Here is a 72026-nt window from a genome sequence, read left to right as displayed (position 1 = left end):
AAAAAAAGACGTACAGAAATCACTCGTAAAAAATAGAAACACCAGAGTCACTGATTTAAAAAAAGAAACACCACAATGACTGATCTATAAAAGACATACAGAAATCACTCATAAAAATAGAAACACCAGAGTCACTGATTTAAAAAAGAAACACCACAATGACTGATCTATAAAAGACATACAGAAATCACTCATGAAAAATAGAAACACCAGAGTCACTGATTTAAAAAAAACACCACAATGACTGATCTAAAAAAAAAGACATACAGAAATCACTCATAAAAAATAGAAACACCAGTCACTGATTTAAAAAAAGAAACACCACAATGACTGATCTATAAAAGACATACAGAAATCACTCATGAAAAATAGAAACACCAGAGTCACTGATTTAAAAAAAACACCACAATGACTGATCTAAAAAAAGACATACAGAAATCACTCATTAAAAATAGAAACACCAGAGTCACTGATTAAAAAAAGAAACACCACAATGACCGATCTAAAAAAAGACATACAGAAATCACTCATTAAAAAATAGAAACACCAGAGTCAGCGATTTAAAAAAAAAAACACCACAGTGACTGATCTATAAAAGACATACAGAAATCACTCATTAAAAGTAGAAACACCAGAGTCACAGATTTTAAAAAAGAAACACCACAATGACTGATCTAAAAAAAGACATACAGAAATCACTCATTAAAAAATAGAAACACCAGAGTCACTGATTTAAAAAAGAAAAAACACCACAATGACTGATCTGTAAAAGACATACAGAAATCACTCATAAAAAATAGAAACACCAGAGTCACTGATTTAAAAAATAAACACCACAATGACTGATCTATAAAAGACATACAGAAAGCACTCATTAAAAATAGAAACACCAGAGTCACAGATTTTAAAAAAGAAACACCACAATGACTGATCTAAAAAAAGACATACAGAAATCACTCTTAAAAAAATAGAAACACCAGAGTCACTGATTTAAAAAAAAACACCACAATGACTGTTCTAAAAAAGACATACAGAAATCACTCATAAAAAATAGAAACACCAGTCACTGATTTAAAAAAGAAGAAACACCACAATGACTGATCTGTAAAAGGCATACAGAAATCACTCATAAAAAATAGAAACACCAGAGTCACTGATTTAAAAAAGAAAAAACACCACAATGACTGATCTGTAAAAGGCATACAGAAATCACTCATAAAAATAGAAACACCAGAGTCACTGATTTAAAAAATAAACACCACAATGACTGATCTATAAAAGACATACAGAAATCACTCATGAAAAATAGAAACACCAGAGTCACTGATTTAAAAAAAAACACCACAATGACTGATCTAAAAAAAAGACATACAGAAATCACTCATAAAAAATAGAAACACCAGTCACTGATTTAAAAAAAGAAACACCACAATGACTGATCTATAAAAGACATACAGAAATCACTCATGAAAAATAGAAACACCAGAGTCACTGATTTAAAAAAAACACCACAATGACTGATCTAAAAAAAAGACATACAGAAATCACTCATTAAAAATAGAAACACCAGAGTCACTGATTAAAAAAAGAAACACCACAATGACCGATCTAAAAAAAGACATACAGAAATCACTCATTAAAAAATAGAAACACCAGATTCAGCGATTTAAAAAAAAAAAACCACAGTGACTGATCTATAAAAGACATACAGAAATCACTCATTAAAAGTAGAAACACCAGAGTCACAGATTTTAAAAAAGAAACACCACAATGACTGATCTAAAAAAAGACATACAGAAATCACTCTTAAAAAATAGAAACACCAGAGTCACTGATTTAAAAAGAAAAACACCACAATGACTGATCTGTAAAAGGCATACAGAAATCACTCATAAAAATAGAAACACCAGAGTCACTGATTTAAAAAATAAACACCACAATGACTGATCTATAAAAGACATACAGAAATCACTCATTAAAAATAGAAACACCAGAGTCACAGATTTTAAAAAAGAAACACCACAATGACTGATCTATAAAAGACATACAGAAATCACTCATTAAAAAATAGAAACACCAGAGTCACTGATTTAAAAAAAACACCACAATGACTGATCTAAAAAAGACATACAGAAATCACTCATAAAAAATAGAAACACCAGAGTCACTGATTTAAAAAAGAAAAAACACCACAATGACTGATCTGTAAAAGGCATACAGAAATCACTCATAAAAAATAGAAACACCAGAGTCACTGATTTAAAAAAGAAAAAACACCACAATGACTGATCTGTAAAAGGCATACAGAAATCACTCATAAAAATAGAAACACCAGAGTCACTGATTTAAAAAATAAACACCACAATGACTGATCTATAAAAGACATACAGAAATCACTCATGAAAAATAGAAACACCAGAGTCACTGATTTAAAAAAAAACACCACAATGACTGATCTAAAAAAAGACATACAGAAATCACTCATTAAAAATAGAAACACCAGAGTCACTGATTAAAAAAAGAAACACCACAATGACCGATCTAAAAAAAGACATACAGAAATCACTCATTAAAAAATAGAAACACCAGAGTCACCGATTAAAAAAAAAAACACCACAGTGACTGATCTATAAAAGACATACAGAAATCACTCATTAAAAATAGAAACACCAGAGTCACAGATTTAAAAAAGAAACACCACAATGACTGATCTAAAAAAGACATACAGAAATCACTCATTAAAAAATAGAAACACCAGAGTCACTGATTTAAAAAAGAAACACCACAATGACTGATCTAAAAAAGACATACAGAAATCACTCATAAAAAATAGAAACACCAGAGTCACTGATTTAAAAAAGAAAAAACACCACAATGACTGATCTGTAAAAGGCATACAGAAATCACTCATAAAAAATAGAAACACCAGAGTCACTGATTTAAAAAATAAACACCACAATGACTGATCTATAAAAGACATACAGAAATCACTCATAAAAAATAGAAACACCAGAGTCACAGATTTAAAAAAGAAACACCACAATGACTGATCTAAAAAAAGACATACAGAAATCACTCGTAAAAAATAGAAACACCAGAGTCACTGATTTAAAAAAGAAACACCACAATGACTGTTCTAAAAAAGACATACAGAAATCACTCATAAAAAATAGAAACACCAGAGTCACTGATTTAAAAAAGAAACACCACAATGACTGATCTAAAAAAGACATACAGAAATCACTCATAAAAAATAGAAACACCAGTCACTGATTTAAAAAAGAAACACCACAATGACTGATCTATAAAAGACATACAGAAATCACTCATGAAAAATAGAAACACCAGAGTCACTGATTTAAAAAAAACACCACAATGACTGATCTAAAAAAAAGACATACAGAAATCACTCATAAAAAATAGAAACACCAGTCACTGATTTAAAAAAAGAAACACCACAATGACTGATCTATAAAAGACATACAGAAATCACTCATGAAAAATAGAAACACCAGAGTCACTGATTTAAAAAAACACCACAATGACTGATCTAAAAAAGACATACAGAAATCACTCATTAAAAATAGAAACACCAGAGTCACTGATTAAAAAAAGAAACACCACAATGACTGATCTAAAAAAAAGACATACAGAAATCACTCATTAAAAATAGAAACACCAGAGTCACCGATTAAAAAACAAAAAACACCACAGTGACTGATCTATAAAAGACATACAGAAATCACTCATTAAAAATAGAAACACCAGAGTCACAGATTTTAAAAAGAAACACCACAATGACTGATCTAAAAAAAGACATACAGAAATCACTCTTAAAAAAATAGAAACACCAGAGTCACTGATTTAAAAAAGAAACACCACAATGACTGTTCTAAAAAAGACATACAGAAATCACTCATGAAAAATAGAAACACCAGAGTCACTGATTTAAAAAAAACACCACAATGACTGATCTAAAAAAAGACATACAGAAATCACTCATTAAAAATAGAAACACCAGAGTCACTGATTTTAAAAAAGAAACACCACAATGACTGATCTAAAAAAAGACATACAGAAATCACTCATTAAAAATAGAAACACCAGTCACTGATTAAAAAAAGAAACACCACAATGACTGATCTGTAAAAGGCATACAGAAATCACTCATAAAAAATAGAAACACCAGAGTCACTGATTTAAAAAAGAAAAAACACCACAATGACTGATCTGTAAAAGGCATACAGAAATCACTCATAAAAATAGAAACACCAGAGTCACTGATTAAAAAAAGAAACACCACAATGACCGATCGAAAAAAAAGACATACAGAAATCACTCATTAAAAAATAGAAACACCAGAGTCACCGATTAAAAAAAAAAACACCACAGTGACTGATCTATAAAAGACATACAGAAATCATTCATTAAAAATAGAAACACCAGAGTCACAGATTTTAAAAAAGAAACACCACAATGACTGATCTAAAAAAAGACATACAGAAATCACTCTTAAAAAATAGAAACACCAGAGTCACTGATTTAAAAAAAGAAACACCACAATGACTGATCTAAAAAAAAGACATACAGAAATCACTCATAAAAAATAGAAACACCAGAGTCACTGATTTAAAAAAGAAAAAACACCACAATGACTGATCTGTAAAAGGCATACAGAAATCACTCATAAAAAATAGAAACACCAGAGTCACCGATTTAAAAAAGAAACACCACAATGACTGATCTAAAAAAAGACATACAGAAATCACTCGTAAAAAAATAGAAACACCAGAGTCACTGATTTAAAAAAGAAACACCACAATGACTGTTCTAAAAAAGACATACAGAAATCACTCATAAAAAATAGAAACACCAGTCACTGATTTAAAAAAAGAAACACCACAATGACTGTTCTAAAAAAGACATACAGAAATCACTCATAAAAAATAGAAACACCAGTCACTGATTTAAAAAAAGAAACACCACAATGACTGATCTATAAAAGACATACAGAAATCACTCATGAAAAATAGAAACACCAGAGTCACTGATTTAAAAAAAACACCACAATGACTGATCTAAAAAAAAGACATACAGAAATCACTCATAAAAAATAGAAACACCAGTCACTGATTTAAAAAAAGAAACACCACAATGACTGATCTATAAAAGACATACAGAAATCACTCATGAAAAATAGAAACACCAGAGTCACTGATTTAAAAAAACACCACAATGACTGATCTAAAAAAGACATACAGAAATCACTCATTAAAAATAGAAACACCAGAGTCACTGATTAAAAAAAGAAACACCACAATGACTGATCTAAAAAAAGACAAACAGAAATCACTCATTAAAAATAGAAACACCAGAGTCACCGATTAAAAAAAAAAAACACCACAGTGACTGATCTATAAAAGACATACAGAAATCACTCATTAAAAATAGAAACACCAGAGTCACAGATTTTAAAAAGAAACACCACAATGACTGATCTAAAAAAAGACATACAGAAATCACTCTTAAAAAAATAGAAACACCAGAGTCACTGATTTAAAAAAGAAACACCACAATGACTGTTCTAAAAAAGACATACAGAAATCACTCATGAAAAATAGAAACACCAGAGTCACTGATTTAAAAAAAAACACCACAATGACTGATCTAAAAAAGACATACAGAAATCACTCATTAAAAATAGAAACACCAGAGTCACTGATTTAAAAAAGAAACACCACAATGACTGATCTAAAAAAGACATACAGAAATCACTCATTAAAAATAGAAACACCAGAGTCACTGATTTAAAAAAAGAAACACCACAATGACTGATCTAAAAAAGACATACAGAAATCACTCATTAAAAAATAGAAACACCAGTCACTGATTAAAAAAAGAAACACCACAATGACTAATCTATAAAAAGACATACAGAAATCAGTCATTAAAAAATAGAAACACCAGAGTCACCGATTAAAAAAAAAAAAAAACACCACAATGACTAATCTATAAAAAGACATACAGAAATCAGTCATTAAAAAATAGAAACACCAGTGTCACCAATTTAAAAAAAAAAAAACACCACAATGACTAATCTATAAAAGACAAACAGAAATCACTCATTAAAAAATAGAAACACCAGAGTCACTGATTTAAAAGAAACACCACAATGACTGATCTAAAAAAAGACATACAGAAATCACTCATTAAAAATAGAAACACCAGAGTCACTGATTTAAAAAAAAAAACACCATAATGACTAATCTATAACAAGACATACAGAAATCACTCATAAAAAATAGAAACACCAGAGTCAGTGATTAAAAAAAGAAACACCACAATGACTGATCTAAAAAAAGACATACAGAAATCACTCATTAAAAATAGAAACACCAGAGTCACTGATTTAAAAAAAACACCACAATGACTGATCTAAAAAAGACATACAGAAATCACTCATTAAAAATAGAAACCCCAGAGTCACTGATTTAAAAAAAGAAACACCATAATGACTAATCTATAACAAGACATACAGAAATCACTCATAAAAAATAGAAACGCCAGAGTCAGTGATTAAAAAAGAAACACCACAATGACTGATCTAAAAAAAAGACATACAGAAATCACTCATTAAAAATAGAAACACCAGAGTCACTGATTTAAAAAAAAAACACCACAATGACTGATGTAAAAAAAAGACATACACAAATCACTCATTAAAAAATATAAACACCAGAGTCACCGATTAAAAAAAAAAAAAACACCACAGTGACTGATCTGTAAAAGGCATACAGAAATCACTCATAAAAATAGAAACACCAGAGTCACAGATTTAAAAAAGAAACACCACAATGACTGATCTAAAAAAAGACATACAGAAATCACTCATAAAAAATAGAAACACCAGAGTCACTGATTTAAAAAAAAGAAACACCACAATGACTGTTCTAAAAAAGACATACAGAAATCACTCATAAAAAATAGAAACACCAGAGTCTCTGATTAAAAAAAAAACCACAATGACTGATGTAAAACAAAGACATACAGAAATCACTCATTAAAAAGTAGAAACACCAGAGTCACTGATTAAAAACAGAAACACCACAATGACTGATCTAAAAAAGACATACAGAAATCACTCATAAAAAATAGAAACACCAGAGTCACTGATTTAAAAAAGAAACACCACAATGACTAATCTATAAAAAGACATACAGAAATCACTCTTAAAAAAATAGAAACACCAGAGTCACTGATTAAAAAAAGAAACACCACAATGACTGATCTATAAAAGATATACAGAAATCACTCATAAATAATAGAAACACCAGAGTCACAGATTTAAAAAAGAAACACCACAATGACTGATCTAAAAAAAAAAAGACATACAGAAATCACTCATTAAAAATAGAAACACCAGAGTCACTGATTTAAAAAAACACCACAATGACTGATCTAAAAAAAGACATACAGAAATCACTCATTAAAAATAGAAACCCCAGTCACTTATTTTAAAAAAAACACCACAATGACTGATCTAAAAAAGACATACAGAAATCACTCATTAAAAATAGAAACATCAGAGTCCCTGATTTAAAAAAAAAAAAAAAAAACACCACAATGACTGACACAAAGACATACTGAATTCATCCATCCATCGATTTTCTTCCACTTCATCTGGGGTCAGGTTGCGGGGGCAGCAGCTCAAACAAAGCCGCTCAGACCTCCAGATCCACACACACCTCCCCCAGCTCCTCCTGGGGAACCCCAAGGCATTCCTAAGACAGCTGAGAGACGTAGTCCCTCCAGCGTGTCCTGGGTCTTCCCCGGGGCCTCGTCCCGATAGGACGTGCCCGGAACACCTCTCCAGCGAGGTGTCCAGGGGGCATCCGGAAAAGATGCCCAAGCCACCTCAGCTGGCTCCTTTTCGACGTGGAGGAGCAGCGGCTCGACTCCGAGCTCCTCCCGAGTGACGGAGCTCCTCACCCTATCTCTAAGGGAGCGCCCAGCCACCCTGCGGATGAAACTCATCTCGGCCGCTTGTACTCGCGATCTTGTTCTTTCAGTCATGAGCCAAATCTCATGACCATAGGTGAGGATCGGAACGTAGATCGATCGGTAAATCGAGAGCTTTGCCCTCCTGCTCAGCTCTGTCTTCACCACGACGGTCCAATACAGCGACCGCATCACTGCAGATGCTGCACCGATCCGTCTATCGATCTCATGCTCCATACGTCCCTCACTCGTGAACAAGACCCCAAGATACTTAAACTCTTCCACTTGAGGCAAGGACACTCCACTGACCTGAAGAGGTCAAGGCACCTTTTTCCATTCGAGAACCATGGCTTCGGATTTGGAGGTGCTGATTTTCATCCCGGACGCTTCACACACGGCTGCAAACTGCCCCAGTGCACGCTGAAGGTCCTGATTTGACGAAGCCAACAGAACCACATGGTCCACAAACAGCAGAGATGAGATTCTGTGGTTCCCAAACCAGACCCCCTCTACACCCTGGCTGCGCCTAGAAATTCTGTCCATAAAGGTAATGAACAAAACCGGTGACAAAGGGCAGCCCTGGCAGAGGCCAACGTGCACTGGAAACAGGTTTGACTTACTACCGGCAATGCAAACCAAGCTCCTGCTGTGGTTGTACGGGGACCAGATAGCCCTTAGCAAAGGTCCCTGGACCCCGTACTCCCAGAGCACCCCGTACAGAGTGCCTCAAGGTACATGTTCATACGCCTTCACCAGATCCACAAAGCACATGTGGACTGGTTGGGCAAACTCTCATGAACCCTCAAGCACCCGATGGAGGGTGTAGAGTTGGTCCAGTGTGCCGCGACCAGGACGAAAACCACACTGCTCCTCTTGAATCTGAGGTTCGACTATTGGTCGAATTCTCCTCTCCAGTACTCTGCAATAGACCTTACCGGGGAGGAGTGTGATCCCTCTGTAGTTGGAACACACCGTCCGGTCCCCCTTCTTAAACAGAGGGACACCACCCCGGTCTGCCAATCCAGAGGCACTGTCCTCGATCGCCACGCGATGTTGCAGAGGCATGTCAGAGGCATGTCAACCAAGACAGTCCCACAACATCCAGAGACTTAAGGTACTTAAGGGATTTCATCCACCCCAGGAGCCTTGCCACCGAGGAGCTTTTTGACCACCTCGGTGACTGCGGCCTGGATGATGGATGAGTCTGCCTCTGAGTCCCCAGTCTCTGCTTCCTCTTCGGAAGATGTGACGATGGGATTGAGGAGATCCTCGAAGTATTCCTTCCACTCCCTGACAACATCCCCAGTCAGGGTCAACAGCTCCCCACCTGCACTATCGACAGTGTTGGCGGAGAGCTGCTTCTGCCTTCTGAGGCGTCGAGCAGTTTGCCAGAATTTCTTCGAGGCTGACCGATAGTCCTCCTCCATGGCCTCCCCGAACTCCTCCCAGACCCAAGTTTTTGCCTGTTCGACTGCACAGGCTGCAGCACGCTTGGCCTGCTGGTACCTGTCAGCTGCCTCTGGGGTCCCACTTACCAACAAAGACAAATAGGACTCCTTCTTCAGCTTGACAGCATCCCTTACTTCCGGTGTCCACCACCGGGTTCGGGGATTGCCACCGCGACGGGCACCAGAGACCTTGCGACCACAGCTACGAGCGGCCGCATCAACAATGAAGGTGGAGAACATGGTCCACTCGGACTCCATGTCTCCAACCTCTCCCGGGATCTGGGAGAAGCTCTCCCGGAGGTGGGAGTTGAAGACCTTGCCCACAGAGGGTTCCGCCAGGCATTCCTAGCAGACCCTCACGATACATATGGGCCTGCAGGTCTGACTGGCTTCCTCCCCTCCCAGCGGATCCAACTCACCTGATCGGTCGACAGCTCAGCCCCTCAATTCATCCGAGTGTCCGAGACATGTGGCCAAAGGTCAGACGATACGACTACAAGGTCGATCATCGACCTCCGGTTCAGGGTGTCCTCTACTTCCCGATCACCCCCCTCCAGGTCTCACTGTCACCGCCCACGTGGGCGTTGAAGTCCCCCAGGAGAACAATGGAGTCCCCAGTTGGAACACTATCTAGTACCCCTCCCAGGGACTCCAAGAAGGTCGGGTACTCTGCACTGCCGCTCGGCCCATAGGCCGACACAACAGTGAGAGATCTGTCCCTGACCTGAAGGTGTAGAGACACGACCCTCTCGTTCACCGGGGTGAACTCCAACACATGGCGACTGAGCTGGGGAGCAATGAGCAATGCTACCCCAGCTCGCTGCCTCTCCCCGTGGGCAACGCCAGCGAAATGGAGCACCCAGCCCCTCTCCAGGAGTTGGGTACCAGAGCCCAAGCTGTGTGCATGGAGGTGAGCCCAACTATCTCTATTCGGTACCTTTCAACCTCCTGCACAAGCTCAGGCTCCTTCTCCCCCAGCGAGGTGACATTCCACGTCCCAACAGCCAGAGGCTGTAAGCGTGGACCAGGCCGCCGGGCCACCCGCCCTTGACTGCCACCCAGTCCTCTCTGCACCCGACCCCCTCTGCAGGTGGTGAACCCACAGGAGGGCGGGCCCACGTCGCTCTTTCGGGCTGAGCCTGCCGGGACCCCGTGGGCTAAGGTCCAACCACCAGGCGCTCACGCGCGAGCCCCAACCCCAGGCCTGGCTCCGGGGTGGGTCCCCGGCTCCGCCACACCGGGCGACGTCTCAGTCCTTGATATCGCACTGGTCATAGGAGCTTCTCAACTACAGAAATCACTCATTAAAAAATAGAAACATCAGAGTCATTGATTTCAACAAAAAGAACTGTTAGATCTCAGTGTTGTGTTTGATAGTGTGGATCATCATATTCTACTTGATAGGTTGGAGAATCATTTTGGGATTACTGGGAGTGCCCTATCATTGTTGACATCATACCTGACCAGTCGTTCTCACTATGTTTTGTACAATAACACTACCTCTAACCTTCCTGACATGAAATTTGGGGATCCACAGGGGTCTGTCTTAGCCCCCTGCTTTTCTTCCTTTATATAGCAACCCTTGGGCATATGTTGCGGCATTTTAGGATTACCTTTCACTGCTGTGCTGATGATACTTAGATGTGATGTGGATGTGAACAGATGAAAAAGCTGTTCACTGAACTTAAAAAAATTCAATACAACATGAAAGAACAATTTTTTTCAACGTGTGTTGTTTCTTAATGTATGGCAGAGCTGTTATATTGTCAAACGTGCACAGTGGATTAATTTTAATGTGTTTGCAATGGTTTATAACTGGGAATATCTTGTAAAATAAAAATACTGGATCAGCAGAAACTGTGTGTGTGTGTGTTGTGTGTGTGCGTGTGTGTGTGTGTTGTGTGTGTGCATGTGTGTCTGTGTGTGTGTGCGTATTTGTGTGTGTGCGCGCGCATGTGTGTGTGTGCGTGCGTGCGTGTCTGTGTGTGTGCGAGTGTGTGTCTATGTGCGTGCATGCGTGTGTGTGTGTGCGTGTCTATGTGTGGTGTGTGTGCGTGTGTGTGTCTGTGTGTGTGTGCGTGCATGTCTATGTGTGGTGTGTGTGCGTGTGTGTGTGCGTGCATGTCTGTGTGTGGTGTGTGTGTGTGTGTGTCAGACTGAAGTGTGACTAAAGCACAGTTGTTTTTCAGGTAAACTCAGGGGGAATCTGGCCCGCATGGAGCCTTTCTTTTGTGCTCAGTGCAGAACTGACTTCACACCTCATTGGAAACAAGAAAAGAGTGGGCGGATCCTCTGTGAGCAGTGCATGACATCCAATCAGAAGAAGGCTCTGAAGGCCGAGCACACCAACAGGCTGAAGAACGCCTTCGTGAAGGCGCTGCAGCAGGAGCAGGTCAGTGCCTCCTCATTGTTCCCTCAAATCACAAAGTCAGGAAATAAGTCCAGAGCTTGTTCACTGAATTTCCTCATGACTCTTAAATACGAGGTCTATTAGAAAAGTATCCGACCTTATTATTTTTTTCAAAAACCATATGGATTTGAATCACGTGTGATTACATCAGACAGGCTTGAACCCTCGTGGGCATGCGAGAGTTTTTTCACACCTGTCGGTTACATCATTCGCCTGTGGGCAGTCTTTGAGTGAGGAGTCGCCCACCCTCTCGTCGATTTTTTTCATTGTTTAGGAATTGCTCAGAGACTGCTGCTTTGTTTGATCAAAATTTTTTCAAAACTGTAAGGCACAACTGAGTGGACACCATTCGATAAATTCAGCTGGTTTTCGGTAAAAATTTTAACGGCTGATGAGAGATTTTGGTCTGGTAGTGTCGCTTTAAGGACGGCCCACAGTGCCTGACGGCGATCTGCGCTTCGAGGCGGCAGCGTCTCGCCGTTTCAAGTTGAAAACTTCCACATTTCAGGCTCTGTTGACCCAGTAAGTCGTCAGAGAACAGAGAACTTTCAGAAGAAGTCGGCATGAGGAGTTTATTCGGACATTCCATTGTTAACGGACATTTTGTAATGAAAGAACGTGCGGGCAGAGTCGCATGTCGGGCTGGACCCGACCGCGGGGGGTCGTGACAGGAAAAACACCTCCGTTGGAAACCTTAACGGGCAAGTTGGAACATGCCCAAGCTGTTAAACAATTTCTCAGTTACTCACTTGTTGAAAGCCATCAAAAGCCGCCTGAATTTTACAAATGGTTTTCAACACGGAGGTGTTTTTCCTGTCGCGACGCACACAGATTCGCCGAGTTGTCACGGAAACGACTCGGCGAATTTGCGCACACGTCTTTCATTACAAAATGTCCTTAAACAGTGGAATGTCCTCATGCCGTCCTCTTCTGAATCTTCTCTGTTCTCTCACGATGTCCTGGGTCAACAGAGCCTTAAATTAGGATGATTTCAGCTCGAAACAGCCAGACGACGGCGCCTGGGAGCGCTGCGCGACGTCCCACTCCATGGGAAGTCCTTAAAGCAACAGAAACACCCCATAATCTCTCATCAGCCGTTAAACTTTTCACCGAAAACCAGCTAAATTTCTCGAATAGTGTCCACTCGGATATTCCTCACAGGTCCTGAAAAAAGTTTGATAAAGCAACGCGCGCCGTCTCGAGCAGCGTCTCAAACAAAGGAATTCAGCCAAGAGGGCTGGACCAGTGCTCACTCAAAGCCTGCCCACAGGGAAATGATGTCACCGACAGGCGTGAAAAAACTCACGCATACGCACGAGGGTTCAAGCATGATTGGTGTAATCGCATGTCATTCAAAGCCATATAGTTTTTTTTTATAAAACTGCCGGTTAGTTTTATAAGATACCTCGTAGATCCTTGTCATTCGATTCTGTGCCATGTGACATTTAGTTTTTTTCCCCCTGCACGGGTGATGTCACTCGCGTGTATTTTTGTTCCCCCTGTTTTGCTCTATTGCACGACTCAATTAGCTTCTCGTAAAAATGCTTCCATGACGGGAGGAAGCTTGAAGAGCTGCCGCATGAAAAACTGGATGAGTTGTTGACGTGATTTAAGAAAGCAGCCGTGTGTTTCTGCACACACACACATGGCTGAGCTCCTCAGGTTCGCGCTCAGTGTCCCACTGCCCTCTGATTCCTGCTCCAAGAACAAATACCTCTTTAATTTTAAGTAATACAGCAATAAAATCAATAACACAATGCAGATCTATTTAGATGTCACATAAAACAAATAATGTTTACCGTTCGTGCCTCATTGAGTGGGATGTTGCTGCTTCTTCTTTGCATTGCCTCATAAATAGTCTTCTATTTTATTCATGTGCACACTGTAGTGCTGTAAAAATGCATGACAAAATGCACCATCCAGGACTTAATTGCGCTCTGCAGATCATTCTTTAACTGTGTGGTCGTTCTGCTCGGGCAGTAAGCTGAATATTATTTATGCTCTGGTTCACCCTCTTCAACAGAAGAACCACTGTCCTCTCTTGGATTCAGGTGACTCTCATACCAGGTCACAGCTAGTTTGTCTTGACACTTGCATTGCACTGTGCATCATACCTGTGCACCAGGTGGAAGATAGAACCCTTTGATTTGAAACCGTGGAGAGATATAGGGCTTGCATCATGAAAGTTCATCAGTTCAATGGTAAATGGACTGCATATATTTACCACATCAGTTTACATCTACATCAGAAGCTCAAAGCGCTGTACAATTACACCTCGCATTCACTCATTCACACAGACACTGATGTCAGTCTGCTGCCATGTAAGGAACTCACGGCACACTGGGAGCAACTGGATCACACCAGTTGTTGTGAGACTGTGGATGTGTGGAACATTTTCCAGAGTTTGATCCAGCATCAAACGGGACGAGGCTGGGGAGGCATCGGCATACACTGTGACTGCTGATGGTTATTCCTGGGACTTACCTCAGGGATGGACCTCAGGATTGGTTGTGTTGTTGGCGTTCAGGACCCTGGCCAGTTCCCAGTTACCTCACCAGTTACCTCACCTGATTGGCTGCCTTAGACAAATCCTGACCCTTACACTCATCAAAACTGAATCTTAACCATTTTATTGGGCTGTGGAAGTTTGACTCCTTAATTATCTGATGTGAAGCAGTGTTGTGCCCAGTACCTCATGAACAACTGCTCTCAAAAATGTTGCATTTTTGTTTCCATAGCACTTGGAGTGACGACCCACTGGTCACCAGCTTTCATTTGAAGGTTGGCACATCCATTCCCAAATTTAGTTAAGGGTTTTTTTTTTGTTGTTATTTATTTGTTTGTTTTTTGGCCACACCGAAAACCCTTTTATCTGAACATATCTTCAGAAAGGTGTTGTGTCATCTGCTCCAGGCCAAAACTTGCCGCTCTCGTGGAGGATGTTGCTGTTTCCTGCTCAGTCACACAAACGTCTGCTGTTGTTGTCCACAAAGCAGCTGTGGCTTCCAACAGAAAGTACCAAAGCATCAAAATCTGACATCTGCTATCTTGTCTCATCAACATATATTTCAACATGACTTCTCTAAATATATTTTTGCTCTGCAGATGTTTGGTCATGTGATGCTCTCCATTCATGCAGTGCATTAGTTCTGTTAAAACTTTGTGTAATCTGTTAAAATTCCTCCTCAGTAAATCATGTTCATACCAGACATCTGTGTTGCTAAATCCAAAAATGTCATTAAAAAACTTAGAAACGTTGTGATTGTTGATGTGATTTGCTGTGCGTGATGTTAGTCAGAGAGCAGCAGCTTTACAGCCGTCGTCTCCGTTTGTGTGGACATACAGGTGCATCTCAAAAAATTTAAATATTGTTAAAAAGGTCAGTATTTCAGAGAGAGTGAAAATTTTTCGTAGAAACTTAACATTTTTCAGCCTTTTTTAATTTTAATTTTGATGATTATGGTCTGTAATGTCTAACATCTGAAAACTATGTTAATGTATGTACTCAGTATTTGGTTGTGGCTCCTAATGAATGAGTTCCTTCACTGGTGTGGCATGGAGCTGCTCAGCCTGTGACCTGCTGAGGTGTTCTGGAAGTCCAGGTTGCTTTGACATCGGCCTTCATGTCATCTGGATTGTTGGATCTGGTGTCTCTAATCTTCCTCTGAACAATCCCCCACAGAGAATCTATCAGAGACGGTCTATGAGGACAGTCAAGTACAGTAACACCATGGTCAGCAAACCAGTTACTAGTCGTTTTGTTACTGTGGGCAGGTGCCACGTCCTGCTGGAAAAGGACATCCACATCTCCATAAGGTTTGTCAGCAGATAGAAACTTGAATTGCTCTAAAACCTGCTAGTAGACAACTGGCTTGATGTTGGATTTGATAAAACACAGTGGACCAACACCAGTAGATGACATCGCTGACTGTGGAAACTTCACACTGGGCTTCAGGCACCTTGCATTCTGTGTTGTTTCACTCTGGAATCTTGATTTCCAAATGAAATGTAAAATGTACTTTTACCTGAAAAGAGGACTTTGGTCTACTGAGCAAAAGTCCAGTTCTTTTTCTCCTGATCCCAGTTAAGATGTTTCTGATGTTGCTTCTGGTTCAGGAGTGTCTTGGCACCAGGAATACAACACATGTAGGTCATTTCCTCAACACGTCTATGTGTGTTGGCTGTTGGTGCACTGACTCCAGCCTTCTGAAGCTCCCCCAACTTCTAGAATCAGTTTCTCATGGCTGTGGTTGTCCCTACTGTTTGTGTATCTTTTCCAACCATACTTTTCCTCTTCAGTCAACTTTCCCTGACAGTGCTTTGATCCAGAACTCTATGAACAGCCAGAGCGTTCAGCAGTGACCTTTTTTTTTTTGGCTTGACCTCCCTGTGGATCAATCAATCAATCAACTTTTTTCTTATATAGCGCCAAATCACAACAAACAGTTGCCCCAAGGTGCTCAATGGCGCTGGATGGTGTCCTTGAATGTCTTCTGAACAACTGTCACATCAGTAGTCTTCCCCATGATTGTGGCTGTGTGTACTGAACCAGATTTGAGAGATTTATGGTATTTATACTGCGTAAATATTCAAATATTTTGACATATGCATTTTCTCTGATACAGACACAATAGACAAAACCAATATACAGGAAATTTTGGGAGTCCATGCTGATGTACAGGACGGGAGACCTGCAGAAAAAGACACCCACTTCTGGATGGAGCCGTACCTCAGACATGGAATAAAACAGAATCAGACAGAAAGACAAGAAATACAGTATAATTTGTCAGCATTAAACAACAAGAAAAACAGAGAAATACTAGGTGATTGCCGGCCACTAGCCCTAAGCTTCACTAAAAGACCCAGAATTTAGGTAAAGTTGAGGCTGCGGCACGCTCCGTTTACTAATAATATGAATTAAAAAAGTAAAAAACATAAAACTATACCAGTATCCTAGCCATACGAAAGGAAAATAAGTGCGTCCAAGAATCTTAAAATCTGATCTCACAGAGACAGAAAGCCAGTGAAGAGACGCCAAAATGGGTGTAATGTGGTCAAACGTTCTGCTTCCTGTCAAAATTTATATAGCGCCAAATCACAACAAAGCAACAATTCATCTGATGCTGACTCTGAGTCTGACTCTCTACACCCAAAGCAGTAAATGGGAATAATGTGATTATTAACCATCAGATGACAGATCAACTGCTTAAATGTTTCTAAAGTCAGTTTTAAGCAGAAACGAGGTTGATAATCGGTGAATTGCTACTGACGCTCGGAAATCACGTAGGTGCAACAGCACGTCAGACTCAGAGGTGCTGCTGTGACGCTCTGATCGCTTCCTCAGTCTTTTATTATGAATTAATTCTGAATTTATGTGGAAATGATTGTTGTATAAAAGCTTCAGATATTTGTTGCTGAGACAGATGATGACTAGAAGCAGTTTGAAGCAGAAACGAAGTGATAATCTGTGAATCAGTGCTGTGGTCCAAAAAGACGCATGCACAATAAAGGCAGGGTGGACCAATTTTTAGGGGGGACCTGTTCGGGCGGCAACACCGGGTCTCTGTAGAAAACCAACGATTGATGTCACTCATGCTTCTATCCAGTATAGAAACCATCTGTGGTTCAGACTCTTGCCTTCATCAAACCTACAATGGAAAGAGTTTTCCAATAAAAAATGAGTTGTTTTTATATATGTTTGTTATTGTAATCATTTACTTTTCAGTGTAAAAGATGTGCTTTGGAATGAATAATGAAATCATGAGGCTAATAACATTTTTTTAAGTCACTTAAAAATGTTGCTAAGGTATCTGTCCTTCAAAACTGTGTTAATGTCATAAAACCCTGGATGGCTGCTGACTAAACATAGTAACTCCACTCAGCTGCTCCCTTGTTTTCACTTGGGGTCGCCACAGTGGCTGGATCTGCATGTTTACATTGCACGGGTTTTCCACATTACATGGAGAAATGTGTTAGGGGTGGGGTTTGAACCGGAACCTGGCTGCTAACTATCTGTCACATAGTACAGAAACAACTGAAGTTCTTGTTTATGGCCTTGAGGACTTTGTCTCCTCTGTGGTTAAGAACCTTGGATCTCTGTCCTCTTCTGATCACTCAGCAGTCACAAATTTGACCAGGTTCTCAAGTTTGACACACGTTCCCCAGCTTGTGCAGTCAGGCTTCTTCCACCTTCGGAGCATCACCTGTCTTAGAATCATTGTGTCTCAAGCTGAGCTGGAAATGATCATGCATGCTTTTGTTTTGTCACATCTCATCTGTTGTAATTTGCTGTTGCCTAGCCTCAGTCAGTCTTCTCTGGATCACTTACAAATGGTCCTGAATGCTGCTGCAAGGTTTCTTACAAAGTCCTCTGAGAGGTCTCCTGTATTCTCTTTGCTTTGGCTCCACGTTCAGTTCAGACTGCAGTTTAAAATATTGGTGATGGCTTTTCGAGCTCTGCACGGTCAAATGCCTCTACATCAGTGAACTCTTACACCCTTATGTGACAAGCAGGTTTCTGAGGTCCTTGGAGCAGAACCTGTTGATTGTCCCTAGGTCAAGGCTGAAGACCAGTGAAAACTATGCCTTTAAGGTTGTTGCTCCCAAACTGTGGAATGCACTGCCACTGCACCTGTCCTAGCTTTTTTGAAACGTGTTGCAGGCATCCATTTCAAAATGAGCAAATATCTGCACAAAAACAATAAAGTTTATCAGTTTGAACATTAAATATCTTGTCTTTGTGGTGTATTCAATTGAATATAGGTTTAAGAGGATTTGAAAATCATTGGATTCTGTTTTTATTTACATTTTACACAACGTCCCAACTTCACTGGAATTGGGTTTGTAGTTATGTGTGTCGGTGATCAATTATATGTGTAGGTGATTAATTATATGTGTAGGTGATCAGTTATGTCTGTAGGTGATCAATTATTACTACCACCAAATTAGGCAGCTGTGTACTGTTCAACAGCGTCATCTGAGAAGAGTTTTGAAAATCAAATGGGATGATTACATCAGTAATGAAGACGTTTTAACTCTGGCAGGTGTTGAAGACATCAAAATCAAACTAGTTAGAAATCGACTGCACTGGCTGGACCACGCTACCAGAGTGGACGATGATAGGCCAGTGAAAGCCCTACTGTATGGCAAACTTACGGAAGGGACTCGCACTGTTGGACATCCCAAGCTATGTTATAAGGATACTTGCAAAAATGCTTTAAAATGGGGAGGAGTTCTGGGTGGTTAGCAATGGGACGTTGAAGCGTAGAGAATAGGGCTGAAACGATTAATCAAGTAATTCGAATAATTTGATTACAAAAAATGGATGACATTGTTGCATCTCTGTCCGTATAAGATTGTATCTTAACTGAGCAAGGTGAGTGTGTAAGGTTCTTGTTAGCCTGCTGTGTCTCAGCCTGAAGTTTGTTAAACAATTTGGCTGACGTGAGTGTGACATTGGCAGCGGTGTCAGTGAGTACTTCCTGCTGGAAGGAATTTTCCAGTGTTACAGGCATATATAGTTTTTGGGTTCTTTTCCGAAAGGTTGCACAAAAACGTGAGTTTGCATGGTTCGTTGACCATGTCCAGGTTAGCACATGTTTTCTCTTCTAGGTTGACCTTGACTCCAAGAGTGGTGCTGGAGGAGTATGGTTGACCTTTTCGTAGTTTCGAGTCTAGGTCCTGCTGACCTAGTCTTCTGGATCTGTGTCTGTGAGTCAGGCTGTGATCTTCCTCAGTCATGTGAGACTGAGGGAATGATGCTGCTATATGGGAAGGTGGAACCATACAGGTGATGGATAGCACATCAGCCTTTCGTTGATGGTTCTCTTCCTTCAACTCATAGATGATGTCTCACTAGAGCGTTTACATTTCCTGCCTTATGGTAGAGTTTTCACATTTGTCTGCAGGGGAAGTCCTGCCTTGGTATTTGTTATGAGTTTGTCTTTCCCAGTTTGTGGGTTTTTCCCAACGTCCAGGTGCAAACTGTCCATGTCGTATCTTTGAGTTTGGATTGGTCTTCAATCCAAAGTAGTTTACATTTTGGGGGACCACGGTCATTGTGCTCTTCACTAAAAAATATTAGTCCTGTCGATGTTCAGTTATGGCACAGTTCATTTTTGACCCAAAATACATAAACATACCAAACAGACCAAATGTCAGCTGTCAACAGTTTGTGCGTGATCAAAATTGCACACATGCACACAGAGCTGTTTGTCTTTTCTGCATTCTGCTGTAAGCAGGTGATTTTAATTTAACAAACAGAGATGGAGGCGGAAGATGTTCAAAGCAATACGTATGCATAGCGTGCACTATGTGAAAATACACAACAGTAAATGACTCCATGGCAAAATCTGAACATTGATTGAGCGTGGCACAGATACGCTCTGATCCAGAGTCTGTACTCCAACACATTCTGGTTCCACAAAGTAGCATCAAATGTATCTGTCAAACACACTTCACATTTTTGTGCTGTTGTTAAATTAGTGTGTGTTTCATTCCAGGAGATTGAACAGAGGCTTCAGCAGCAAGCAGCCCTGTCCCCCAGCTCAGCCCCTTCTGGCCCCAACGCCTCCAAGACTGACACCATGATCCGACATCACGCTCTGCGCCAGGTACCACGCAGCATTCACTCACCTGGCCAGTGTCTGAAAGCTGATGGCCCCAGTCACAGGCAGTTACTTTACCATAGCAGCAAATTCATTCATTCAAGTCGTCATTTACTTCAGACACACACACAAACACACACACCATGCTCTTAAGTAAAGTAAATGTGAATGTAAAAATAGAATTTTGATGATGGTGTGAAACATAAAACAAAATGACCCTTTATGATGGACAAACGTATGGATGGAGTCACCTCGTCCGGATTAGGGAAAAGCCTCCTCGTGGAGCCAGGCCTGGAGTGGTGGAAGCTAACAGACGAGTGCCCGGTGGCTGAGTTGACAGCTGTGGTGCTTGGTCAGGCTCAGCCCGACTAAACAACATGCTGTCACCTCAGTGTGGGTTCATCACATGCAAGGGGAGAGTAAAGGGTCAGGTGCATTGTCCAAAGGGCACTGGACAGCGGTACATGCCCACACTGACTGACACTCAGCCATAGTACTTGAGTCTTGGACCATGGAACGTCACCTGTCTGGTGAGGAAGGAGTTTGAGCTTCAGCGGAGGAATACCAACTAGACACACGCACAGCATGGGCTCTGGAACCAAACTCTGAAGAAGGTTGCACTCTGTCTTTCTCTGTAGTTCTCAAGGGTGAGAGGCTCTGGGTGGGTGTTGAGATAACCACAAGTCCCTGGCTGAGTGAACGGGAAGGTTGCCTCAGTGCGACCATGTCGCAGAGTGGAATCTGACTCTTGTTTGTGCAGATGCACAACAGATGAACAACATTTCAGAGTATCCAGCTTTCTTGGAGACTCTCAGTGGGATCCTAGAAATGGTCCCTGTTGGGGACTCCTTAGGTCTAGTGGGAGACTTCAGTGATCATGTGGGTAATAATGGAAAAACTTAGAGAGGAGTGATTGGGAGGAATGCTGCCCCCCACCATCTGAATCCAAATGATGTTTTGTTGGTGGATTTCTGTGTTGGTTACGGATTGTCCATAACAAACACATTGTTCAAGCACAAGGGTGTCCATAAGTACATTTTGTACCAGAGCACCCTAGGTCAAAGGTTGATAATTGATGTCATAACTAGGAATGCATGGATCCACATCTTTTTACTTCCAGTCCGATTCCGATACCTGAACATGGATATCTGCTGATACTGTTATTATTCTGATACAAGTGCTCTGATTACTCACACTCATCACTCATCTTCAACCGCTTTTCCGGGTTCAGGTCGCGGGGGTAACAGCTCCAGCAGGGGACCCCAGACCAGCCACATTGACCACCTCTGACTGGGGGATCCCGAGCCATTCCCAGGCCAGTGTGGAGATATAATCTCTCCACCTAGTCCTGAGTCTTCCCCGGTGTCTCCTTCCAGATGGATGTGCCTGGAACACCTCCCGAACTCCTCCCACACCCACTGCTTTGCCTCTTCCACAGCAGAGGATGCTGCCCTTTGGGCCTGTCGGTACCTTGCATCTGCCTCTGGAGTCCTCAGAGATAACATGTCCTAAGAATGACTCCTTCTTCAGTCGGACAGCTTTCCTGACCACTGGTGTCCACCATGGTGTTTGAGGGTTGCCACCCCTTGAGGCACCTAAGACCTTCAGGCTACAGCTCCTCGGTGCAGCTTCAGCAATGGAAGCTTTGAACATTGCCCATTCTGGTTCAATGCTCCCAACTTCCACAGGGATACTAGAGAAGCTCTGCCGGAGGTGTGGGTTGAACATCTGTCGGACAGTGGGCTCCTCCAGACATTCCCAGTTCGCCCGCATTATCCGTTTGGGCTTACCAGGTCTGTCCAAAGTCCTCCCCCACCCTCTGATCCAACTCGCCACCAGATGGTGATCAGTTGACAGCTCTGCCCCTCTCTTCACCCGAGTGTCCAGAACATGCGGCCTCAGATCAGATGATACGATCACAAAATCAATCATCAATCTTTGGCCTAGGGTGCTCTGGTACCATGTACACTTATGAGCATCCTTATGTTCGAACATGGTGTTTGTTATGGACAGTCCGTAGACCTGAAAGTTCAGATACAATTCCCCAGAATGTACATCTCAGATGCAAGCCTAGATTTGATGTTTTGATGAAAGAATTAAGTACTTTTATTTATTTTGGGGGGTTTCTTGTGGTATTTTGGAAATGCAGAAATGTGCTCCTTCCTCATTTTATAGAGAAGACAGCACTCTGTCCCTCACTCTGTCTCCCTTCTCTGTCTCTCTCTCCCTCTCTCTCTCTCTCTCTCTCTCTCCCTCCCCCCAAGAAATTAGCTCTTTAGAATGCTGAAATGTGCAAATGTAAAAGAACAAAATAAATCTGACTGATCGTATACATGTTTATGTACATGTAAATGATGGCATTGTTGGGTCAGTGGCTGAAATCTCATCTCTTGAACACCAGATGGCACACCCGCCCTAAGTACATGGACTGTTTTACAGAAGGAGCATATTTCTGCATTTCCAAAATGCCACAAAAACCACCAAAAATAAATAAAAGTACTTAATTTACTCATGTGGAGTCAGTCTGGGTCAGTCTCGGTAAATCAAATCATGATAGTGAACACAGAACGGAGGCGTGTCTCATTACGCCACATTTCATGGACACTCGGGTGAAGAGAGGGGTGGAGCTGTCAACTGCTCACCACCTGGTGATGAGTAGGGTCAGATGGTGGGGTAAGCCACCATACCGACCTGGAAGGCCTAAATGTGTTTGTTGGAAGAGCCTATCCAGACAGCCTTCAACTCACACCTCAGCAGAAATGTCTACTGTATGAGGGAGGTCAGGGACGTGGAAGTGTTAAAGGTTCAAGACCTCCATTGTTGCGGCAGCAGCCTTGAGCCGTGGTCAAGCAGTTTTTGGTGCTTGTCATGGCAGCAACCCAAGAACCCGCTGGTGGACACCTACAGTAAGGGAAGCTGAAGAAGGAGGTCTTTTGTGTCTGGTTGCCACAGAGGTCTCTGGAATCAATGGATAGGTACCAGGAGGCCAGAAGAACTGCTTACTTGGTTGTTGCTGAATCTGTTGTTGCTGAATATCCAGGTGTTGGAGGTGTTTGGTGAGACCATGGAAAATGACTTTCACCCAGCCTCAAAGTGTTTCTGGCAAACTGTCAGGCGAGTCAGGAAAGGGAGGCAGTTCTTAGCCCAGGCTTCATAAATGATAGTAAGTAGTGAAGAGAGAGGGAAATAGTTTAAAAAGAGGAATGGGAGCCAATTTTTCAGTTATATGAATGTGTGAGTGATAGTTGGCATTTATAGGGTTAACTCCATGTCCCTAAGCAGAGGGGGCGTCGCAGCCTGACGACACAGCCGACCGCGTTTTGGTGAGCGCGGCACGCAGAGAGAGACGCAGCAAGAGAGACCACACTGACTGGGCACGTGCATGTGAGAGCGGCCCTGCTGACAGTCGTCCATAAGTTAAAACTGAGGAAAAACCGGTTCAAAGTTGCCGTAGGTCAAACTTATGGAGTTTTGGTTGATGTTAACTGCTCAGCGGTAAGTCCATTGTATGTCTCGCATTGAGTGAAAGTGGATTAGCTGTGGCTAATATTAGCTGCTAAACGTTAATGTAGTACCTCCTGGATGTTAGCCGCTAAGCTAGTTCTGACTGTGAATCATAGACACCTGTGCTAACAACTGAGCTAACAGATGAGCCATTGGAGTAACTCAGGCAAAATGTTAAGCCATCGTGTGTGTGTGTGTGCGTGCGTGTGCGCGCTCGCGTACGTGGAGCCTCGGTGTGAATGTGCGTGTGTGTGGAAAAAATGGATAAATTTCATGTTGCTTCATCACTTTTTGGAGCAGTTGATGAAGCGCCTGACTTACGTTATCTGTGAAAAGTTATAAACTGTAGTGAAGTGAAACCTGTGAAGGAAGAAAAAAGGAAATTGTTTTTTATTTTCCATTTAATTATCTTTATGAGTTTTTGGATTTATATAGGTCATATTGTTATCAACTGTTTTAACTAGGGATGTCCCGATCAGGTTTTTTAGCCCCGATCCGATTCCGAGTCATCTGATTTTGAGTATCTGTCGATACCGATTCCCGATCCGATACTTTAAAAAACTGAATGAACAATGAACAAATGCTAAATATATAATTTCATTTTAATCACCTTATTTTATTATTTATCACTTAAACAGTGCACTTCTCCTTGAGGTAGCTTGAACAATCAAGTAATAATCTACCAGACTTAAAAAAATATACAAGTTTCCATGTTATTTTATTTGTCTAAAAATAAATGTCAAAGGTTCCGTATGTTAAACAAGAAATTATCATCTGAAATAACAGGTGGTTTTAATTTACAAAGAACCATTTATTGGTTTAGCTATTTTAATTACAAGTGTTCTAAACTTTTTTTAAAACAGTAATCAGACATTTTAGGTAACAAACAACAACAAAAAACATTTCCAAGGATTTTTATTAAGACACGTGGTTTCTGCACTGATCTGTGGTTCAAATCCCCGCCTGACTGGAAAATCACTAAGGGCCCTTGGGCAAGGCCTTTAATCCCCTATTGCTCCCAGTGTGTAGTGAGCGCCTTGTATGGCAGCACCCTGACATCATGGTGAATGTGAGGCATAATTGTAAAGCGCTTTGAGCCTCTGATGCAGTTGGAAAAGCGGTATATAAATGCAGTCCATTTACCATTTGTACAGATCGGTGGTTTCTGCCACTAGTCTTCCATGTTTTGGCCCGACGCGTCGTTCCTATTGGACAGCGCGAAGCTACGTCACAGCTCAGAGCGTCGAAAGTTCAAAAGTCAACTTGAAAAGTAAAAGGAAAAATACAACCAACTTACATTTGCGTCCTGACAGTCCTCAGTGTCCCTCTGATGCTTTATCAGTGTTCAACAAGTTCAGAGCAGCGCAGTGAACGTGAATGAAGACAGAAACTCTTTAAGACGCGCTCCTAAATGTGATGAGTGCGCTCGTCGCTTGTGCGCACACCATCTCTCGCTCCGTTTTGCAGACAAACAATCACAGGACAATTTGGTTTTTTCTTTTTGTTAATCAGATGACAGATGGTCGTCCTGAGGACTTGGTCAGCACCGGGTCCCGCTGCGCACGGAAGGATGACTGAGCAAGAGTTTTGGTGGGAAAGTGTCCATCATCCTCTTGTCGTTCCATCGAGGCGTCAGGCTGAGCGCGTAAACACACAAACAGCAGTTCTGCCAAAGAAACTTTGCGCGCGTAACTCCCCCCACCTCTGTCCGGGTTACAATTCCATCTCTTCTTCACAAATTCACTGCGCAACTCTTGTTCCCTTTTCTCCTCTGGAATCGGTTTCAGCTGCACGCGTGTGCGAGAATGTCTGGTTGAACTTATGTTTTTTCTTTTGTTCAATTAAAAAAAAAAAGGTTGGGTTGAACTTTGACCGCGTCAGCCTGCCGACAAGCGGCATTGCGCGCTCCCGTCAGAAGTGTCATGTCAAAAGCCGAGCTAAAACAACACTTCTGATGCCTCTAAAAAAAAAAAAAAAGCAACGCATCTCATGCCTCTGACGCTTCCGACGCGTGAAAAAGCCCATTAATCTGCAATAATGAGCTTGAAATGGCGCTGATCAAAATAATGAGGATAAAATCTATATTGGATTCCTGATCGGGATGCAACGTCCGATTTCGATCAATTCTGAAACCACGTGATCGGATCGAGACATCCCTAGTTTTAACTATGAATTTGTGGCCTTGAGTAGTTAAATTTTACTGAGGCAAGTGAATGTGACCTGATTCACAGGTCAGGTTTTTGAGAGATCTTACGACTGATGCTGAGAGTGGACGTCAGTGCACCAGGAGTCACCTCCAGAAAAAAAAAAGGATTTGCAGCCGGTTAGCTGCCAGACGGCTCACTGGGCACCAGCCTGGAGATCCAGATCCAAGGGACTGGATGGTGAGCCAGAGTTGAGGAGAAGAAGGACAACTGTATTCATCTCCCTACTCGTGGTGTGGTAGGACAGAGTTGAACACAACCATAAGGGTCCCAACGAACAGATAAAAGAGAGGAAGAAAAACAAAGGACGCATTTTTTGTTTTGTTTCATTTCTGTGCACATTTTATTTTTTCCTCTGTTTAGTACATAATACTGTGTCAAACTGTTCCTGTTAATGACCCAGAATATATACGAGGTCTGTCCGTAAAGTATAGGTCCTTTTTATTTTTTTCAAAAACTATATGGATTTCATTTATATGTTTTTACGTCAGACATGCTTGAACCCTCGTGCGCATGCGTGAGTTTTTCCACGCCTGTCGGTGACATCATTCGCCTGTGAGCACTCCTTGTGGGAGGAGTCGTCCAGCCCCTCGTCGGAATTCCTTTGTCTGAGAAGTTGCTGAGAGACTGGCGCTTTGTTTGATCAAAATTTTTTCTAAACCTGTGAGACACATCGAAGTGGACATGGTTCGAAAAATTAAGCTGGTCTTCAGTGAAAATTTTAACAGCTGATGAGAGATTTTGAGGTGATACTGTCGCTTTAAGGACTTTTTACGGTGCGAGACGTCGCGCAGCGCTCTCAGGCGGCGTCATCAGCCTGTTTCAAGCTTAAAACCTCCACATTTCAGGCTCTATTGATCCAGGACGTTGTGAGAGAACAGAGAAGTTTCAGAAGAAGTCGGTTTCAGCATTTTATCCGGATATTCCACTGTTAAAGGAGATTTTTTTAATGAAAGACGTGCGGGCGGATTGCAGCGTCGGCTCGCAGCCGCCGCGACGCTCCGCCACAGGAAAAACACCTCTGTTGGAAGCCTTGAGGACACATTGGAACATCTCCAGCTGATAAGCAATTTCTCATATACTCACTCCACTGAAAGCCATCAAAAGCCAACTGGATTTTACAAATGGTTATCAACACGGAGGTGTTTTTCCTGTGCCGCCGCGCCGCGTCGGCTGCGTCCCGACGCGCGGACCCGTCGGCACGTCTTTCATTAAAAAAATCTCCTTTAACAGTGGAATATCCAGATAAAATGCTGAAACCGACTTCTTCTGAAACTTCTCTGTTCTCTCACGACGTCCTGGATCAATAGAGCCTGAAATGTGGAGGTTTTAAGCTTGAAACAGGCTGATGACGCTGCCTGAGAGCGCAGCGCGACGTCTCGCACCGTGAAAAGTCCTTAAAGCGACAGAATCAGCTGTTAAAATTTTCACTGAAAACCAGCTTAATTTTTCGAACCATGTCCACTTCGATGTGTCTCACAGGTTTAGAAAAAATTTTGATCAAACAAAGCGCCAGTCTCTCAGCAACTTCTCAGACAAAGGAATTCCGACGAGGGGCTGGACGACTCCTCCCACAAGGAGTGCTCACAGGCGAATGACGTCACCGACAGGCGTGGAAAAACTCACGCATGCGCACGAGGGTTCAAGCATGTCTGACGTAAAAACATATGAATGAAATCCATATAGTTTTTGAAAAAAATAAAAAGGACCTATACTTTACGGACAGCCCTCGTATTTCTTGAAAAAATCAGTTTTGAGTGAGTGTGTTTAATGTTGATGATCCCACTTGGGCTTCGTGAGCGACTGTTTAGAAATTCTGATAGCTGGTCCAAATTGGAAACGGATATTGAACCATATCATTACCAGTAACTCCATCAGGCAAAGAAGGGTTACAGTGTGCTCAGCAGGGCAGGAGAGCTGCTGAACTGGACTGAGGATATTGTCAGGCAGTGGGAAGAACACTTTGAGGATCTTCTTAACCCTATTGGCATGCCCTCCGTCAAGGAGACAGGGATGGAACACTTGGACCGATCTGATGTCATCATCCTAGCAGAAGTCACTGATGTAGTAAAAAAAAATCTCAGTGGCAAGTCACGGGGAATGGACGAGATTCACCTTGAGATGCTGAAGTCTCTTGTTGGGCTGTCATGGCTGACCTGCCTATACAATATTGCATGGAAGCAATTAAAGGACTTGGAAATAAGAGCCCTGCCAACTCGGAGAGTACCAAGCAGGTCGTTCACCCAGCATGCACTGAGCTCTGTAGGCATGTAACCTCAACACCCACACTAATCCAGCACAGCTGGCTAAGGTTTGCAACATGTGCACGTGAAAGACAGCAATCCCAACTCCAAATCCCATACCACCGTCACCAATGACCAAGACTGAGAGAAGGCAACACACAGAGAAAAGTACTGAACCTTGAAACCCAGAAGCACACATAAGGTGCACCGGCAGAAACCTGAAAGCCACAAACAGCCTCAAACCCCCTGCGCCGGTCTCAGTGTGCAAGGACTGCGCAGAGAGACCAGAGACCATGCACTAACCAGAGTAATCATTAATTTGAGGAATTTACACACATCTTCAGCATCTAAAAGGGTTGGTGTCACATAAATGTGTGGGGTTTTTAATGGAGTATTTTATAGAGTAATCAAGACTGTACTGATGAGTTCTGTCTTTGGTTTCCCTAGGCTCCTCAGCCTCAGGCGTCCCTGCAGCGAGGACTGTCTAACTCTGCGCGGGGTGTCCTCTCCAACTTTGCTCAAGCCTCTCAGCTGTCGGTAGCCAGCAGCCTGATGGGAATGACCAGTGCAAAGCACTGTGGAAACAGCAGCAGCAACAGACTGCAACACGACGGCCGGCGGCAGATCTACAACATACCAGGTACCTGAACTCCGTGAGCGTGTGTCTGTGCATGTGACGTATCTCAGCACACTCTATTTGGTCTATTAAAAGTATCAACAGGAGCTTTTCCACAGCAGGGTCCAGGACGTGATTGAGATTTTGGAGTTGGAACAGGGTTTTGTCCATCATGTATCTAAAGTTGTGCAGTTTGCAGCATTAAACAGCTGATCAGACACAACATGTAACAAAGCACTGACAAAAACACAGACGATGTTTCATTTCAAACAGAATCTGATGTGCAAATGAGAAAGATGGCGCCTGTGTGTTTGGCATGCTGTCATCTCTGTCCATACCGCTCGTCCGGTTTTTTGTTATTTGTAGCTGTGTTTTTGCACTGTGTATCTCTGCCTTGGTTGTGTGTAATCGTCATTCTCTCTTGAACATTAATGCTCTTTATGAGCCGCTGCTGTCGTCTGAGTCCAGGCTGGGAGGGCCCTGCCCCCCGCCCTGCTCTGCCACCTGTGCTTGCGGAGGTCCCGCTGCACCTGCTCCGTTTTCCTTGTGCTCCTCTCCGGAGGAGGCGCTTTAGAAGGCGCGGAAAGCAGAGCAGTGCATCGGTGAAATTGAAGTCCTACCTGGCAGCCTTCACTAGAGGGTCTGATCCTCGCCTCCTCTGGGATGGACAATATTCTTGGGCGTGGGAGCCCGCGCTACACACGAGAGGCTGCTGGATTCATCCTGTCGTTCCTGGACTGTCCTCTCCGATGACCGGACTGGCTCTGCCAAATCTGTGCCTATTTTTGCCGCAGCTTCCTGTTGCTGCCTCTCGCCGGGCTGCGAAGTTTTTACGCCGGTGCTGTCGGCTGCGGGCTCGCAGACGTGGCGTTTCACCTGAGCTCCTTCGGCCGCTGAAACACACTGCGTCACTGGCTGCTGAGGAGCTGAATTTCCACATGACTTCATTAAAACCTGCTGATCCCACCGAGATCCTTAGTTTGGGTCTCATTAACATCAGATCATTGTCTCTGAAGTCATTGCTGGTTAATGACTTAATTGTGGATCATCATCTGGATATGCTTGGATTATGTGAAACCTGGCTTAAATCCACAGCTGTCCTTCCTCTGAATGAGGCCTGCCCACCGGAGTACACTTTTAGTCACGTTTCATGTGATGTGAGGAAAGGCGGGGGTGTTGCTTTTATTTATAAATCCAGGTTTACTTTATTAACTGTGGGGGGTCATAAATATAATTCATTTGAGCATCTGATTCTCCGTTATGCCCATGATGTTAAGTACTGTCAAGGTCATAAAACTGGAAATCAGCTATGTTATATTGTCACTGTCTATTGGCCCCCTGGCCCATATTCTGATTTTTTTAGATGAATTTGGTGCGTTCATCTCTACTCTGTCAATTACCGCAAACATCATCTTGATTATTGGTGATTTTAACATTCATATATATATTTGTGACAGCAAGGCGACACGCAAGAACCAAATCCAGAGTATTACCACTGATATGCGTTGAATCACTGCAATGAACTGCTGAAATCCCAACGCATCCCAGTGGTAATACTCTGGATTTGGTTCTTGCACGTGGCCTCGCTGTTACAAATCAGCAGTCTCTGACCACTCGCTTATTAGGTTTACAATTATGCTGCCACGTTTTGTGGAGCAACATCCTTGCCTATTATTGCGATTGTATTAAACCTTCAACTTTGACTGAACCTGAAGCTAGACTGCCGGAGATCTTAACGTCAAGTTCGATGAATTTTCAGTCGGTAGACAGTCTTGCGGATAGCCTGAATTTAGTGCTAAAAACCACACTTGATAAGATTGCACCTCCTCTATTAAGGACATGCCTTCCCAAGGCACAGACACCTTGGTTCAACAGTTATTTGCGTGACCTCAGGCAGAAGGTTAGAGGTTGGAAACGGAAATGGCGTAGTTCCAAACTAGAGGTGTTCTCCATCTTGCGTGGCGTGAAGCTATTTTAGATTACAAGCATGCTTTACTGGCTATGAAGAAGACCTATTAGTCTCAATTGATCAACAAGAACAAGCAAACAAGCATAACTCAAAGTTTTTGTTTGAAACGGTGGCATTTCTTATTCGTGGACAACCACCTGTTGGTTGTTCTCCCTTTTCAGCACAGGACTTTCTGGACTATTTCGAGAAGAAAATAGAATATATTAGGTTGAGTACATCTCAGCATACTTTGGTCCAGTCACTGCACCCTGGGCTGGGTGCTACCACTGAGGTGCAACCTAGATTTGCGGAATTTGATAGTGTTTGACTAGTTGTGCTGACGAAACTCGTGATGTTTCCTAAAAGCACAACTTGTTTATTTGATCCCATACCAACAAAATTGTTTAAGGATCTTTGGCCCACTCTTGGGCCGACTGTGCTGGAAATTATTAACCTTTCACTAAAGTCTGGATCTGTTCCAAATTGTTTAAAATCTGCAGGGGTTAAACCATTGTTCAAGAAATCTAATCTTGATCCTGGTGTATTGAAGAATTATAGGCCAATATCAAATCTAACATTCTGCTCTAAAGTTCTGGAAAAGGTGGTTTCACAGCAACTCGTGGACCACTTTACTGAGAATAAAATTTTTGAGCCATTGGAGTCTACTTTTCGAAAATATCACTCCACAGAGACAGCACTTATTAAAGTAGTGAATGATCTTCTGCGAGCAATAGCCTCGGATACCACTACAGTCTTGGTGTTGTTGGATCTCAGTGCTTTGTTTGACATCGTTGATCATCATATTCTACTTCATAGACCAGAAAATTGTTTCGGGATTACTGGAACTGCCCTTGCGTGGTTGACATCTTATCTCTCTGGTCGTTCCCACTATGTTTTGTGCAATGACAGTACCTCTGATTTTAGAGGCATGAAGTTCGGGGTTCCGCAGGGGTCTGTTCTGGGCCCCCTGCTTTTTTTCCCTGTATATAGCACCCCTTGGGAACATATTGCGGTGTTTTGGGGTTGCTTTTCATTGCTATGCTGATGACACTCAGTTGTATATGCCGATAGCTGCTGGAAATCCTGTCCACATGGAATCTCTAGAGGACTGCCTTGGACTCTGATAAGACTGAAATGATGGTTCTTGGTCCAGCAAGGCATCGGTATCAATTTGATCAGCTAGCACTTAGCCTAGGTTTGTGTGTTATACATCATACTGACAAAGTGAGGAATCTTCGGGTAATTTTTGATCCTACGTCCTCCACATTAGGTACATTACAAGGACTGCTTTCTTCCACCTAAGAAATCTAGTGAAGCTTCGTCCCATCCTGTCGGTGGCTGATGCTGAGACCTTGATTCATGCTTTTATTTCCAGATTGGACTATTGTAATGCTTTGTTTTCTGGTTTACCGCAGTCCAGCATCAGGGGTCTCCAACTGGTTCAAATGCTGCTGCCAGACTTTTGACACGAAGCAGAAGGTTTGACCATATTACACCGGTTCTGGCATCCCTTCACTGGCTTCCGGTCTCTCTGAGATCTGATTTTAAAGTATTATTATTGACCTATAAAATTGTTCATAGACTGGCTCCCCCCTACTTGGCCGGCCTGGTTGAGTCCTACATGCCGGCTCGCGCTCTGCGTTCACAGGGTGCAGGCCGATTGTGCGTCCCTAAGGTGAAGAAAAAGTCAGCGGGTTACACAGCTTTCTCTTACCGCGCCCCAGCTCTGTGGAACGATCTGCCTTTGCAGATCCGACATTCGGACTCTGTGGAGAACTTTAAAGCCAGACTGAAGACACACTTGTTTTCCCTGTTTTATCATTAGTATTTTACATGATTGTGTGTCTTCTTTTATTTCTCCCTCCATCCATCCATCCGTTTTCTTCTGCTTTATGCGGAGTCAGGTAGCGGGGGCAGCAGCTCAAGCAAAGCTGCCCAGACCTCCCGATCCACACACACCTCCCCCAGCTCCTCCAGGGGAACCCCAAGGCGTTCCCAAGCCAGCCGAGAGATGTAGTCCCTGCGGAGGAAACCCATCTCGGCCACTTGTACTCGCGATCTCATTCTTTCTTTCGGTCATGAGCCAAATCTCATGACCATAGGTGAGGATCGGAACGTAGATCAATCAGTAAATCGAGAGCTTTGCCCCCCTACTCAGCTCTCTCTTCACCACGACGATCCGATACAGCGACCGCATCACTGCAGACGCTGCACCGATCCGTCTATCGATCTCACGCTCCATCCGTCCCTCACTCATGAACAAGACCCCGAGATACTTAAACTCTTCCACTTGAGGCAAGGACACTCCACCGACATGAAGAGGGCAAAGCACCTTTTTCCGGTCAAGAACCATGGCCTCGGATTTGGAGGTACTGATTTTCATCCGGGACGCTTCACACTCGGCTGCAAACCGCTCCAGTGCACGCTGAAGGTCCTGATTTGACGAAGCCAACAGAACCACATCGTCCGCAAACAGCAGAGACGAGATTCTGTGGTTCCCAAACCAGACCCTCTTTACACCCTGGCTGCGCCTAGAAATTCTGTCCATAAAAATAATGAACAGAACTGGTGGCAAAGGGCAGCCCTGCCAGGTCTGACCGGCTGACAGGTCAGACTAAGGGCAGTTCAGAACCTCCATGACCAGTAAAAAATCAAGGACCGAGACGTCGCCCGGTACGGCGGAGCCAGGGCCCCACTATGGAGCCAGGCTTGGGGATGAGACTCACGCGCAATCGCCTGGTGGTCGGGTCTTAGCCCATGGGGCCCGGCCGGGCTCAGCCCGAAAGAGCAACGTGGGCCCGCCCTCCTGTGGGTTCACCACCTGCAGAGGGGGCCATGGGGGTCGGGTGCAGAGAGGATTAGGTGGCGGTCGAGGGCGGGTGGCCCGGCAGCCCGGTCCATGCTCACAGCCCCTGGCTGTTGGGACGAGGAATGTCACCTCGCTGGGGGGGAAGGAGCCTGAGCTTGTGCGGGAGGTTGAGAGATACCGACTAGAGATAGTCGGGCTCACCTCCACGCACAGCTTGGGCTCTGGTACCCAACTCCTGGAGAGGGGCTGGACTCTTCATTCTTTTCTTTCTTTTTTATTTATTTTATTCCTTTTATTTATTTACCTTTTAAATTTTTTGTGTTTTGATCTTAATTCATTTTATGTTGCTTTTTAATGATGTTTGTGAAGCGCCTTGAGGCGACTCGTTGTGATTTGGCGCTATACAACCCCTGGCAAAAATTATGGAATCACCAGCCTCGGAGGATGTTCATTCATTTGTTTAATTTTGTAGAAAAAAAGCAGATCACAGACATGACACAAAACTAAAGTCATTTCAAATGGCAACTTTCTGGCTTTAAGAAACACTATAAGAAATCAGGAAAAAAAATTGTGGCAGTCAGTAACGGTTACTTTTTTAGACCAAGCAGAGGGAAAAAAATTTGGAATCACTCAATTCTGAGGAAAAAATTATGGAATCATGAAAAACAAAAGAACGCTCCAACACATCACTAGTATTTTGTTGCACCACCTCTGGCTTTTATAACAGCTTGCAGCTCTGAGGCATGGACCTAATGAGTCACAAACAGTACTCTTCATCAATCTGGCTCCAACTTTCTCTGATGGCTGTTGCCAGATCAGCTTTGCAGGTTGGAGCCTTGTCATGGACCATTTTCTTCAACTTCCACCAAAGATTTTCAATTGGATTAAGATCCGGACTATTTGCAGGCCATGACATTGACCCTATGTGTCTTTTTGCAAGGAATGTTTTCACAGTTTTTGCTCTATGGCAAGATGCATTATCTTGAAAAATGATTTCATCATCCCCAAACATCCTTTCAATTGATGGGATAAGAAAAGTGTCCAAAATATCAACGTAAACTTGTGCATTTATTGATGATGTAATGACAGCCATCTCCCCAGTGCCTTTACCTGACATGCAGCCCCATATCATCAATGACTGTGGAAATTTACATGTTCTCTTCAGGCAGTCATCTTTATAAATCTCATTGGAATGGCACCAAACAAAAGTTCCAGCATCATCACCTTGCCCAATGCAGATTCGAGATTCATCACTGAATATGACTTTCATCCAGTCATCCACAGTCCACGATTGCTTTTCCTTAGCCCATTGTAACCTTGTTTTTTTCTGTTTAGGTGTTAATGATGGCTTTCGTTTAGCTTTTCTGTATGTAAATCACATTTCCTTTAGGCAGTTTCTTACAGTTCGGTCACAGACGTTGACTCCAGTTTCCTCCCATTCGTTCCTCATTTGTTTTGTTGTGCATTTTCATTTTTGAGACATATTGCTTTAAGTTTTCTGTCTTGACGCTTTGATGTCTTTCTTGGTCTACCAGTATGTTTGCCTTTAACAACCTTCCCATGTTGTTTGTATTTGGTCCAGAGTTTAGACACAGCTGACTGTGAACAACCAACATCTTTTGCAACATTGCGTGATGATTTACCCTCTTTTAAGAGTTTGATAATCCTCTCCTTTGTTTCAGTTGACATCTCTCGTGTTGGAGCCATGATTCATGTCAGTCCACTTGGTGCAACAGCTCTCCAAGGTGTGATCACTCCTTTTTAGATGCAGACTAATGAGCAGATCTGATTTGATGCAGGTGTTAGTTTTGGGGATGAAAATTTACAGGGTGATTCCATAATTTTTTCCTCAGAATTGAGTGAGTCCATATGTTTTTCCCTCTGCTTGGTCTAAAAAAGTAACCATTACTGACTGCCACAATTTTTTTTCCTGATTTTTTATAGTGTTTCTTAAAGCCAGAAAGTTGCCATTTGAAATGACTTTAGTTTTGTGTCATGTCTGTGATCTGCTTTTTTTCTACAAAATAAAACAACTGAATGAACATCCTCCGAGGCCGGTGATTCCATAATTATTGCCTGGGGTTGTATAAATTAATAAATTTTATCTGCCGTGGAGCTTCGTCTTCAACATCGGTCCTTGTCCTCTGCTTCCCTCTAGTGTCTGCTCCTACTTTGGGTTTATCTTAATTCTGGTTTGGGTTTCATGGTTTATTGCTGTTTTATTGTATTGTTTTCTTGTGTTCTTGGTTCTCATGTTCCATTTTTCTGTTATCTAGTCTTTGGCTTAGATTCTGATTACAGAAAACTGTCATCATATAAACCAGATATTCATATTCAAAAGTAAAACGTCCCAATGCTTTTGTATGGTTTTCCATGTAATAAACTCTGTACACTCTAAAAAAAGGAACTGCTGTCTCAACAAGAAAAAATTATGCAACAATTTGCATATTTTTTTTTAAAGTTATTTCAACTTAGTCATTTCTGAGTTAAGACTGCTCTCGTTTAGATGAAATTACTTTAAAAAATCTAAGCAAATTGCTACATCACTTTCTCTCATTGAGACAGCTGTTGTTTTTTAGAGTGCATATACCAGATTTTGTACAATGGATTTTCACTCACATCACACAGAGCGTCCCGCGCCATCGCAATGTATTTCCACGAAAAACCCCTCGCATGTACCGGACAGAGCAGTCAGGGCATCCCCTGTAACTGAGGTACGAAATGAGGTTCAGCACTGACACTTCCTGATTCAAGGAAAGTGGGCACCATATTTCCTTGATTAAAAGTCCGGCCATTTATTGTTTTCAAACCGTGCTCAGATCTGGCACCTAAATGAGGCAGGGCATAATTCAAGGCCAGTGAATATTCTGCTTGCTGCGTACACTGTAACATGGTGTTAAGTTTCACACACATCCCTGGGTGTGACGAACCAAACCACTTTAGGTCAGAGCCCTCTGTGGGGCTGTGAACCCTCTCTGGAGCCTGACGCGCACCTGATAAATGACAGACAGCACAAAGGGCTGTGATTTGTCACTTTTCTGCTTTCACTCCTTCCTCTCCTGTCATATTTTAATAGTTTTTGCAGTGCGCACACTAATTACAGTTCGATCATGGATCATATAGGCTTGACATAAATGTCCACAAATATTACCAACTTTACAATGCGGAATCAGAAAAAGACACTCAAATGAACTTGAATTCATTGAGAGAAATTGTACACCTTACCTTTGGTTTGGAGGTTGATGATAGTAGAAAGAAGTGAAGCTCATTAAGGGACAAATTAATCCAGAAAAAGCCACTGTTCCTGTGACGAATTGCATAAAGACGTAACTGAGAACTTTAAAAGGGTCATATGCAAATCATTGTCAGTTGTAGAAGCATAAATCAGGCTTTATGGTTTAGGGTACCACTCTGCATCAGACGTAGAAAAAGAGTTACTTGACCAAATGCAATCTTTTTAACGCACATAATGCCCGACACTTATTTAAGAGAGGTGTTTATTTTTTTCAGATGAAGTTTTGATCCCGTCATTAAATGAGGCAGGCCCCAGGTTCAAGGTCAGGCGTTTAATCAAGGAAATATGTAAGCCTAATTGGTGCTAGGGATTCCACGTAAATTGGTCGGTGCCTCCTGGCTGTAACTAATCCGTTACATACATATAACGGATTTTTTCCATAAAATGGCAAAAATCCGGGGAGGTGGGAAGGTGATGGTGTAGTGGTTAAGGCATTGGGCTTGAGACCAGAAGATCCTTGGTTCAAATCCCAGCCTGATTAGAAAATTACTAAGGGCCCTTGGGCAAGGTCTTTAATCCCAGAGTTGCTCCCGGTGTGTAGTGAGCACCTTGTATGTCAGCACCCTGACATCGGGGTGAATGTGAGGCATTATTTGTAAAGCACTTTGAGCGTCTGATGCAGATGGAAAAGCGCTATATAAATGCAGTCCATTTACCATTTATTTACCATTCATATATACGAGGGCTGTCAATAAAGTAACGGTCCTTTTTATTTTTTTCAAAAACTATATGGATTTCATTCATATGTTTTTACGTCAGACATGCTTGAACCCTCATGCGCATGCGTGAGTTTTTCCACGCCTGTCGGTGACGTCATTCGCCTGTGAGCACTCCTTGTGGGAGGAGTCGTCCAGCCCCTCGTTGGAATTCCTTTGTCTGAGAAGTTGCTGAGAGACTGGCGCGTTGTTTGATCAAAATTTTTTCTAAACCTGTGAGACACATCGAAGTGGACACGGTTCGAAAAATTAAGCTGGTTTTCAGTGAAAATTTTAATGGCTGATGAGAGATTTTGAGGTGATTCTGTCGCTTTAAGGACTTCCCACGGTGCGAGACGTCGCTCAGCGCTCTCAGCCGCCGTCGTCAGCCTGTTCAAGCTGAAAACCTCCACATTTCAGGCTCTATTGATCCAGGATGTCGTGAGAGAACAGAGAAGTTTCAGAAGAAGTCGGTTTCAGCATTTTATCCGGATATTCCACTGTTAAAGGAGATTTTTTTAATGAAAGACGTGCGGACGGGTCCGCGCGACGCTCCGCCACAGGAAAAACACCTCTGTTGAAAGCCTTAAGGATAAGTTGGAACATGTCCTGCTGTTAAACAATTTCTCATAGCCATCAAAAGCCGCCTGGATTTTACAAATGGTTATCAACACGGAGGTGTTTTTCCTGTGCCGCCGCACCCGTCCGCACGTCTTTCATTAAAAAAATCTCCTTTAACAGTGGAATATCCGGATAAAATGCTGAAACCGACTTCTTCTGAAACTTCTCTGTTCTCTCACGATGTCCTGGATCAATAGAGCCTGAAATGTGGAGGTTTTCAGCTTGAACAGGCTGACGACGGCGGCTGAGAGCGCTGAGCGACGTCTCGCACCGTGGGAAGTCCTTAAAGCGACAGAATCACCTCAAAATCTCTCATCAGCCGTTAAAATTTTCACTGAAAACCAGCTTAATTTTTCGAACCATGTCCACTTCGATGTGTCTCACAGGTTTAGAAAAAATTCTGATCAAACAACGCGCCAGTCTCTCAGCAACTTCTCAGACAAAGGAATTCCGACGAGGGGCTGGACGACTCCTCCCACAAGGAGTGCTCACAGGCGAATGACGTCACCGACAGGCGTGGAAAAACTCATGCATGCGCATGAGGGTTCAAGCAAGTCTGATGTAAAAACATATGAATGAAATCCATATAGTTTTTGAAAAAAATAAAAAGGACCGTTGCTTTATTGACAGACCTCGTATATAGCAGATTTTGTCAGGTTTATACATATGCAGTATACCCTGTTAGATTTTTTGAGTTTTTGGCAATTTTTCAGAGAATATGAATGATAACTTTTTTCACTCATGGTTACTGGTTGTGTGAAGCCATTTATTGTCAAACAACTGTGTTTACTCTTTAAATCATAATGACAACAGAAACTAACAATGACCTGCATCAAAGGTTTACATACTCTGGTGATTTTGGCCTGGTAACATGCACACAAGTTGACACAAACAGGTTTGAATGGCTACTAAAGATAACCATCCTCACCTGTGATCGCTTTGCTTGTAATCAGTGTGTAGTGAGTTTCTGGTCTCCTGACAGACCCTTGCATCTTTCATCCAGTGCTGCACTGACGTTTCTGGTTTCTGAGTCATAAGGAAAGCAAAAGAATTGTCATATAAAAGGTAATTGGACAGTTTAAAACAGTAAAGGAATATAAACAGATTTCCAAGGGACTGACAGTGCCAATCAGCAGTGTTCAAACTCTAATTAAGAAGTAGAAGATGAGGGATTCTGTTGGAACCAAACCACTGTCAGGTAGACCAACAAAAATGTCCAACAACTGCCAGGAAAATTGTTTGGGATGCAAATAAAAACCCACAAATAACTTTAGCTGAAATATAAACTGGTGTGGCTGTTTCAAGATACACAATAAGGATGCATTTGAAGAAAAATGGGCTGCATGGTTGAGTCACCAGAAGAAAGCCATTACTACACAAATGCCACAAAGTATCCCGATTACAATAAGCCAAACAGCACAGAGAACAAAGTAATTTGGCATGATGAGACCAAAATTGATCTTTTTGCCCATAACCATAAACATTACATTTGGAGAGGATCCACCTCCATGCTACTGTGAAGCACGGAGGTGGATCGCTGATGTTTTGGGGATGTGTGAGCTACAAAGGCACAGGAAACTTGGTCAAATTTGATGGCAGGATGAATGCAGTACGTTATCAGAAAATACTGGAAGAAAATTTGCACTGATGTGCATGGGACCTACTTGGATGTTTCAACATGACTGCGATCCAAAACACAAGGCCTAGTCAACCTGTCAGTGGCTACAGCAGAATAAAGTGAAGGTTCTGGAGTGGCCATCTCAGTTTCCTGACCTCAGTATCATTGAGCCACTCTGGGGACATCTCAAACATGCACTTCATGCAAGACAGCCCAGGAATTTGCAGGAACTGGAGGCTTTTTGCCAAGAGGAATGGGCAGCTTTACCATCAGAGAAAATAAAGTCTTTTCCACAACTACCACCAAAGTGTTATCTATTCTCTGAAAAATGGCCAAAAACTTGAAAATTCTGCCAGGGTATGTAAACGTTTGAGCACAACTGTAAAGGATTTTATAATGGACAAAATTTGCTGGTCCACCTGAATCCATTATATGTGAGTTTTACTGTATTATCTATTTAGTTGTGCTTTTGGTTTTCTATGTTTTTTCAGTTTAGTTTTATCGCACAATTCTTAGTTTGAATCTTTGAATATTGGATTTATTCCCTGTGCAGTGGCTGTCCCTCACAGTTAGTTGTGCTTCTCACCCTGAGTGTACGATACTCTACAAAGGAAACGAATGACCATACGTGAAGACAGGAGAATAAAATGGCTTGTTAAATCATGAGCATCACTTTCTGGCTCAGCTCTTTCTTCACCATAACAGTCTGGTGCAATGTTCACAGGACCTCAGATGCAGCATTGATACATCTCTTGATGTCACATGGCATCATGAACAAGACCATGATTCTCAAACTCCTCCACTTTGGACAATACCTTTTCCCTGACCTAGAGGGGACAAATGTAACCCTGTTCTAATAGAGGCACATGGTGTCAGATTTGGAGGTGCTCATCAGTCACTTCACATTGGAGGTCACTGTTTGATGACAACAAAATTGCAATTGGAGATTTCTGATGTCCGTCAAAGGTTGATGAGGACTCAAAATAAAAGATATTTGATTCACATTGTGACCTGGACTTTACCTTGATTCAGATTCCACAACACAATGCAATAATTGCATATTGATCCAGAACGGTCCAACTGATCAAGATGTTGCAATCTGATATTTAATTCACAAGCTGAAACAAAATGGTGCCTTCGTGATCCTGGTTTTACATTGTGAAGTTGTATCTTTCTGCTGTTAAACCTGCATATTGATCCAGAACACTCCCAACAAATCGTGAGCCAGAATCCAGATCACCTCCAAAATTCAATTGAGTCTTTCAGCCCTCATATCTATCTGTGTTGTAAATTTGGTGGGAATCTGCTAAGTAGGTTTGACGTAATCCTTCAAAGCTTATATAAAGTGAAATGCTGATCCAGAATCTGGATCTGGGTCCAGATCACCTCCAGAATGTAATTAGTCTTCCATGGCCTAACACGGTGTGTGTGTGTGTGTGTGTGTGTGTGTGTGTGTGTGTGTGTGTGTGTGTGTGTGTGTGTGTGTGTGTGTGTGTGTGTGTGTGTGTGTGTGTGTGTGTGTGTGTGTGTGTGTGTGTGAAAATCCATTTCATGGTTTTGATGTAATCCTTCAAAACTTATATAAAGTGAAATCTTGATCCAAAATCCAAATCAAATCAATTTTATTTATATAGCACCAAATCACAACAAACAGTTGCCCCAAGGCGCTTTATATTGTAAGGCAAAAGCCATACAATAATGACAGAAAAACCCCAACGGTCAAACGACCCCCTGTGAGCAAGCACTTGGTGACAGTGGGAAGGAAAAACTCCCTTTTAACAGGAAGAAACCTCCAGCAGAACCAGGCTCAGGGAGGGGCAGTCTTCTGCTGGGACTGGTTGGGGCTGAGGGAGAGAACCAGGAAAAAGACATGCTGTGGAGGGGAGCAGAGATCAATCACTAATGATTAAATTCAGAGTGGTGCATACAGAGCAAAAAGAGAAAGAAACACTCAGTGCATCATGGGAACCCCCCAGCAGTCTAAGTCTATAGCAGCATAACTAAGGGATGGTTCAGGGTCACCTGATCCAGCCCTAACTATAAGCTTTAGCAAAAAGGAAAGTTTTAAGCCTAATCTTAAAAGTAGAGAGGGTGTCTGTCTCCCTGATCTGAATTGGGAGCTGGTTCCACAGGAGAGGAGCCTGAAAGCTAAAGGCTCTGCCTCCCATTCTACTCTTACAAACCCTAGGAACTACAAGTAAGCCTGCAGTCTGAGAGCGAAGCGCTCTATTGGGGTGATATGGTACTATGAGGTCCCTAAGATAAGATGGGACCTGATTATTCAAAACCTTATAAGTAAGAAGAAGAATTTTAAATTCTATTCTAGAATTAACAGGAAGCCAATGAAGAGAGGCCAATATGGGTGAGATATGCTCTCTCCTTCTAGTCCCCGTTAGTACTCTAGCTGCAGCATTTTGAATTAACTGAAGGCTTTTCAGGGAACTTTTAGGACAACCTGATAATAATGAATTACAATAGTCCAGCCTAGAGGAAATAAATGCATGAATTAGTTTTTCAGCATCACTCTGAGACAAGACCTTTCTAATTTTAGAGATATTGCGTAAATGCAAAAAAGCAGTCCTACATATTTGTTTAATATGCGCTTTGAATGACATATCCTGATCAAAAATGACTCCAAGATTTCTCACAGTATTACTAGAGGTCAGGGTAATGCCATCCAGAGTAAGGATCTGGTTAGACGCCATGTTTCTAAGATTTGTGGGGCCAAGTACAATAACGTCAGTTTTATCTGAGTTTAAAAGCAGGAAATTAGAGGTCATCCATGTCTTTATGTCTGTAAGACAATCCTGCAGTTTAGCTAATTGGTGTGTGTCCTCTGGCTTCATGGATAGATAAAGCTGGGTATCATCTGCGTAACAATGAAAATTTAAGCAATGCCGTCTAATAATACTGCCTAAGGGAAGCATGTATAAAGTGAATAAAATTGGTCCTAGCACAGAACCTTGTGGAACTCCATAATTAACCTTAGTCTGTGAAGAAGATTCCCCATTTACATGAACAAATTGTAATCTATTAGATAAATATGATTCAAACCACCGCAGCGCAGTGCCTTTAATACCTATGACATGCTCTAATCTCTGTAATAAAATTTTATGGTCAACAGTATCAAAAGCAGCACTGAGGTCTAACAGAACAAGCACAGAGATGAGTCCACTGTCTGATGCCATAAGAAGATCATTTGTAACCGATTAGTTAACAGCTCCACCACCTCTTCATCTGAACATGGTCACATCATCAAATCGATCATGGCCCTTTGGCCTGGGGTGCTCTGCTATCAGATGTACTTTTGAACACCCTTGTGTTCAAACTTGTGGTGGACAATCTATGACCAGCACAGAAGTCCAGTAACAATACAGCACATGGGCTTAGACTTGGGGGCCCTTGATCCCAGTCACTGCCATCCAGATTTCTCCGTCATTGTCAGCTTGGGCATTGAAGTCCCCCAGTAGAGCTAAGAAGTCCCCAGCAGAGACGTTTCCCAGGATCCCACTAAGTATCTCCAAGAAGGCAAGGTACTCTGAACTGCTGTCTGGTGCATATACACAAACAACAGTCAGATTCCTCTCTGTGCCACAGTTGCATTGAAACCGCACTCATTCACCAGGGAAAAGTCCAAAATAATGACACTCAACTGAGGATTTGTGAGTATCTCCATTCCCACCGGTGCCTGTCACCCTGGACAACTCTGAAATGAGAATCCAGCCGCTCTGGAGATGTTTAGTTCCAGAGCCTGTGCTGTGGGTGGAGGTGAGCCCAACTATTTCTAGTTGATATCACTCGGCCTCCTGCACAAGCTCAGAGAGGTAACGTTCACATTCCAAGAATCATGTACCATAACAGAGTATGAGGCTGTGTGGGTTTTCCCGCTGTCCAAGTGAAAAACAGGAGAGAAATGGAAAAAATTACCACACACAAGGAAAAGCGGCTAACAGACAAGAAAAACCAGCGACAGTACTGAAACCAGATATAGCAGCATGAGTACATGTCCACAGTTCCTGATAGACCATGGATTCTGATCTTTGCCTCTGTGCTGTTTTCTGGTTTGACCCAGAGAATAAATCTATTTTCTCAACAATCTACAGTACAGTGCTGCACTAAGTGATGGTAAGAGCCATAAAAATATTCCATTTATTAATTTTAAATACAAACATTAAGCATGGCAGGGTTCTCCACAGAAATGTTTAGTATACTGGTACTGTTGGCAGTTATTGTCTGGGGCCAGGGGAGTAGGTCCTCCAGAGGAGGACACCCTAGCATGCTGACTGTTTCAAGTACAAATGGAGGCCATTTCCTGTAACTTTCAGTCTTCTCTAAATATACAACTTAAGAGACATAAGAAAATCTGCACCACCAAGTTCTCCTTATGATTGAATTTTTTATTGCACAGTACATAACAATCTGCTCTAAATGTACCAGACAGCTCTGGAATGAACCTTTAACATACCATGTTTCCAAAAGAGTGGACAGTCAGGTACTTCAGCTCACAATAACACACAAATCATGAGCTCACAACATTTATTGAAACTAAATCAGTTTGTTGTGTTGTTGGTCCTAACATTGCTGTTTTTGTCATTGGTTCTAATGTTGCTGTTTGTTGTGTTGTTTTGAACATTGCACTTTGCTTTTTTGTTGGTACACACATACACACTCTTGGGTTAGGGTTTGTGTGTTGGTGTGTTGTTATTTCAGACGTTGCTGTTTTGTCATTGGTTCAAAGATTCCTGTTTGTTATTGGTTCTAACATTGCTGTTTGTTGTTGTTGTTTGTAATGTTGCTATTTGTTGTGTCATTGGTTCTAACATTGCTGTTTGTTCTGTTGGTTCTCACAATGCTGTTTGATTGGTCATTGGTTCTAAAATTGCTGTTTGTTGTTGTTGGTTGCAATGTTGCTGTTTGTTGTGTCATTGCTTCTAACGTTGTTTGTTGTGTTGTTGGTTCTAACATTGTTGTTTGTTTGCTCATTGGTTGTAATGTTGCTGTTTGTTCTGGCACTGGTTCTAACATTGCTGTTTTGTCATTGGTTCTAACATTGCTGTTTTGTCATTGGTTCTAATGTTGCTGTTTATTGTGTTGTTGGTTCTAACGTTGTTTGTTGTGTTGTTGGTTCTAGCATTGCTGTTTGTTGTTGGTGGTTATAATGTTGCTGTTTGTTGTGTTGTTGGTTCTAACATGGCTGTTTGTTTGATCATTGGTTGTAATGTTGCCTTTTGTTGTCATTTGTTCTAATGTTGCTGTTGTCATTGGTTCTAACGTTGCTGTTTTGTCATTGGTTCTAATGTTGCTGTTTGTTGTTGTGTCATTGGTTCTAACGTTGCTGTTTTGTCATTGGTTCTAATGTTGCTGTTTGTTGTTGTGTCATTGATTCTAACATTGCTGTTTTGTCATTGGTTCTAACATTGTTTGTTGTGTTGTTGGTTCTAGCATTGCTGTTTGGTCATTGGTTGTAATGTTGCCTTTTGTTGTGTCAAGCGCCTTGGGGCAACTGTTTGTTGTGATTTGGCGCTATATAAATAAAATTGATTTGATTTGATTCATTGGTTCTTATGTTGCTGTTTGTTGGGTTGTTGGTTCTAATCTTGCTGTGTTGTGGTTTCCCCTGCAGGGCTAAATATTGCCTATTTGAACCCAGCCACCGTTGGAACCCAGAAGAGTTCTAGTTTGGCAGACCGGCAGAGGGAGTACCTGTTGGACATGATCCCACCCCGGTCCATATCGCAGTCCATCAGTGGACAGAAATAAGCTCCGCCTACTCCACACCGAAGCACTCCCAGATCAGCCGTTATGACCACCCCCCATCGCATGCAGTGCCTGTCCGTGTGCCGACCTTAACTCCTCCAGACCCAGACTAGACGCTCCACGCTTCTCACCTTCTTACTCCACGTGGAATCAACGTAACAGTTTGGGTTCCCATGGTTATGGTCATTGGTAGCACTGTCCCCCCCTTTCTTTCCTGACCCTAATTGTGTTTTTGTGTCTGACCAGCAGGTTGTGATTTTTTTTCTTCACTTTAAAATGCCGTAGAACAAAAGATCTGCGTTCTGGTTGCTATGCAACACCATGTTTCAAGAGTTTGCTAAACTGACATTAGAACATGCAGATGTCAGTCTGCTGCTGAGCCACTTCACAGAGCTGATGTCATGCTCCAGTCCATGACACCACCTCTGACATTGTCCTGATCCTTCAGCAGGCCGCCTGTACAGACTCCAGGACGACCCAGGGTGGACCCAGTGTCCACTCCTGGTTTCTTCCCATGTCAAGGACCCAGGATGCAGTCTTTTTACCCAGCAGCCCCTCTTGTTGTCTCTGGAAATGGCGTATCATCTTTTGTGTGACCAAAATGTAGATCCTGGACTTGGAGACCTGGTTGCCTGTGGCCCGGATTCCCAGCTTGTGGGGTATTTTTTGTTTTTGTTGTGTTTTTGCGGCGTCTCCCAGAGAACGGAGGTGAACCTGAGAGGTTTGAGCCCCTGGAGACGATAATAACGAGCAAAGCTGAAACTGAAATTCTTTGTGTGGATGATGTATAGACATGGGAAGTGGATTTGATGTTTGACAGGAAGTGTATCAATCAGTGTGTGCCGCTGTGCACACGGGTCGCCTCACTCCACAGGAGCACTTTGAATTTTTCCACTTGGAAAAACTTTTAATTTTTAAGGAGAATGTTACAATCCACAATCCACCTGGAGGTGGATTCAGTCGAGCTGGAACCAAGAACTGATCCTGTTGGAGCTAAGCTGTAGGCAGCATGTCCGGGTCAGTCCAGTCTGTCTGGAAAACCAAACAGGAAGATGTTTTTCTATAGTCTGTGGGCTGAGCAGGCTCACCTTACACCCCCTCACCCCTTAAAATGGATGAAAGTGCCTGTAGGTTGTAGCATTTGATCTACGTATATTTTCATTTTTTCCATGTGACCGCTGAAAACACAGGGGCCCAGTACCACTCTTGGGGTGTTAAATTTGGGTGTGGCTCCAAATTTTGATGCAGCTGGTTTTGGGGTAGGGGAAACCTAAATTGACATAACTCTGGAGTGGGTTTGTCTTCAGCCACTCTAAAGGTTACATTGGTAAATATGTCAATTATGTCCATAATTAGGTCACAACACGTAAGGAATGCCCAACATCTGTAATCTGTAAATATTCTGAAGTCTTCTGAAATAGGGAATAATTCTGAGAAGAGCCTACAGGATGTTTCACAGACATCCTTTTGCATATTTAACTCACTAATGTTTAATTATTTTCCACAATAAGACTCTGTGATTTACAAAAAAAATAAAATAAAAGCAAAGAAAATCTGTGATTTCAAAGTGCTAAAGGTATAAATATCATTAAAAGCACCATGTGCCACCATGCATCAAGTCCCACCATGGGACCATGGGACTGATACTCCATTATTCATTTTAAACTGTTATAGGTATGATTCACCTCATATTATGCAAATTAATTTCATGCTGGGCTCAGAAGGTCAAGGTTGCATTCCTGACCACTCAGTTTATTCAATGGTCTGAGGACCATTGTTGCTATTGTTTTTCAGCTCTGGAGCGCCACCTGTCAGTTGAGACAAAAGCAGACTTAGCAGTGACACCTTTTGGCCCTCAGTTAAATTACACAAACACAATGGAAGCTTGACATGCATGAGCATGAATGTCATTGAATCAGTGCCCGTTTGTAAACACGAGGCCGAGGTGAGAGGAAACACTGCAGGTACATGCAAGATGTATGTATAAGAGTACACACAGGTGTTTGTATGGGCTTGTCTACAAATCTGTGTATTCAGTATCAGATCTGTCAGAACATCTTGTCCATTGCAACATCTGGGAAATCGAGTGTCATATTCAGCACTGAAAAAGATCAAGAAGTTCAATGTCAAAACCTACAATAGGAAGGTGTCTGCATGTGAAATCACATCTCTGTACTCCACTCATGAAGAGACCAGCACACGAGTCATTCTACACTCGTCCTTTGCCCAAGAAGTAGGATAAAATTTTGTGCGTGTTGGAAGTCCAGGCTCAGATATCTTCTTCATTCTTCTCTACTTTGCACCAAACATAAAGCTATACATCTCCTGTTTGACACTGGCGCCAGGAATAGGAGGCGACTGATGGATGTCACAGAGCTTTCCACAGAGTTCACACCTGAGGTGGGTTGAAATCACCATCAAGTTACTCTCAAGTCGTGAATCAGCAAGTCTCAAGTCAGTTGTTTGCAAACTGACTTGAGACTTGACTTGGGACTTGCAGATTGATGATTTGAGAATGACTTGACAGTGACTTCGTGCCACCTCTGGTTCACACCAATTCACTGTGCTGCTCTGTTTGGCCTCTGTGCGTTCAGCAGATGCAATACCACCAGTGCCTTTAAAGAAATCAGGAAGGTAACACCCCTGAATACTCTACAGAAAAAAACCCAAGTACCAGGAAGCCTTCAGATGCCTTGGGGAGTCTTGGGAGGTCATGGGTGACCTCTTCCTTGATATCATGGATTTTAAGTTGATATTTTCTGGAGTATTCATTTTCTGTGTGTCAGGAGAAGGTCCAGTTGACTCCTTGCAGATGGTGTGCAATGCGATAAACTGGGTGTCATTCCTAGTACATGGTACCTGACCATTTTGACCTTTGTTCTTGGTCTGATTTGAATAATGTGAGAGATTTGAGGTAAATCATTCCAGTTGAATTGTTTAAGGTGTCAGATCCAGCATTTATTTTGGCATACAGTAGTGTTCAGAATAATAGTAGTGCTATGTGACTAAAAAGATTAATCCAGGTTTTGAGTATATTTCTTATTGTTACATGGGAACAAGGTACCAGTAGATTCTCACAAATCCAACAAGACCAAGCATTCATGATATGCACACTCTTAAGGCTATGAAATTGGGCTATTAGTAAAAAAAAAAGTAGAAAAGGGGGTGTTCACAATAATAGTAGCATCTGCTGTTGATGCTACAAACTCAAAACTATTATCTTCAAACTGCTTTTTTAGCAATCCTGTGAATCACTAAACTAGTATTTAGTTGTATAACCACAGTTTTTCATGATTTCTTCACATCTGCGAGGCATTAATTTTGTTGGTTTGGAACCAAGATTTTGCTGGTTTACTAGTGTGCTTGGGGTCATTGTCTTGTTGAAACACCCATTTCAAGGGCATGTCCTCTTCAGCATAAGGCAACATGACCTCTTTGAGTATTTTGACATATCCAAACTGATCCATGATACCTGGTATGCGATATATAGGCCCAACACCATAGTAGGAGAAACATGCCCATATCATGATGCTTGCACCACCATGCTTCACTGTCTTCACTGTGAACTGTGGCTTGAAATCAGAGTTTGGGGGTCGTCTCACAAACTGTCTGCGGCCCTTGGACCCAAAAAGAACAATTTTACTCTCATCAGTCCACAAAATATTCCTCCATTTCTCTTTAGGCCAGTTGATGTGTTCTTTGGCAAATTGTAACCTCTTCTGCACGTCTTTTATTTAACAGAGGGACTTTGCGGGGATTCTTGCAAATAAATTAGCTTCACACAGGTGTCTTCTAACTGTCACAGCACTTACAGGTAACTCCAGACTGTCTTTGATCATCCTGGAGCTGATCAATGGGTGAGCCTTTGCCATTCTGGTTATTCTTCTATCCATTTTGAATGTTGTTTTCCGTTTTCTTCCACACATCTCTGTTTTTTTTGTTTTTTTTGTCCATTTTAAAGCATTGGAAATCATTGTAGATGAACAGCCTATAATTTTTTGCACCTGTGTATAAGTGTTCCCCTCTCCAATCAACTTTTTAATCAAACTACGCTGTTCTTCTGAACAATGTCTTGAACGTCCCATTTTCGTCAGGCTTTCAAAGAGAAAAGCATGTTCAACAGGTGCTGGCTTCATCCTTAAATAGGGGACACCTGAGTCACACCTGTTTGTTCCACAAAACTGATGAACTCACTGACTGAATGCCACACTACTATTATTGTGAACACCCCCTTTTCTACTTTTTTTTTACTAATAGCCCAATTTCATAGCCTTAAGAGTGTGCATATCATGAATGCTTGGTCTTGTTGGATTTGTGAGAATCTACTGAATCTACTGGTACCTTGTTTCCCATGTAACAATAAGAAATATACTCAAAACCTGGATTAATCTTTTTAGTCACATAGCACTACTATTATTCTGAACACTACTGTATGTTGCTTATAATGATTTGTACCTTTTCCACATTGAAATAACCGATTTTCTTTGCACTTTTTAAATCTGACCTTTTATCATAAATCACAGTCATAAGTTTGGAAAATAACTGAACATTAATGACTTAAATATGGAAAGGGATGTCTGTGAAACATCTTGTAGGCTCCTAGCTGAATTATTCCCTATTTCAGAACTTCAGGAAATATTTACGGGCCCATATTCCAGACTTTGAGCATTCTCAAAACTTTTAACCTTCAGAGTAGCTCAAGACAAACATTGGATGTGTCAATCACTTCCCTATGACAACCGAGTCCAGAATTATGTCAATTTAGGTTTCCCCTACCCCAAAACCAGCTGCATCAACATTTTGGGGCCACACCCAACTTTAACAACCCATTTTTCAGCTGTATGGAAAAAGATGTAAATTTTGATTAAATGCTCCAACCTACAGGCACTTTCATCAATCTTGGGGGGAGGGGGGGGTGCAAGGTGAGCCTGCTCAGCCCATGTACTACTAGTGTTTTCCCCCTTCTGCACCATCCCCAACTGTCCAATGTTGGGGATGGTGTTTGGATGATCACATCAACACACAACTCTTGACGTGGTTGAATTGTTTTCTCTGAACTTGGATTCTTTCACTTCCTGTTCTTTATTTGTGCACGACAATGCCCCCCTGTGGGCTCTGCCCTCATGAACCAGCTGAGGTCCGCCCCCTACAGTACCATATTTACCTCGCCTCGGGCTGCTGATGGTCCAAACACCAGCACGAGGCTGGTGTTTGGACGCAGCCGCTCATGGCCTGGCGCCACAGCAAAACACCTCTGTTGGAAGCATTACAGAACAAGTTGGAACATGCCCAGCTATTAAACAATTTCTCGGATACTGACTCGACTAAAAGCCATCGAAATCCGCCTAAATCTTAGGAATGGTTATCAACACGGAGGTGTTTTTCCTGTGGCGCCGCGCTGCACCGGCTGGGTGCCGACGTGCGAATCCGTCCGCACGTCTTTCATTACAAAATCTCCTTTAACAGTGGAATGTCCGGATAAACTGCTGATCCCGACCTCTTCTGAAACTTCTCTGTTCTCTCATGACGTCCTGGGTCAACAGAGGCTTAAATTTGGAAGTTTTCAGCTCAAAACAGGCAGATGACGGTGGCTCGGGGCGCGGCGCACCCTGCGGCTCCATGGGGAGTCCTTAAAGTGACAGTAACACTCCATAATCTCTCATCAGCCGTTAAAATTTTCACCGAAAACCAGCTGAATTTCTCGAATGGTGTCCACTCGGATGTGCCTCACAGTTTTTGAAAAAATTTTGATCAAGCAAAGCGGCAGTCTCTGAGCCATTCCTGAACAATGAAAAAAAGGCGAGAGGGGTGGACCAGTGCTCACTCAAAGCCTGCCCACAGGCGAATGACGCAACCGACAGGCGTGGAAAAACTCACGCATGCGCACGAAGGTTCAAGGTTGGCTGATGTAATCGCACGTGATTCAAATCCATATAGTTTTTGAAAAAAATAAAAAGGACCATTACTTTATTGACAGACCTCGTATATTCAAATCGATACAAATGTACTAAAACCTACACAATATGAGGTCTGTTAGAAAAGTATCGGACCTTTTTATTTTTTGCAAAAACTATATGGATTTGAATCGTGCGCTTGCATTAACCAAGCTTGAACCTTCGTGCGCATGCGTGAGTTTTTTCACGCCTGTCGGTTGCGTCATTCACCTGTAGGCAGGCTTTGAGTGAGCACTGTTCCAGCCCCCTCATCGGATTTTCATTGTCAGGAAAATGTCTGAACGGCTGGAGCAGCGCTGCATCAAATTTTTCAAATTTTTCATTTTTCAGATTAAGGAGCATTACAACTGGATTAAAGACGGCCCACAGTGGCTGAGGGCGCGCCGCACTTCGAGCGGCCATCGACAGGCTGAAACGACCAGATCATTTCCAAAGTGAAGGCTGTGTTGATCTGGGACGTCGTGTGACTACCAGAGAAATGGCAAGAGAGGTGGACATCAGCCATTTTTCGTCAGATTCCACTGTTACAGGAGATTTTGTAATGAAAGACGTGTGGAGGCATTCGCACGTCGGGACGAAGCCACAATGGCGTTAGTGAGTATCTGAGAAATTGTGGAGAGCTAGGCATGTCACAACATGTCCCGTGAGACTTCCAACACGGACTTGCTTTTGTTCTCCGCCATTGCGGCTTCGTCCCGATGCACGAATGCCTCCGCACGTCTTTCATTACAAAATCTCCTGTAACAGTGGAATCTGACAAAAAAGTGCTGATGTCCACCTTTTCTGCCATTTCTCTGGTAGTCATACGACATCCCGGATCAACACAGCCTTCACTTTGGAAATGATCTGGTTGTTTCAGCCTGTCGATGGCCGCTCAAAACGCGGCGCGCCCTCAGCCGCTGTGGGCCGTCTTTAATCCGGTTGTAATGCTCCTTAATCTGTGTGATGCCCATAGGATTTTCACCGAAAGCCATCTGAATTTTCCGAATGGTTTCCACCTGGCTGTCTCACACAGTTTCTTGAAAAATTTGATGCAGCGCTGCTCCAGCCGTTCAGACATTTTCCTGACAATGAAAATCCGACGAGAGGGGTGGACCAGTGCTCACTCAAAGCCTGCCCACAGGCGAATGACGCAACCCACAGGCGTGAAAAAACTCACGCATGCGCACAAAGGTTCAAGCTTGGCTGATGCAATCACACATGATTCAAATCCATATAGTTTTTGAAAAAATAAAAAGGTCTGATACTTTTCTAACAGACTTACACAAATACACTAAAATCTACACAAGTATATTCAAATCTACACAAATGTACTAAAACCTACACAAATACACTAAAATCTACACAAATAAATATACTCAAATCTACACAAATGTACTAAAAATCTACAGAAATATACTAAAATATACACATAAGTATACTCAAAGCTACACAAATGCACTAAAATATTCGTAAAACGAATATACTAAAGTATACACAAATATACTCAAGTCTATACAAATATGCTAAAATATACACAAATAAATGTACTCAAATATACACATATATATTAAAATATACACAAATAAATATCTCAAAGCTACACAAATGCAGTAAAATATACACAAATAAATATACTAAAATTGACACGAATGCACTAAAATATACACTAAAATGCACACATTAATAAATATAGTGAAATATACACATATATTAAAATATACAAAAATATACTCAAGTGTACAAAAATATACTAAAAATCTACAGAAATATACTAAAATATACACATTTAAAAATACTAAAATCTACACAAATACACTAAAATATACACTAAAATACACACATTAATAAATATACTGAAATATACACAAATACACACATTAATAAATATACTTAAATATACACAAATATACTACAATCGACACAAATGCACTAAAATATACACTAAAATACACACATTAATAAATATAGTGAAATATACACAAATATGCTAAAATATACACAAGTGTACACAAACATACTAAACATCTACAGAAATATACTAAAATATACACAAATAAATATACCCAAAGCTACAAAAATGAACTAAAATCTGCACAAATATACTAAAATATACACAAATAAATATACTCAAATATCCACAAATGCACTAAAATATCCACAAATAAATATACTCAAATATACACAAATATATTAAAATATACACAAATAAATATACTCAAAGCTGCACAAATGCACTAAAATCTACACATCCATCCATCCATTTTCTTCCGCTTCATCTGAGGTCAGGTCACGGGGCAGCAGCTCAAGCAAAGCCGCCCAGACCTCCCGATCCACACACACCTCCCCAGCTCCTCCGGGGTAACCCCAAGGCGTTCCCAAGCGAGACGTAGTCCCTCCAGCGTGTCCAGGGTCTTCCCCGGGGCCTCCTCCCGATGGGACGTGCCCGGAAGACCTCTCCTGCGAGGCGTCCAGGGGGCATCCGGAAAAGATGCCCGAGCCACCTCAACTGACTCCTTTCAACGTGGAGGAGTAGCGGCTCGACTCCGAGCTCCTCCCGAGTGACCGAGCTCCTCACCCTGTCTCTAAGGGAGTGCCCAGCCACCCTGCAGAGGAAACTCATCTCGGCCGCTTGTACTCGCGATCTCGTTCTTTCGGTCATGAGCCAAATCTCATGACCATACGTGAGGATCGGAACGTAGATCGATCGGTAAATCGAGAGCTTTGCCCCCTACTCAGCTCTCTCTTCACCATGACGGTCCGATACAGCAACCACATCACTGCAGATGCTGCACCGATCCGTCTATCAATCTCACGCTCCATCCGTCCCTCACTCGTGAACAAGACCCCGAGATACTTAAAGTCCTCCACTTGAGGCAAGGACACTCCACCAACCTGAAGAGGGCAAAGCACCTTTTTCCGGTCGAGAACCATGGCCTCGGATTTGGAGGTGCTGATTTTCATCCCGGACGCTTCACACTCGGCTGCAAACCGCCCCAGTGCACACTGAAGGTCCTGATTTGATGAAGCCAACAGAACCACATCATCCGCAAACAGCAGAGACGAAATTCTGTGGTTCCCAAACCAGACCCCCTCTACACCCTGGCTGCGCCTAGAAATTCTGTCCATAAAAATAATGAACAGAACTGGTGACAAAAGGCAGCCCTGGCGGAGGCCAACGTGCACTGGAAACAGGTTTGACTTACTACCGGCAATGCTTCGGTGACCGCATGGGCTGTGGCACGCTTGGCCTGCCGGTACCTGTCAGCTGCCTCCGGGGTCCCACCTACCAACAAAGACAAGTAGTACTCCTTCTTCAGCTTGACGGCATCCCTTACTTACGGCATCCACCACCGGGTTCGGGGATTGCCGCCGCGACAGGCACCAGAGACCTTGTGACCACAGCTACAAGCGGCCGCATCGACAATGGAGGTGGAGAACATGGTCCACTCGGACTCCATGTCTCCAACCTCCCCCGGGATCTGGGAGAAGCTCTCCCAGAGGTGGGAGTTGAAGACCTCGCTGACAGAGGGTTCCGCCAGTCATTCCCAGTAGACCCTCATGATACGTTTGGGCCTGCCATGTCTGACCAGCTTCCTCCCCTCCCAGCAGGTCCAACTCACCAACAGGCCTAAGGCCCGACCACCAGGCGCTCGCGCGCGAGCCCCAACCCCAGGCCTGGCTCCAGGGTGGTGCCCCGGCTCCGCCATACCGGCCGACGTCTCGGTCTTTGATTTTTTTTACTGGTCATGGGAGCTAAAATCTACAGAAATATGCTAAAATATACAGAAATAAATATATGGAAATATGCTAAAATATACACAAATACACTAAAATATAGGTCAGTGAATAATATGAAGGGCAGATAATCCACTTTAACCAGGTCATTATTATTATTGTCACATGGGGCTGCTGTGAGAGGTTTAATACAAGCAGCACACAAGGAAGGGGAGAGTGGGTGTCCTCTGCAACGTAAACCTTCGAGACATAGGCCCGGTAGTGTAGACAAGACCATAAAGAATGAGGAGTACAAGAATATGATCCCGTGTCGACGGTGGACAATAGACAGCGCGCATCTTCTTCGAGACATATAAAGGAGTTACCCATATAGAGGAAAATTTTGCACGTTGTTATTTCCATCAGAAATTGCTGCTGAGCTGCTGGAAAAGGACATGTCGCACAGAAATCACAACAATGTAGATTTAGGCTGTTATTCACCATCCGATGACCCACTAGGATTACTTGGTGCACTTGTGTGACCGGTTTCATAGTATACGGAATTCACAACAAACAGCTACGGAGACTTTTGCAAACAAAGTACTCGTGAGTACTTGTGTGTTTCCGACAGCCGTGAGGTGACTGTTACAACCCCTGGCAAAAATTATGGAATCACCGGCCTCGGAGGATGTTCATTCAGTTGTTTAATTTTGTAGAAAAAAAGCAGATCACAGACATGACACAAAACTAAAGTCATTTCAAATGGCAACTTTCTGGCTTTAAGAAACACTATAAGAAATCAGGAAAAATAATTGTGGCAGTCAGTAACGATTACTTTTTTAGACCAAGCAGAGGGAAAAAAATCTGGACTCACTCAATTCTGAGGAAAAAAATGATGGAATCATGAAAAACAAAAGAACGCTCCAACACATCACTAGTATTTTGTTGCACCACCTCTGGCTTTTATAACAGCTTGCAGTCTCTGAGGCATGGACTTAATGAGTGACAAACAGTACTCTTCATCAATCTGGCTCCAACTTTCTCTGATGGCTGTTGCCAGATCAGCTTTGCAGGTTGGAGCCTTGTCATGGACCATTTTCTTCAACTTCCACCAAAGATTTTCAATTGGATTAAGATCCGGACTATTTGCAGGCCATGACATTGACCCTATGTGTCTTTTTGCAAGGAATGTTTTCACAGTTTTTGCTCTGTGGCAAGATGCATTATCATCTTGAAAAATGATTTCATCATCCCCAAACATCCTTTCAATTGATGGGATAAGAAAAGTGTCCAAAATATCAATGTAAACTTGTGCATTTATTGATGATGTAATGACAGCCATCTCCCCAGTGCCTTTACCTGACATGCAGCCCCATATCATCAATGACTGTGGAAATTTACATGTTCTCTTCAGGCAGTCATCTTTATAAATCTCATTGGAACGGCACCAAACAAAAGTTCCAGCATCATCACCTTGCCCAATGCAGATTCGAGATTCATCACTGAATATGACTTTCATCCAGTCATCCACAGTCCACGATTGCTTTTCCTTAGCCCATTGTAACCTTGTTTTTTCTGTTAAGGTGTTAATGATGGCTTCCGTTTAGCTTTTCTGTATGTAAATCCCATTTCCTTTAGGCGGTTTCTTACATTTCGGTCACAGACCTTGACTCCAGTTTCCTCCCATTCGTTCCTCATTTGTTGTGCATTTTCGATTTTTGAGACATATTGCTTTAAGTTTTCTGTCTTGACGCTTTGATGTCTTCCTTGGTCTACCAGTATGTTTGCCTTTAACAACCTTCCCATGTTGTTTGTATTTGGTCCAGAGTTTAGACACAGCTGACTGTGAACAACCAACATCTTTTGCAACATTGCGTGATGATTTACCCTCTTTTAAGAGTTTGATAATCCTCTCCTTTGTTTCAATTGACATCTCTCGTGTTGGAGCCATGATTCATGTCAGTCCACTTGGTGCAACAGCTCTCCAAGCTGTGATCACTCCTTTTTAGATGCAGACTAACGAGCAGATCTGATTTGATGCAGGTGTTAGTTTTGGGGATGAAAATTTACAGGGTGATTCCATAATTTATTCCTCAGAATTGAGTGATTCCATATTTTTTTTCCCTCTGCTTGGTCTAAAAAAGTAACCGTTACTGACTGCCACAATTTTTTTTCTTGATTTCTTATAGTGTTTCTTAAAGCCAGAAAGTTGCCATTTGAAATGACTTTAGTTTTGTGTCATGTCTGTGATCTGCTTTTTTTCTACAAAATTAAACAACTGAAAAAACATCCTCCGAGGCCGGTGATTCCATAATTATTGCTAGGGGTTGTAGAAGCGTCCCAGCGCGCGCTTCAATGGAATGTAGCTGCTAACATTACGAACTGAGGCACCGATTAACAGACCTACTCACACCAACACACACCCACTAACACATCACACACCCACACACAAGAAAACACCCACTCACATAACACACACCCACACACAAGAAAACACCCACTCACATAACACACACACCCACTCACATAACACACACCCACCCGCCCACTCACATAACACACACACACCCACAAGGAAACACCCACTCACATAACACACACCCACCCACAAGAACACACCTACTCACATAACACACACCCGCCCACTCACATAACACCCACTCACATGACACACACCCACCCACAAGAAAACACCCACTCACATGACACACACCCACCCACAAGAAAACACCCACTCACATAACACACCCACCCACAAGAAAACACCCACTCACATAACACACACCCACCCACTCACATAACACACACCCGCCCACAAGAAAACACCCACTCACATAACACACACCCGCCCACTCACATAACACCCACTCACATAACACACACCCGCCCACAAGAAAACACCCACTCACATAACACACACCCACCCACAAGAAAACACCCACTCACATAGCACACACACACCCACAAGAACACACCCACTAACACATCACACACCCACCCACAAGAACACACCCACTCACAAGAACACACCCACTTACACATCACACACCCACCCACCCACAAGAACACACCTTCACATAACACCCACACACCCACAAGAACACACGCAGTCACATAACACCCACCCACCCACCCACAAGAACACACCCACTAACACATCACACACCCACCCACAAGAAAACACACACTCACATAACACACACACGCCCACAAGAAAACACCCACTCACATAACACACACACACCCACAAGAAAACACCCACTCACACAACACACACACCCACAAGAAAACATCCACTCACACAACACACACGCCCACAAGAACACACCCACTCACATAACACACACCCGCCCACAAGAAAACACCCACTCACATAAAACACCCACTCACATAACACACACACCCACAAGAACACACCCACTCACATAACACACACACACCCACAAGAACACACCCACTCATATAACACACACCCGCCCACTCACATAACACACACACACCCACAGGAACACACCCACTCACATAACACACACACCCACAAGAACACACCCACTCACACATCACACACACACCCACAAGAACACACCCACTCACATAACACACACACCCACAAGAACACACCCACTAACACATCACACACACACACACAAGAACACACCCACTAACACATCACACACACACACACACCCACAAGAACACACCCGCCCACTCACATAACACACACACACCCACAAGAACACACCCACTAACACATCACACACCTACAAGAACACACGCAGTCACATAACACCCACACACCCACAAGAACACACCCACACACCCACAAGAACACACCCGCCCACTCACATAGCACACACCCACCCACAAGAACACACCCACTAACACATCACACACCCACCCACAAGAACACACCCACTAACACATCACACACCCACCCACAAGAACACACCCACTCACAAGAACACACCCACTCACACATCACACACCCACCCACCCACAAGAACACACGGTCACATAACACCCACACACCCACAAGAACACACGCAGTCACATAACACCCACACACCCACAAGAACACACGCAGTCACATAACACCCACCCACCCACAAGAACACACCCACTAACACATCACACACCCACCCACAAGAAAACACACACTCACATAACACACACATGCCCACAAGAACACACACACTCACATAACACACACACGCCCACAAGAAAACACCCACTCACATAACACACACACACCCACAAGAAAACACCCACTCACATAACACACACGCCCACAAGAACACACCCACTCACATAACACACACCCGCCCACAAGAAAACACCCACTCACATAAAACACCCACTCACATAACACACACACACACCCACAAAAACACACCCACTCACATAACACACACCTGCCCACAAGAAAACACCCACTCACACAACACCCACACACCCACAAGAACACACCCACTCACATAACACACACACACCCACAAGAACACACCCACTCATATAACACACACCCGCCCACTCACATAACACACACCTGCCCACAAGAAAACACCCACTCACATAACACACACACACCCACAAGAACACACCCACTCACATAACACACACACCCACAACAACACACCCACTCACACATCACACACACACCCACAAGAACACACCCACTCACACAACACCCACACCCACAAGAACACACGCAGTCACACAACACACACACACACCCACAAGAACACACCCACTCACATAACACACACACACACACCCACTCACATAACACACACACCCACAAGAACACACCCACTCACACAACACACACACACCCACAAGAACACACGCATCACACAACACCCCACACCCACAAGAACACACCCACTCACATAACACCCACACACCCACAAGAACACACCCACTCACATAACACACACACACAAGAACACACCCACTCACACATCACACACACACACACAAGAACACACCCACTAACACATCACACACACACACAAGAACACACCCACTAACACATCACACACACACACAAGAACACACCCACTCACACATCACACACACACACACAAACACATCACACACCCACAAGAACACACGCAGTCACACAACACACACACACCCACTCACATAACACACACACACACCCACAAGAACACACCCACTCACATAACACACACACACACACCCACAAGAACACACCCACTCACATAACACACACACACACACCCCACAAGAACACACCCACAAGAACACACCCACACACCCACAAGAACACACGCATCACACAACACCCACACACCCACAAGAACACACCCACTCACATAATACACACCCACAAGAACACACCCACTCACACATCACACACACACACACAAGAACACACCCACTCACATAACACACACACCCACAAGAACACACCCACAAACACATCACACACCCACCCACAAGAACACACCCACTCACAAGAACACACACACGCCCACAAGAATACACCCGCCCACTCACATAACACACACCCGCCCACTCACATAGCACACACACACCCACAAGAACACACCCACTAACACATCACACACCCACCCACAAGAACACACCCACTCACAAGAACACACACACGCCCACAAGAAAACACCCACTCACATAACACGCACACACCCACAAGAACACACCCACTCACATAACACACACCCGCCCACAAGAACACACCCCACTCACATAACACACACACACCCCACAAGAACACACCCACTCACATAACACACACCTGCCCACAAGAAAACACCCACTCACATAACACACACACACCCACAAGAACACACCCACTCACACGTCACACACACACCCACAAGAACACACCCACTCACACGTCACACACACACCCACAAGAACACACTCACTCACACAACACCCACACACCCACAAGAACACACGCAGTCACACAACACCCACACACCCACAAGAACACACCCACTCACATAACACACACACACACCCACAAGAACACACCCACTCACATAACACACACACACCCAGAAGAACACACCCACTCACATTACACACACCCACAAGAACACACCCACTCACACAACACCCACACACCCACAAGAACACACGCAGTCACACAACACCCACACACCCACAAGAACACACCCACTCATATAACACCCACACACCCACAAGAACACACCCACTCACATAACACACACACACACACCCACAAGAACACACCCACTCACATAACACACACCCACAAGAACACACCCACTCACATAACACACACCCACAAGAACACACCCACTAACACATCACACACACACACAAGAACACACCCACTAACACATCACACACACACACAAGAACACACCCACTAACACATCACACACACACACCCCCAAGAACACACCCACTCACATAACAGACACACACACACAAGAACACACGCAGTCACATAACACCCACACACCCACAAGAACACACCCGCCCACTCACATAACACACACCCGCCCCGTCACATAGCACACACACCCACTAACACATCACACACCCACCCACAAGAACACACCCACTAACACATCACACACCCACCCACAAGAACACACCCACTAACACATCACACACCCACCCACAAGAACACACCCACTAACACATCACACACCCACCCACAAGAACACACCCACCCACAAGAACACACCCACTCACACATCACACACACACACACAAAACACACCCACTCACACATCACACACACACACACAAGAATACACCCACTAACACATCACACACACACACACAAGAACACACCCACTCACATAACACACACACACCCACAAGAACACACCCACAAACACATCACACACCCACAAGAACACACGCAGTCACATAACACCCACACACCCACAAGAACACACCCACACACCCACAAGAACACACCCGCCCACTCACATAACACACACCCGCCCACTCACATAGCACACACACACCCACAAGAACACACCCACTAACACATCACACACCCACCCACAAGAACACACCCACTAACACATCACACACCCACCCAGAAGAACACACCCACTCACAAGAACACACCCACTCACACATCACACACCCACCCACCCACCCACAAGAACACACGGTCACATAACACCCACACACCCACAAGAACACACGCAGTCACATAACACCCAACCACCCACAAGAACACACCCACTAACACATCACACACCCACCCACAAGAAAACACACACTCACATAACACACACGCCCACAAGAACACACACACTCACATAACACACACACACCCACAAGAACACACCCACTCATATAACACACACCCGCCCACTCACATAACACACACCTGCCCACAAGAAAACACCCACTCACATAACACACACACACCCACAAGAACACACCCACTCACATAACACACACACCCACAACAACACACCCACTCACACATCACACACACACCCACAAGAACACACCCACTCACACAACACCCACACCCACAAGAACACACGCAGTCACACAACACACACACACACCCACAAGAACACACCCACTCACATAACACACACACACACACCCACTCACATAACACACACACCCACAAGAACACACCCACTCACACAACACACACACACCCACAAGAACACACGCATCACACAACACCCACACACCCACAAGAACACACCCACTCACATAACACCCACACACCCACAAGAACACACCCACTCACATAACACACACACACAAGAACACACCCACTCACACATCACACACACACACACAAGAACACACCCACTAACACATCACACACACACACAAGAACACACCCACTAACACATCACACACACACAAGAACACACCCACTCACACATCACACACACACACACAAACACATCACACACCCACAAGAACACACGCAGTCACACAACACACACACACCCACTCACATAACACACATCACACACCCACAAGAACACACGCAGTCACACAACACACACACACCCACTCACATAACACACACACACACCCACAAGAACACACCCACTCACATAACACACACACACACACCCACAAGAACACACCCACTCACATAACACACACACACACACCCACAAGAACACACCCACTCACATAACACACACCCACAAGAACACACCCACACACCCACAAGAACACACGCATCACACAACACCCACACACCCACAAGAACACACCCACTCACATAATACACACCCACAAGAACACACCCACTCACACATCACACACACACACACAAGAACACACCCACTCACATAACACACACACCCACAAGAACACACCCACAAACACATCACACACCCACAAGAACACACGCAGTCACATAACACCCACACACCCACAAGAATACACCCGCCCACTCACATAACACACACCCGCCCACTCACATAGCACACACACACCCACAAGAACACACCCACTAACACATCACACACCCGCCCACAAGAACACACCCACTCACAAGAACACACACACGCCCACAAGAAAACACCCACTCACATAACACGCACACACCCACAAGAACACACCCACTCACATAACACACACCCGCCCACAAGAACACACCCACTCACATAACACACACACACCCACAAGAACACACCCACTCACATAACACACACCTGCCCACAAGAAAACACCCACTCACATAACACACACACACCCACAAGAACACACCCACTCACACGTCACACACACCCCCACAAGAACACACTCACTCACACAACACCCACACACCCACAAGAACACACGCAGTCACACAACACCCACAAGAACACACCCACTCACATAACACACACACACACCCACAAGAACACACCCACTCACATAACACACACACACCCAGAAGAACACACCCACTCACATTACACACACCCACAAGAACACACCCACTCACACAACACCCACACACCCACAAGAACACACGCAGTCACACAACACCCACACACCCACAAGAACACACCCACTCATATAACACCCACACACCCACAAGAACACACCCACTCACATAACACACACACACACACCCACAAGAACACACCCACTCACATAACACACACCCACAAGAACACACCCACTCACATAACACACACCCACAAGAACACACCCACTAACACATCACACACACACACAAGAACACACCCACTAACACATCACACACACACACAAGAACACACCCACTAACACATCACACACACACACCCCCAAGAACACACCCACTCACATAACAGACACACACACACAAGAACACACGCAGTCACATAACACCCACACACCCACAAGAACACACCCGCCCACTCACATAACACACACCCGCCCCGTCACATAGCACACACACCCACTAACACATCACACACCCACCCACAAGAACACACCCACTAACACATCACACACCCACCCACAAGAACACACCCACTAACACATCACACACCCACCCACAAGAACACACCCACTAACACATCACACACCCACCCACAAGAACACACCCACCCACAAGAACACACCCACTCACACATCACACACACACACACAAAACACACCCACTCACACATCACACACACACACACAAGAATACACCCACTAACACATCACACACACACACACAAGAACACACCCACTCACATAACACACACACACCCACAAGAACACACCCACAAACACATCACACACCCACAAGAACACACGCAGTCACATAACACCCACACACCCACAAGAACACACCCACACACCCACAAGAACACACCCGCCCACTCACATAACACACACCCGCCCACTCACATAGCACACACACACCCACAAGAACACACCCACTAACACATCACACACCCACCCACAAGAACACACCCACTAACACATCACACACCCACCCAGAAGAACACACCCACTCACAAGAACACACCCACTCACACATCACACACCCACCCACCCACCCACAAGAACACACGGTCACATAACACCCACACACCCACAAGAACACACGCAGTCACATAACACCCAACCACCCACAAGAACACACCCACTAACACATCACACACCCACCCACAAGAAAACACACACTCACATAACACACACGCCCACAAGAACACACACACTCACATAACACACACACGCCCACAAGAAAACACCCACTCACATAACACGCACACACCCACAAGAACACACCCACTCACATAACACACACCCGCCCACAAGAACACACCCACTCACATAACACACACCCGCCCACAAGAAAACACCCACTCACATAACACACACACCCACAAGAACACACCCACTCACATAACACACACCTGCCCACAAGAAAACACCCACTCACACAACACACACACACCCACAAGAACACACCCACTCACACAACACCCACACACCCACAAGAACACACGCAGTCACACAACACCCACACACCCACAAGAACACACCCACTCACATAACACACACACACACCCACAAGAACACACCCACTCACATAACACACACACACCCACAAGAACACACCCACTCACATAACACACACACACCCACAAGAACACACCCACTCACATAACACACACCCAGAAGAACACACCCACTCACATTACACACACCCACAAGAACACACCCACTCACACAACACCCACACACCCACAAGAACACACCCACTCACACAACACCCACACACCCACAAGAACACACCCACTCACACAACACCCACACACCCACAAGAACACACCCAGTCATATAACACCCACACACCCACAAGAACACACCCACTCACATAACACACACACACACACACCCACAAGAACACACCCACTCACATAACACACACCCACAAGAACACACCCACTCACATAACACACACCCACAAGAACACACCCACTAACACATCACACACACACACAAGAACACACCCACTAACACATCACACACACACACACACACACACAAGAACACACCCACTCACATAACAGACACACACACACAAGAACACACCCACTAACACATCACACACCCACAAGAACACACGCAGTCACATAACACCCACACACCCACAAGAACACACCCGCCCACTCACATAACACACACCCGCCCCTTCACATAGCACACACACCCACTAACACATCACACACCCACCCACAAGAACACACCCACTAACACATCACACACCCACCCACAAGAACACACCCACTCACACATCACACACCCACCCACAAGATCACACCCACTAACACATCACACACCCACCCACAAGAACACACCCACTCACACATCACACACCCACCCACAAGAACACACGCAGTCACATAACACCTACACACCCACAAGAACACACCCACTCACATAACACCCACAAGAACACACCCACTCACATAACACACACACACCCACAAGAACACACCCACTCACATAACACAAGAACACACCCACTCACATAACACCCACAAGAACACACCCACTCACATAACACAAGAACACACCCACTCACATAACACCCACAAGAACACACCCACCCACATAACACACACACACCCACAAGAACACACCCACTCAAATAACACACACACACACCCACAAGAACACACCCACTAACACATCACACACCCACAAGAACACACCCACTAACACATCACACACCCACAAGAACACACCCACTCACATAACACACACCCACTCACACATCACACACCCACTCACATAACACACACCCACTCACACATCACACACCCACCCACAAGAACACACCCACTCACATAACACACACCCACAAGAACACACCCACTCACATAACACACACACACACCCGCAAGAACACACCCACTCACATAGCACACACACAAACACCCACAAGAACACACCCACTCACATAGCACACACACCCACAAGAACACACCCACTAACACATCACACACACCCACCCACAAGAACACACCCACTAACACATACACGCACAAAAACACACCCACTCACATAGCGCCCACCCACCCACAAGAACACACCCACTCACATAGCGCCCACCCACCCACAAGAACACACCCACTCACATAGCGCCCACCCACCCACAAGAACACACCCACTCACATAACACACACCCACCCACCCACAAGAACACACCCACTCACATAGCACACACCTACTCACACCAACACACACCCACCCACAAGAACACACCCACTCACACATCACACACCCACCCACCCGCAAGAACACACCCACTCACAAGAACACACCCACCCACCCACAAGAACACACCCACTCACATAGCACACACCTACTCACACCAACACACACCCACCCACAAGAACACACCCACTCACACATCACACACCCACCCACCCGCAAGAACACACCCACTCACAAGAACACACCCACTAACACATCACACACCCACTCACACATCACACATCCACAAGAACACACCCACAAGAACACATCCACTCACATGTCACCCACCCACAAGAACACACCCACTCACATAGCGGCCACCCACCCACAAGAACACACCCACTCACATAGCGGCCACCCACCCACAAGAACACACCCACTCACATAGCGCCCACACACCCACAAGAACACACCCACTCACATAGCGCCCACACACCCACAAGAACACACCTGCAAATGTGAACTCGTGGATCTTGTTTATGTGAACCCTGATTGGCGTCACAACCAGACCGCCGGTCCCCATGTATCTCCACATTTGTTTTTTCCAGACAGACCGGATGTGTTCACGTGTCTGAAACTACCTACGGTTGACTTTCTCCGTGGCACCATTTGGAGGGAGTCCCACTGAATTCCGGTTCAGCTCCGACGGAAACATTTGTTTTGCTGATGTTTGACATCTGTTACTCTCTGACACATCTTTCTATTCTGACTCCAGATTTCTTTCAGGTGTCAGTTTTTCTAAAGTCTCAGCTGTGTTTGCTTTGGAAAATAAAAACTTTAAATGGATTGACTTTAAGTAATAATGATTTATTGTACAGAAGCATTTTTCTCCCTCGTACTGAAACCATTCAGTGGTTGTATATTGTGTAGAAAATCAAACAAAAAGCCATGAATATTGTGAAGCTTGTCATTTGGTTTTGTGATCACTGTGTATTATTGTGTAATTAATGTGCAAAATGTTTGGATTTCCCTTTTTTTGGCTGACACATTCATCACACTGATGGACTCTGTAACACGTGCTGAGAACCGGCACCGTGGTGTCAAATAGACCGATGGGTTTGTGTTGTAAAAGTTGCTAATGAAGCCTTATTGTAGGGTCCTGGTGGCCACTAGAGGCCACTATTGCTCATTTTTTAAGTGGCCCTTCTTGAACTAAAGGTGTATCCCCGTTTGATTTTTCATAAAATTGACAAAAATTAGCTTTGTGTTGAAATCTAGTTATTATAAAATATTATAATTTTATTGCTGCTAAAAATCTGTATTTTGGTGAAAATACGGTGACTTTGTTACCTGAGATTTTACAGATGGCAAGAAAAGGAGCTTTCTCTGAAGTTCAAAGGTCATGTTACATTCAATGGAAACTCGGAACTCCCAAGTTCCAAGGAACTGTAATAAAAACTACGGTAACATTCATGTCCCCACAACTCATTTTGGCAAACCAAGTCGAAACACTATCGGAAGGATTGACCTCTGACCTGTGAGTGTCGTCTTACTTGTCTAGCACCAAAACCTTGTGGCATTTGTCCAGATTTTAACTGGAGTTCTTCCATAACAAGATCTCTGGCTCGCCTGTGTTTTTGTTTTTCTTTCTCTTTTAGGATTATGTTTTTTCCATCATTTATTTTATCGTTTGCTTTCTTTAGGTCCATAATGCTGATACGTGTTGTCGCAGTGCCGTTTGACTCTTAAGTGGCATGCTGGGAAACTGAGTCTCCTGGTGTGTCCCAGTGCCTTGTCCTTGTATTTTAACCCAAGTGGGTCAATATTCTAAAATATTTCCAGAAAATCTTAATCATACGAGTGAGAGATTGTGAAGCTTTTATTTGAAAACTAAGGAACAAAATGAAACCACTTTAGGACTTTATTGTGAAGAACTCAAAAGGGGCTACACCTTTAATGTTCAGTCCTGAAATGGTAAACCAGCAGAGACCTGGTTTGGTGACTTCACACGACGTGATGGTGAAACCTAAATAATGCTGCCATTTGGACGTCAGCTGCTGGAAACGTGAAAAAAAGACAAGCTTTGCAAATGCTCAGCAATAAAGACGTGATGTCATAAAGAAACTGAATCCAGGCAGAGGTGTTTGTGGCTTCATCTCAGCAGCGCCTCCTTTCTGTTGATTAATGTCAATGAAACTCTTTTTTTAATCTTATATATATATATATATATATATATATATATATATATATCTTTTGTTTTTTTCCTTTAATGGGGACAATGTTGCAAATAAAGGCGGGGACGCGATGACAAAGTGATGAAACTGACCTTTTGTTTGACAACATCAATCCTGACCTTTTGCACATACTTGATATTTAACGGTCTTAAAAAAAAAGTCAGAGAAAATAAACTGTTTGATTACTGCCAGTTGACTGACAATTATGCATTGATTGAAAAAAATAAGCTAATTTTGGAGGAAATAACTTTGTAATATTTATCTCTTGCAAGCTCTGTTTAATAAAGATTGAAACAATTTGCTTCCAAAAGTGATGATGTTTGTTGCCAAAAACAAAACTTAAAAACTTTATTATTCATAACAAAATGTTACGAAAAATGTAAAGTGAATAAAATTGGTCCTACTACAGAACCTTGTGGAACTCCATAATTAACCTTAGTCTGTGAAGAAGATTCCCCATTTACATGAACAAATTGTAATCTATTAGATAAATATGATTCAAACCACCGCAGCTCAGTGCCTTTAATACCTATGGCATGCTCTAATCTCTGTAATAAAATTTTATGGTCAACAGTATCAAAAGCTGCACTGAGGTCTAACAGGATGAGCACAGAGATGAGTCCACTGTCTGAGGCCATAAGAAGATCATTTGTAACCTTCACTAATGCTGTTTCTGTACTATGATGAATTCTGAAACCTGACTGAAACTCTTCAAATAGACCATTCCTCTGCAGATGATCAGTTAGCTGTTTTACAACTACCCATTCAAGAATTTTTGAGAGAAAAGGAAGGTTGGAGATTGGCCTATAATTAGCTAACATAGCTGGGTCAAGTGATGGCTTTTTAAGTAATGGTTTAATTACTGCCACCTTAAAAAAGTATTTCAGAAAGCGCTGTAACTAGGTTTAAGGATATGATTCCTTCTTTGTTATGTTCTCCATTGCTTATACCAACACAGTGCAGAGTAGCTAAACTCTGTGAGTGGTTTTACATCCTCATTGTATGGCCTTGCCTTGCAGTGTGGGGCGCCTTGGGGCAACTGTTTGTTGTGATTTGGCTCTATATAAAAAAATTGATTGATTGATTGACCTCCGATTGGCGTAACCGGGTGTCATTACTGCCAACGTGAATTACAATCTTACCAAATTTACGCTTAGCCTTTGGCAGCAGTTTCAAATTTCCTTCAATGTCGCCTGCTCTGGCCCCCGGAAGACAATTGACTATGGTTGCTGGTGTCGCTAACTTCACATTTCTCAAAACAGAGTCGCCAATAACCAGAGTTTGATCCTCGGCGGGTGTGTCGCAGAGTGGGGAAAAACAATTAGAGATGTGAACGGGTTGGTGGTGTACAGGGGGCTTCTGTTTAGAACTACGCAGGAAAGCATCACACATAATAGTAGAGAAGCTTGAATCTTCGACTGGACTGGGTTGCTTGACGCTAGGACATTTCGCTTCAAATCGCAGAAGCTTCCTCAGCTAAAATTCTTGCTCTGGTGGTCTGACTTCTGTCTTGACTTGTAGAGAAGAATAATAATTATTATTATAATAAGAATAATTATTATTATTATTATAATTATTCTTATTATAATAATACATGCCTAAAAAAACTAGAAATAAGAATAATAATTATTATTATAATAATTCTTCTCTACAAGAGTAGAGACTAATGCTTCGATCATTTAAGATTGAAGCATTAGTTAATGGTAGGGCTTTCTTGAGCAGCCTGGTAGGAATGGGGTCTAATAGACATGTTGATGGTTTGGAGGAAGTAACTAATGAAAATAACTCAGAACAATCGGAGAGAAAGAGTCTAACCAAATACCGGCATCACTGAAAGCAGCCAAAGATAACGATACGTCTTTGGGATGGTTATGAGTAATTTTTTCTCTAATAGTTAAAATTTTATTAGCAAAGAAAGTCATGAAGTCATTACTAGTTAAAGTTAAAGGAATACTCGGCTCAATAGAGCTCTGACTCTTTGTCAGCCTGGCTACAGTGCTGAAAAGAAACCTGGGGTTGTTATTATTTTCTTCAATAAGTGATGAGTAGTAAGATGTCCTAGCTTTACGAAGGGCTTTTTTATAGAGCAACAGACTCTTTTTCCAGGCTAAGTGAAGATCTTCTAAATTAGTGAGACGCCATTTCCTCTCCAACTTACGGGTTATCTGCTTAAGCTGTGAGTTTGTGAGTTATACCACGGAGTCAGGCACTTCTGATTTAAGGCTCTCT

The 72026-nt window shown here is 43.3% G+C and overlaps 1 protein-coding gene across 1 annotated transcript; it reads left to right on the top strand.

Annotated features, from left to right (window-relative positions):
- The first annotated feature begins 11593 nt into the window (after nt 1-11593).
- Nucleotides 11594-46707, top strand: LOC117501892 (transcriptional repressor p66-beta-like). Its single transcript, XM_034160857.1, has 4 exons — nt 11594-11838; nt 20358-20468; nt 28861-29053; nt 45639-46707. Exons 1-4 carry the CDS (start codon nt 11662-11664, stop codon nt 45773-45775), a joined length of 618 nt encoding a protein of 205 aa, XP_034016748.1. The 5' UTR covers nt 11594-11661; the 3' UTR covers nt 45776-46707.
- The last annotated feature ends 25319 nt before the right edge of the window (nt 46708-72026 follow it).

Source organism: Thalassophryne amazonica, chromosome 20 (assembly GCF_902500255.1).
Source record: "Thalassophryne amazonica chromosome 20, fThaAma1.1, whole genome shotgun sequence".
NCBI classification, from domain to species: domain Eukaryota; kingdom Metazoa; phylum Chordata; class Actinopteri; order Batrachoidiformes; family Batrachoididae; genus Thalassophryne; species Thalassophryne amazonica.
The sequence above is the reverse complement of the archived record's forward strand: the minus strand, read 5'-3'. Positions and strand labels throughout refer to the sequence as shown.

What these genes read in the sequence shown, in the direction of transcription:
- LOC117501892 (XM_034160857.1), top strand. Translation starts at nt 11,662, where the DNA reads ATGGAGCCTTTCTTTTGTGCTCAGTGCAGAACTGACTTCACACCTCAT. An exon ending in AGGCGCTGCAGCAGGAGCAG is followed by an intron (nt 11,839 to 20,357) that starts GTCAGTGCCTCC and finishes GTTTCATTCCAG; the next exon opens with GAGATTGAACAGAGGCTTCA. An exon ending in GACATCACGCTCTGCGCCAG is followed by an intron (nt 20,469 to 28,860) that starts GTACCACGCAGC and finishes TGGTTTCCCTAG; the next exon opens with GCTCCTCAGCCTCAGGCGTC.